The sequence below is a fragment of the Coregonus lavaretus genome (genome assembly GCF_964263955.1).
Source record: "Coregonus lavaretus genome assembly, chromosome: 32".
NCBI classification, from domain to species: Eukaryota; Metazoa; Chordata; class Actinopteri; order Salmoniformes; family Salmonidae; genus Coregonus; species Coregonus lavaretus.
Window position 1 is genome coordinate 13,282,405 of NC_140019.1, and position 55,482 is coordinate 13,337,886.

General features: G+C 44.4%; 3 protein-coding genes across 9 annotated transcripts; 1 reads left to right on the forward strand and 2 right to left on the reverse strand.

Moving 5' to 3' along the window:
• The first annotated feature begins 339 nt into the window (after positions 1-339).
• cd40lg (CD40 ligand) lies at positions 340-2,965 on the forward strand. Of its 2 annotated transcripts, XM_084150242.1 has the most exons (6): positions 340-368; positions 678-876; positions 1,633-1,767; positions 1,888-1,909; positions 2,051-2,134; positions 2,259-2,671. In XM_084150242.1, exons 2-6 carry the CDS (start codon positions 694-696, stop codon positions 2,624-2,626), a joined length of 792 nt encoding a protein of 263 aa, XP_084006368.1. In that variant the 5' UTR covers positions 340-368; positions 678-693; the 3' UTR covers positions 2,627-2,671. The 2 variants fall into 2 exon arrangements, with proteins under 2 accessions (XP_084006368.1, XP_084006367.1); XM_084150241.1 differs by lacking the exon at positions 340-368 and having other exon boundaries at positions 634-876; positions 2,259-2,965.
• An 18,835-nt stretch (positions 2,966-21,800) lies between these two features.
• Positions 21,801-46,081, reverse strand: LOC311107586 (rho guanine nucleotide exchange factor 6-like). 3 transcript variants are annotated; one of them, XM_084150091.1, is made up of 23 exons: positions 45,987-46,081; positions 44,959-45,849; positions 43,663-43,746; positions 40,235-40,319; positions 36,841-36,959; positions 36,470-36,674; positions 36,299-36,351; positions 36,058-36,152; positions 35,764-35,859; positions 35,326-35,448; positions 33,978-34,116; positions 33,053-33,112; positions 31,392-31,538; positions 28,318-28,404; positions 28,130-28,211; positions 26,979-27,094; positions 26,496-26,684; positions 25,789-25,809; positions 24,656-24,749; positions 23,693-23,779; positions 22,695-22,794; positions 22,222-22,276; positions 21,801-21,993 (listed from the first exon to the last, which is right to left on the reverse strand). In XM_084150091.1, the coding sequence occupies exons 2-23, from the start codon at positions 45,121-45,123 to the stop codon at positions 21,871-21,873; spliced, it is 2,325 nt and encodes a 774-aa protein (XP_084006217.1). In that variant the 5' UTR covers positions 45,124-45,849; positions 45,987-46,081; the 3' UTR covers positions 21,801-21,870. The 3 variants fall into 3 exon arrangements, with proteins under 3 accessions (XP_084006217.1, XP_084006218.1, XP_084006219.1); XM_084150092.1 differs by lacking the exon at positions 25,789-25,809; XM_084150093.1 differs by lacking the exons at positions 21,801-21,993; positions 22,222-22,276; positions 22,695-22,794; positions 23,693-23,779 and having other exon boundaries at positions 24,665-24,749; positions 25,576-25,809.
• A 1,007-nt stretch (positions 46,082-47,088) lies between these two features.
• On the reverse strand, positions 47,089-50,988 carry LOC311107588 (RNA-binding motif protein, X chromosome-like). Of its 4 annotated transcripts, none has more exons than XM_084150097.1 (9): positions 50,900-50,988; positions 50,118-50,243; positions 49,495-49,601; positions 49,238-49,397; positions 48,906-49,019; positions 48,696-48,810; positions 48,437-48,568; positions 48,266-48,351; positions 47,089-47,708 (listed from the first exon to the last, which is right to left on the reverse strand). In XM_084150097.1, the coding sequence occupies exons 2-9, from the start codon at positions 50,224-50,226 to the stop codon at positions 47,395-47,397; spliced, it is 1,137 nt and encodes a 378-aa protein (XP_084006223.1). In that variant the 5' UTR covers positions 50,227-50,243; positions 50,900-50,988; the 3' UTR covers positions 47,089-47,394. The 4 variants fall into 4 exon arrangements, with proteins under 4 accessions (XP_084006223.1, XP_084006221.1, XP_084006224.1 ...); XM_084150095.1 differs by having other exon boundaries at positions 48,906-49,046; XM_084150098.1 differs by lacking the exon at positions 50,900-50,988 and adding an exon at positions 50,360-50,453.
• Positions 50,989-55,482: the final 4,494 nt, after the last annotated feature.

A 55,482-nucleotide genomic window follows, 5' to 3' on the forward strand; every position in this document is an offset into this window, starting at 1 on the left:
TTTCAGCTTGTTATGTTGTCCACTGTAAATCATGATGATCTCTAAACAGAGAGGTTAGACACAGTGTTCACTTCCTTCACAGGGTGTGAGAAACAATTGCCTGGTGTGAGACACCTTTGACTCTCTTCAGTCTCTTCTCAGCATTGATTGATTGCGCAACATTCAAACAATTCTTTGTGTGATTTTCATGGGCATTTCTGATATGCTGTTATCATAGCACACACCAACCACTTCAAGAAGGGAACTGTTTGGAATCAATCCTTGGGGAAACCTGGACATGAGAAACCAACAGGTGAAAGGTCAAGGAATCAACACTAAATGTAAAACGGGGTTGTCTGGGGTTGTTGTCTTCTCTCTCTGCATTGTTGGTAAGTAAGCATTTCACTGTTAGTCTATCTGTTGTTTACGAAGCATGTGAAGAGTAAAATTAGAATTTTTGGAGGGGTTGATGCCTTCAAGCCATACACACTGTACATACACATAGACATGCATTCAGACACACACACACACACACACACACACACACACACACACACACACACACGCACACACATCTTAAAGTTGAGCGCTTCCAGGAAGTGGCCTCAGAAAAATACGGTAGCTAGTGACAGCCGACGGTAGCTGTTCAGATGTGTATGGTGTGTGAAGGCATTCAGATCTCTTCTCTCTGTATCTAGATCCCTCTGCAACACCATGATCAACACGTACCAGACCAGCATGCCTCCACCACCTATTCCCCCACGGCTAGGCTCTGTCATGTCGGCACCAGGACCAGGCCACAGCAAACCTCTCCTCAGGTTCCTCATTGGCATGATAGTGCTGCAAATGGTGCTGCTACTGGGGGGATTTGCCTACCTGTACCACACGGACAACGAGGTAAGGACTCACCTCTCTTTAAATATATAGATACGGTTATGTCTGAGGGTGGGTATAACTTTCAGGTTCATCGGTGTTGGGCAAAGTTTTTAGTGCCAAGTTCAGAACTATCATAGATCTTGGACACAATTCTATTTTTGTTATGCACCCTATTTGAGAATAACATGTTTCACGGTAGTTATTGAAAAAATAATACATTATAAAGACAGTAGGTCTATTTTCCTAAAAAGTTTCATTTTAAAATATTATCAAGAATATGTGTGTAAAGTCTTAAAGTGGGAATGATATAACTTTATTAATTTAGTTATATGTATAATACCTATGTTATAGCTGAAATCTATCCTGGGCTCTCCTACAGAGTGAGATATTGTTTACTTTGACACCCGTCAACTATACGTGAGAAAGACCTCATGGAGCAGCACTCTTCAAAGAGCGATGGGGTTTAATGAAGAGCATCTTTTCAACATAAAAAATATTTCAGTGACAACCTAGGCCTATTCTTCAAGCACAGGAAATACTGAACCTCAGTTATAAAACAATTGAAATGGGTCTATCAGGAAACTTTCCATGATCAGAATAAACCTTCAACAGATACATTTAGAAACAGCACATGCACAACAAATGCTTAGTCGTAACATGTTTCATAAGTTTGTCCTGATGTGAACTTGAAATAGGATCATCCTTAAGCAGTACCAATATTAAGATAAAGTTAGATAGCATAGAGTTAACGTTTATTTCTGTTTCGTTTGGACTCAGTATCACAAGGACCTTGAACGCAAGTACCTGGATGACATGATCGTCCTGAGAAGACTTGAAGAGTGTGAGAAAGACAGCCAGTCAGTGCTGGACTGCAAGAAGCTTGTGGAGAAATACAAAAACATCCTGGCAATGGTAGGCCGAGGTTCCTGAAACTCAAATTAATATATCTGAGAGGTTTCATGAGTAAATTTGTGGTAGAAAAAGCATGCAGTATTAACATATGATTAAGCAATGCTGTGCTCTCCTCTCAAGGTCTCACAAGAGGAAGGAAGAGGTATGTTCAAATATTTTATAGCATCTACGTATGTATACGTTTCTTTACTTTACTTGCTACTCTACCAAGCTCACCTTCTGTCAGCAGAGAACCTCCAATTCTGAGAGGTTGAAGACTGACTGTTTGTCTGTTCTGTTTCAGCTGCCAAACTCACTGGGGGTGTGCCCTCGTATGGAGCCATGGCACGCATGATAGTCAAGCAACCTGTTTCTAGTACGCCCCCAAGTAAGAGATGTTACTTATTACTATCATTCTTTTTTTTCATATAATTGTAGCCTCAATTCAAGATATAAGTTTCAGTATAAGGTTTTAAAATGCACTTAAAAATATACATTGTCTGCTTGAACAGCAAAGTACCTGGAGTGGAACATAGGCCACTCAGTGCGGAGGAACGTCCAGTACTACATGTCCAGCTGGCTGAAGGTGCTGCAGCCTGGAGACTACAACATCTACTCCCAGGTGGCCTTCTCCAAATGGCACCCCAAAACCCCTCTGGCCAGCCGAGTGAAGCTGAGGAAGGGGGAGACGGGAGAGGAGAAAGACCTGATGACAGCCTACTGCAGCCTGGGGGACCAGGATCATACAGACGTGTGTACGGCTTTCCAGGGAGGAGTGTTCAGTCTGGAGCCAGACGATCAGCTTAGTGTGTGGGTGACGGACCCCAGCCTAGTCAACTATGAGGAGGGGACTACCACCTTTGGATTGTACAAACTGTAGGCTGGTCATCAGAATGGACATTACATACAGTATGGATTATGACTGTATTTGGAGCGATTAATTAAATCAAGGCCATGCGTGTGGTTGGAGTGGGACAGGACTGAAATCAAATCTGCTAAATGGATCTACACATGGACTACACCAATTTGAAAATGTGAATCTTTTTACCAAGCCCACAGTGAAACCCATGAATCCCTGTAACTGTAACTTATTGCTGTTGATTGGATAGCCTACTATCCCAGCCCCTACAATGTTAGATATTAATTTCTAGGAATATGGCAATGACTGTGTATTTATTGTGACGTATGGTCGGTATAGTTAATAAATTATTTTTTATTGAAAACGTTCTTGATTATTTAACTAAATATAACCGTATATCTCTGTGCTAAGTTTCCACTTGGTTTACCGCATACAGTGTCGGCTCAGTGCTTGGTGGTCGGAACTGATGCAACCTGTGAAACCTTTAATCTCACAAGCCCCCCATCTACCTGCAGTTTTGTGGGTTGCTAAGTGTAATGATCAAACTAAAGGTTGGTTGTTTGGCTCTAGAACAACACCAAATAGGCTGATCAAGAGCATGAGTCATCACCACAGACGTTTCAAAGGTCATGCACTTCATAAGGAGGCATTACAGTGCCCCACAGAGCCACACATCTTATGAAACCAAGTTGCAGCCTTGCACTCAAATCTTCTGCAGCCCTGTTGCATCCCCTCACATCAAATGTAATACAGTGACCTTCCAGAACTATGCAACACAGCAAGATCTGTGCAGGAAAACCACAGACTGGAAATAGATCAGTGCATTTCATGTGTGGAAGAGGTTCTTCACCAGACCAGAACATGATGATGCTTTGACAGCAATATGAGATCTTAACATGACTGTAAGCTACTTTGTAAAGTAACATCTATTCTATTCAATGACTATCGTGTGTATAAAAAAAGGTAAGCGCAGTACGAAGGGTAATTTTCCAGGTATGGCAACTCAAACTCCACACAGCCCTGCCGTCATATATACCACTCCACTTCAGAGATCGAGTGAGTTGTTGAACAGCATGGAAAGTGTGAGTCTACAGCGCAGATGTGTAGTACACCCTGCCAGAGGTGTAGAGAGGAGAGGTGGCATTCACAGGATGTCATCTCTACTCACTCATTCCATCCTGTCATGGGTCTCTATTAATATACGCTAGTCACTGTAGCATATTCTATGTTACCTGTAGTGCAGGGGTCATCAACTAGATTCAGCGGAGAGCTGAATGTTTTCATAAGCAGATGTTCAGGTGTCTGGAACAGACTTATAAATCATTTGTACTCTGCAAATTGACGCAAGAAGCCCAAATACATATTTTATTTGACAAAAACATGATCATTTCAAATATTGATTACATTGGTACTCCCTATGAGTGGAAATGCTTGAATAGATTTATTAAATTAAAATAATTTTGAGGTGAATTGTCACGACTTCCTCCGAAGCTGCCTCCTCTCCTTGTTCGGGCAGTCTTCGGCGTTCGTCGTCACCGGACTTCTAGCCACTGCCGCTCCTCTTTTCATCATTCCATTTGTTATGTCTTGTTTTTTTACACACACCTGGTTCATATCCCCTCATCAGTCTTTGTGTGTGATTGTTTCCATGTGGAGGTGTCGATAGCTCGGTGGAGCATTACAGTGGCTTGCGAAAGTATTCACCCCTCTTGGCATTTTTCCTATTTTGTTGCCTTACAACCTGGAATTAAAACTGATTTTTTGGGGGGTTTGTATCATTTGATTTACACAACATGCCTACCACCTTGAAGATGCAAAATATTTTGTATTGTGAAACTAAGACCAAAAAAACAGAAAACTTGAGCATGCATAACTATTCACCCCCCCCCAAAAGTCAATACTTTGTAGAGCCACCTTTTGCAGCAATTACAGCTGCAAGTCTCTTGGGATATGTCTCTATAAGCTTGGCACATCTAGCCACTGGGATTTTTGCCCATTCTTCAAGGCAAAACTGCTCCAGCTCCTTCAAGTTGGATTGGTTCCACTGGTGTACAGCAATCTTTAAGTCATACCACATATTCTCAATTGGATTGAGGTCTGGGCTTTGACTAGGCCATTCCAATACATTTAAATGTTTCCCCTTAAACCACTAGTGTTGCTTTAGCAGTATGCTTAGGGTCATTGTCCTGCTGGAAGGTGAACCTCCGTCCCAGTCTCAAATCTTTGGAAGACTGAAACAGGTTTCCTCAATAATTTCCCTGTATTTAGCGCCATCCATCATTCCTTCAATTCTGACCAGTTACCCAGTCCCTGCTTATGAAAAACATCCCCACAGCATGATGCTGCCACCACCATGCTTCACTGTAGGGATGGTGTTCTCGGGGTGATGAGAGGTGTTGGGTTTGCGCCAGACATAGCGTTTTCCTTGATGGCCAAAAAGCCAAATTTTAGTCTCATCTGACCAGAGTACCTTCTTCCATATGTTTGGGGAGTCTCCCACATGCCTTTTGGCGAACACCAAACGTGTTTGCTAATTTTTTTCTTTAAGCAATTGCTTTATTTCTGGCCACTCTTCTGGCCAGCTCTGTGGAGTGTACGGCTTAAAGTGGTCCTATGGACAGATACTCCAATCTCCGCTGTGGAGCTTTGCAGCTCCTTCAGGGTTATCTTTGGTCTCTTTGTTGCCTCTCTGATTAATGCCCTCCTTGCCTGGTCCTTGAGTTTTGGTGGAAGACCGTCTCTTGGCAGGTTTGGTGTGGTGCCAATTTGTAAGTCGCTCTGGATAAGAGCATCTGCTAAATGACGTAAATGTAAATGTAATATTCTTTCCATTTTTTAATAATGGATTTAATGGTGCTCCGTGGGATGTTGAACGTTTCTGATATTTTTTTATAACCCAACCCTGATCTGGACTTCTCCACAACTTGGTGGTGCCCCTTGCTTAGTGGTGTTGCAGACTCTGGGGCCTTTCAGAACAGTGTATATGTACTGAGATCATGTGACAGATCATGTGACACTTAGATTGCACACAGGTAGACTTCATTTAACTAATTATGTGACTTCTGAAGGTAATTCGTTGCACCAGATCTTATTTAGGGGGATCATAGCAAAGAGGGTGAATACATATGCACGCACCACTTTTCTGTTATTTATTTTGTATAATTTTTAGAAACAAGTAATTTTTTTCATTTCACTTCACCAATTTTGACAATTTTGTGTATGTCCATTACATGAAATCCAAATAAAAATCAATTTAAATTACAGGTTGTAATGCAACAAAATAGGAAAAACGGCAAGTGGGATGAATACTTTTGCAAGCACTGTATGTACTTTATCGGCGGGATATTCACCCAGGTGTTTTGTTTTCCCCAGTGCGCCATTAAGTCGCACTGTAGTTGTTTTACGCATTGCTGCGATCCGCTGTATTGGCCGAATAAACCATTATTCTGTGATTTACACCTCCTGCGCCTGACTCCGTCCAAATCACCCGCTACAGAATCACACACCCAACAACATGGAGTCGTTGAGCGGGTCCCGCAGCATTCCAACATGTTAGCCAGCTTGGGCGAAGCGATGGATCGGGTTCTCCAGGCTGAGGACCCGACCAGGAGAGGACCCAACCCTGCGGAACCAGCTGAGCGACCGGATCCAGCCACCCACACCCCAGCACCCAGAGGTATTCACCTGTCTCGACCGAGGGAATACGACGGGACAGCGGCCTGTTGCCAGGGTTTCCTCCCGCAGCTGGACCTCTATTTCACCACCATCAGCCCTGCTCTATCGGATCGGGAGAAGGTGTCCGCCCTCATCTCCTGCCTCTTGGGGAAAGCCCTGGAGTGGGCCAACGTGGTCTGGAGTGAAGGAGGAGACGTGTTGGACAACTACGAAGAGTTTGCTCGCCTCTTCCGGTCAGTCTTCGATCATCCCCCCGAAGGAAGAGAGGCGGGCGAATGTCTGGTCCATCTGAGGCAGGGGACGAGGACCGCGAAAGACTTTGCCCTGGAGTTTAGAACTCTAGCGGCTGGGTCCGGGTGGAACGAACGGGCCATCATCGACCACTTCCGATGCAGCCTGCGTGAGGACATCCGAAGGGAGCTAGCCTGCCGGGATACCACGTTGACCTTCAACCAACTGGTGGACATGGCCGTCCGGTTGGACAACCTGCTGGCTTTGAGAGAACGTCCTGGAAGCGGCCTGCCCGTTTCACCCCCCTTCAACCCGTATCACGTTCCGATGGAGCTGGGTGGTGCAGCGTTCCGGGAGAACGGAGGACGACAGATCCAGTGTCACTCTTGTGGCAAGAGAGGACATTCTGCTGCATGATGTCGTCAGAGTTCTTCTGGTTCTGGAGGCGGTAGGCAGCCAGGGCACTCTCGAATTACCTCAGGTAGTGCAAACCCACACTCGTTCAGAGCCCTCTGCTGCGCATTTCACCATCCACATCAACTTCCCTGATTACACGGTAGTTCCCCAGTGTAAGGCACTGGTATATTCAGGCGCAGCTGGGAACTTTATGGTAAGGTCTTTAGCTCTTAGTCTACGTATTACATTGGTTCCCCTGTCCATTCCATTGCCCATCAAAGCACTTGACAGTCGACCATTAGAGTCAGGTTTTGTTAGGGAGGTTACAGCACCAGTCACTATGATTACGCAGGAGACCCATAGTGAGCAAATCACCTTTCATATTATTGAGTCCCCTGATTTCCCTGTTGTGTTGGGCCTTCCCTGGCTAGCACTACACAACCCCACCTTTTCATGGCCGCAGAGGGTTCTAACGGGGTGGTCGCGAGAGTGTCAGGGTAGGTGTCTAGCTGTTACCATTGGTGCGACGAGGGTGGAAAGAACAGACACTACCTCCAAGGTGTGCATTCCCCCCGAATACCTCGATTTGGCGCACGCTTTTTCCAAAACGCAGGCGACCAAATTACCACCACATCGGGCGGGGGATTGTGCAATAAACCTCCCAGGAGTCATGTACAGTGAGGGAGAAAAGTATTTGATCCACTGCTGATTTTGTACGTTTGCCCACTGACAAAGAAATGATCAGTCTATAATTTTAATGGTAGATGTCACGGATTCACAACATGGAGTCAGCAGGAGCGACGGCACCGACCGGATCACTCGAGGAGCACGTCCTACAACAGGCAGCGATGCTTCAAGATCTTGGTGCCGCCATGGAAAGGGTGATGAACACCTTGGGACGATGGGAGAGAGGAGGTTTGCCCACACCTCCTCCAACGATACCATCACCATCGGCCACTCCTATCGTCTCACATCAGGAGTCCAGTGGGATTTGGCTCTCGCTCCCGAGGGCTTATGATGGCACCACAGCCGGGTGTCAGGGTTTCCTGCTCCAGGTGGAACTTTACCTGGCAACCATTCACCCGGCACCCTTGGGATATGAGAGCGTGTCCGCCCTCAAATCCTGTCTGTCCGGCAAGGCACTGGAGTGGGCCAACGCAGAGTGGGGAGGAATAGACGCCGCTACTGTGAACTATGCAGAGTTCACCCGCCGCTTCAGGGCGGTGTTCGATCATCCCCCGGAGGGGAAGGCGACGGGTGAGTGTCTGTTCCACCTCAGACAGGGGAGGAGGAGCGCGCAGGAATTCGCACTGGACTTCCGGACTCTGGCTGCCAATTCGGGATGGAATGAGAGGGCCCTCATCGACCACTACAGGTGTAGCTTAAGAGAGGACGTTCGTCGAGAGTTGGCCTGCAGGGACACCAACCTAAGCTTCGATCAGCTGGTGGACATGTCGATTCGCCTGGATACCCTGTTGGCTACCCGCGGACGTCTGGAGCTGGGGCCATCCATTCCATCCCCCAGCACTTCCGAGCCGAGCCCTATGGAGCTCGGGGGTGCTGGTAGTAGGGAGGCCAGGAGAGAGGCTGTCCCCTGCACCAACTGTGGCCGCCGAGGACAAACGGCGGTTCGGTGCTGGGGAGGGTCTCCTCGGATTCGAGGCAGCAGGCAATGCACTGATGAGTCATTCCAGGTGAGTAAGGCCCCAACTCACCCAGAGCTCTCTGTTGTTCATATGTGTATTCAAGTTGTGTTTCCAGAGGTTTCTTCTTACTCCCAGCATAAGGAGCTAGTCGATTCAGGCGCAGCTGGGAATTTTATTGATCGCCATTTCTCATATAAGTTAGGAATCCCTTTATTACCAGTCGATGTGCCCTTCCCTATCCATGCCCTAGATAGTCGGCCTTTGGGGTCGGGATTGATTAGGGAGGTCACAGCGCCACTGAAGATGAAAACGCAGAAGGGTCACGAGGAGACTATACAGTTGTATTTAATTGACTCTCCTGCGTTTCCTGTGGTGTTGGGGCTTTCCTGGTTAACATCTCATGACCCCAGCATTTCATGGAAACAGAGGGCTCTCAAGGGATGTTCTGATCAGTGTGTGGGGCGGTGTGTAGGTGTTTCCGTAGGGGCAATGACGGTGGAAAGTCCGAACCAAATGCCCACAATGCACATTCCTCCTGAGTATGCCGATTTGGCACGCGCCTTCTGTAAGAAGAAGGCGACTCAATTACCACCTCATCGACAGGGGGATTGTGCGATAGACCTCCAGGTTGGCGCTGCGCTCCCTCGTAGCCATGTGTATCCTCTGTCTCAGGAGGAGACGGCTGCTATGGAGACATACGTCACCGAATCCTTGAGACAGGGATACATACGGCCGTCCACTTCCCCTGCGTCCTCGAGTTTCTTTTTTGTGAAGAAGAAGGAGGGGGGTTTACGCCCGTGTATTGATTACCGTGGTCTCAATCAGATCACTATTAAATGCAGCTATCCTCTCCCTCTGATTGCTAATATGACGGAGTCATTACACAGGGCGCGCTTCTTCACAAAATTGGATCTCAGGAGCGCTTACAACCTGGTGCGCATTCGGGAAGGAGATGAGTGAAAGACAGCATTCAGTACCACCTCGGGTCACTATGAGTACCTCATGCCATACGGTCTAATGAATGCTCCTTCAGTCTTCCAATCATTTGTGGACAAGATTTTCCGGGATTTGCATGGACAGGGGGTAGTGGTGTATATTGATGACATTCTGATATACTCCGCTACACGTACCGAGCATGTGTCCCTGGTACGTCGGATGCTGGGTAGACTGTTGGAGCATGATCTGTATGTGAAGGCAGAGAAATGTCTGTTTTTCCAGGAGTCCATCTCCTTCCTGGGACACCGGTTGTCTGCGTCAGGGGTGGAGATGGAGATTGACCGTGTTTCAGCCTTGCGTAATTGGCAGACTCCCACTACGGTAAAGGAGATGCAGCGTTTTTTGGGTTTTGCCAATTACTACCGGAGGTTTATCCGGGGTTTTGGACAGGTAGCAGCTCCCATTACCTCCCTGCTAAAGGGGGGCCCGGTGCGTTTGCAGTGGTCGGCTGAGGCGGACAGGGCGTTTAGTCATTTCAAGGACCTGTTCACCTCGGCTCCGGTGCTGGCACATCCGGATCCCTCTTTGGCGTTCCAAGTTGAGGTGGATGCGTCCGAGGCGGGGATCGGTGCTATACTGTCTCAGCGCTCGGGCACGCCTCCTAAACTCCGCCCCTGTGCTTTCTATTCCAAGAAGCTCAGTCCGATGGAACGCAATTATGTCGTGGGGGACAGGGAGCTGCTAGCGGTGGTCCACGCCCTGAAGGTGTGGAGACATTGGCTTGAGGGGGCTAACCACCCTTTTCTCATTCTGACTGACCATCGTAACCTGGAGTACATCCGGGCAGCGAAGAGACTGAACTCTCGTCAGGCTAGGTGGGCCATGTTTCTTGCCCGGTTTGTATTTAAGATCACTTATATCCCAGGGTCACAGAACGTTAAGGCAGACGCCCTGTCCCGACGATATGACACAGAGGAGAGGTCCATTGAGCCCACTCCCATACTACCGGAGTCTTGTCTAGTGGCACCGGTGGTGTGGGAGGTCGACACGGAAATCGAGCGGGCGTTACGTACCGACCCTACTCCCCCAGAGTGTCCAGAGGGACGGAGGTACGTGCCGCTCTAGGTCCGTGACCGACTGATTTATTGGCCTCACATGTCACCCTCCTCTGGTCATCCTGGTATTGGTCGGACGGTGCACTGTCTTAGCGGGAAGTACTGGTGGCCCACCTTAGCCAGGGACGTGAGGGTTTACGTTTCTTCCTGCTCGGTGTGCGCCCAGTGTAAGGTGCCTAGATACCTGCCCAGAGGGAAGTTACAACCTCTACCCGTTCCACAACGGCCGTGGTCTCACCTGTCGGTGGATTTTGTCACGGACCTTCCCCCCTCCCAGGAGAATACCACGATCTTGGCTGTTGTGGATCGGTTTTCTAAGGCCTGCCGTCTCATCCCTATGCCAGGTCTTCCTACAGCCCTACAAACGGCCGAAGCCCTGTTTACTCACGTTTTCCGGCACTACGGGTGCCTGAGGATATAGTGTCTGATCGGGGTCCCCAGATCACCTCTAGAGTGTGGAGGGCGTTTATGGAACGTTTGGGGGTCTCGATCAGCCTTACCTCGGGTTTTCACCCTGAGAGTAATGGGCAGGTGGAGAGAGTAAACCAAGATGTGGGTAGGTTTCTGAGGTCCTATTGCCAGGACCGGCAGGAGGAGTGGTCAGGGTATATTCCCTGGGCAGAGATAGCCCAAAACTCACTCCGCCACTCCTCCACTAATCTTACGCCTTTCCAGTGTGTGTTGGGTTATCAGCCGGTTCTGGCACCCTGGCATCAGAGCCAGATCGAGGCTCCTGCGGTGGATGAATGGTTCCGGCGCTCGGAGGAGACATGGAACGCTGCGCATGTCCATCTGCAGTGGGCCATCAGACGGCAAAAGGCGAGCGCCGATCGCCACCGCAGTGAGGGTCCGGTTTATGCACCTGGATATCGGGTCTGGCTCTCGACCAGAAACCTGCCCCTTCACCTGCCCTGCCGGAAGCTGGGTCGGCGGTTTGTGGGGCCATTTAAAGTCCTGAGGAGATTGAACGAGGTATGTTATAGGTTAAAACTGCCTATTAATTATCGCATTAACCCCTCGTTCCATGTGTCTCTCCTCAGGCCGTTGGTAGCTGGTCCACTCCAGGAGAATGAGGTACGAGAGGCCCCTCCGCCCCCACTAGACATCGAAGGGGCTCCGGCGTACTCAGTCCGTTCCATCTTGGATTCGAGGCGTCGGATGGGGGGTCTGCAGTATCTCGTGGAGTGGGAGGGGTACGGTCCGGAGGAACGGTGCTGGGTCCCTAGGAGGGACATCCTAGATCCCTCCCTGTTGTCAGAGTTCCACCGGAGTCATCCGACTCGCCCTGCTCCGCGTCCTCCTGACCGTCCCCGAGGTCGGGGTCGGCGCACGGTTGGAGCCGCGCATCAATGGGGGGGGGGCTATTGTCACGGATTCTGCCGAGGCTGCTCCTCCTCCTTGCTCGGGCAGGCTTCGGCGTTCGTCGTCCCCGGAGTACTAGCTGCTGCCGTTCGATGTTATCGGTGTCTGTCTAGTTTTGTCTGTATTGTTTACACCTGTTCCACATTATGTTTGATTGTTGCCCTATAATTACCCCTGTCTCTCATCGGGATCTTGTGTGTGATTGTTTCCCTTCACGTATGTCGTTTGTGAGCGGGTTATTTCCTCCCTGCATGGAGTTATTCTGTGTTCCTCCTTTCAGTATCGGATTAAAGTACGTTTCCGAGAGTTCCGTGTCCTGCGCCTGACTTCTTCAACCGCATCTCACTGACAGTCGTGACAGTAGGTTTATTTAAACAGTGAGAGACAGAATAACAACAACAAAAATTCAGAAAAACGCATGTCAAAAATGTTATAAATTGATTTGCATTTTAATGAGGGAAATAAGTATTTGACCCCTCTGCAAAACATGACTTAGTACTTATCTTCTCCAAGTCATTAAGGTTTCGAGGCTGACGTTTGGCAACTCTAACCTTCAGCTCCCTCCACAGATTTTCTATGGGATTAAGGTCTGGAGACTGGCTAGGCCAGTCCAGGGCATTAATGTGCTTCTTCTTGAGCCACTCCTTTGTTGCCTTGGCCGTGTGTTTTGGGTCATTGTCATGCTGGAATACCCATTCACGACCCATTTTCAATGCCCTGGCTGAGGGAAGGAGGTTCTCACCCAAGATTTGACGGTACATGGCCCCGTCCATCGTCCCTTTGATGCGGTGAAGTTGTCCTGTCCCCTTAGCAGAAAAACACCCCCAAAGCATAATGTTTCCACCTCCATGTTTGACGCTGGGGATGGTGTTCTTGGGGTCATAGGCAGCATTCCTCCTCCTCCAAACACGGCGAGTTGAGTTGATGCCAAAGAGCTCCATTTTGGTCTCATCTGACCACAACACTTTCACCCAGTTCTCCTCTGAATCATTCAGATGTTCCTTGGCAAACTTCAGACGGGCATGTATATGTGCTTTCTTGAGCAGGGGGACCTTGCGGGCGCTGCAGGATTTCAGTCCTTCACGGCGTAGTGTGTTACCAATTGTTTTCTTGTTGACTATGGTCCCAGCTGCCTTGAGATCATTGACAAGATCCTCCCGTGTAGTTCTGGGCTGATTCCTCACCGTTCTCATGATCATTGCAACTCCACGAGGTGAGATCTTGCATGGAGCCCCAGGCCGAGGGAGATTGACAGTTCTTTTGTGTTTCTTCCATTTGAGAATAATCGCACCAACTGTTGTCACCTTATCACCAAGCTGCTTGGCGATGGTCTTGTAGCCCATTCCAGCCTTGTGTAGGTCTACAATCTTGTCCCTGACATCCTTGGAGAGCTCTTTGGTCTTGGCCATGGTGGAGAGTTTGGAATCTGATTGATTGATTGCTTCTGTGGACAGGTGTCTTTTATACAGGTAACAAGATGAGATTAGGAGCACTCCCTTTAAGAGTGTGCTCCTAATCTCAGCTCGATACCTGTATAAAAGACACCTGGGAACCAGAAATCTTTCTTATTTCTCTCATTAAAATGTAAATCAATTTATAACATTTTTGACATGCGTTATTCTGGATTTTTTTGTTGTTATTCTGTCTCTCACTATTCAAATAAACCTACCATTAAAATTATAGTCTGATCATTTCTTTGTCAGTGGGCAAACGTACAAAATCAGCAGGGGATCAAATACTTTTTCCCTCATTGTATATCCCCTGTCGCAGGCTGAAACAGAGGCTATGGAGACATACGTCTCCGAGTCTCTGCATCAGTGGTTCATACGTCCCTCCACTTCACCCGCCTCCTCAAGTTTCTTTTTCGTGAAGAAGAAAGACGGGCGCTTCTTCAGGAAATTAGATCTCAGGAGTGCGTACAACCTGGTGCGTGTCCGGGAAGGGGACGAACGTTAGACAGCATTTAGCACAACCACGGGGCATTATGAATACCTGGTGATGCCGTACGGGTTGATGAATGCTCCATCAGTCTTCCCGTCCTTTGTGAACGAGGTGTTTTGGGACATGCTTGGTCGCGGTGTGGTGGTCTACATCGATGACATCCTGGTGTAATCCGCTACGCGCGCCGAGCATGTGTCCCTGGTTCGCAGAGTGCTTGGCTGACTGTTGGAGCATGACCTGTTCCTCCAACAATCCGTCTCCTTCATCGGATACCACATCACTACCTCAGGTGTGGAAATGGAGGGAGACCACATTTCAGCTGTGCGTAATTGGCCGACTCCAACCACGGTAAAGGAGGTGCAGCGCTTCATTGGCTTTGCCAATTACTATCGGAAGTTCATCCGGGGCTTTGACAAGGACGCAGCCCCCATCACCTCTCTGTTGAAGGGTGGGCCGTCCCGGCTCCGCTGGTCTGCTGAGGCTGATAGGGCTTTCAGTAACCTGAGGGCTCTGTTCACCTCAGCCCCGGTACTGGCCCATCCCGATCCATCATTACTGTTTGTAGTGGAGGTGGACGTGTCTGAGGTAGCGGTAGGCGCTGTCCTATCCCAACGCTCGGGACGCCACCCAAGCTCCGCCCCTGTGCCTTCTTCTCTAAGAAACTCAGCCCGGCGGAGCAGAACTATGACGTTGGGGATCAGGAGCAGTTGGCTGTTGTCAGAGCCCTGACAGCGTGGAGGCACTGGCTCGAGGAGCGAAACACCCTTTCCTCGTCTGGACTGACCACCGTAACCTGGAATACATCCAGGCAACGAGGAGGCTGAACCCTCGCCAGGCCAGGTGGGCCTTGTTGTTCACCCTGTTTGATTTCACGCTATCCTATATACCAGGCACGAAGAACGTGAAGGCAGACGCATTGTCATGGCTGTACGACACAGAGGAGAGGCCCATTGACAACACCCCCATACTCCCAGCCTCCTGCATTGTGGGGCCGGTGGTGTGGGCGGTGGACGCGGACATAGAGCGGGCGTTACGCACTGAGCCATCTCCACCTCAGTGTCCCGCTGGGCTTCGATACGTGCCGTCTAGTGTCCGTGATCGTCTTATCTATTGGGCACACACGTCCCCCTCCTCTGGTCACCCAGGCATCGGCCATACAGTGCGCTGCCTGACCGGGAAGTACTGGTGGCCTACCTTGGCTAAGGACGTGAGGGTGTATGTCTCCTCCTGCTCAGTGTGCGCCCAGAGTTAGGCACCTTCCAGCGGGTAAGTTACAACACTTACCAGTTCCACAACGGCCATGGTCCCACTTATCCATTGATTTCCTAACTGATCTTCCCCTCTCTCAGGGTAACACCACCATCCTGGTCATTGTGGACCGCTTCTCTAAAGCCTGCCGCCTCCTTCCTCTGCCTGTTCTCCCCACGGCCCTGCAAACTGCGGAAGCCCTGTTTACTCACGTCTTCCGGCACTACGGGGTGCCTGACCGGGGTCCCCAGTTTACGTCCAGGGTCTGGAAGGCATTCATGGAACGTCTGAGGGTCTCGGTCAGCCTGACCTCTGGGTTTCACCCCGAATCAAATGGGCAGGTGGAACGGGTGAATCAGGATGTGGGTAGGTTCCTGCGGTCCTACTACCAGGACCGGCCGGGGGAGTGGTCGGTGTTCTTGCCATGGGCTGAATATGCCCAGAACTCTCTCCGCCACTCCTCCACTAACCTGTCACCATTTCAATGTGTTTTAGAGTATCAGCCGGTCCAGGCAACGTGGCATCAGAGCCAGACCGAAGCTCCTGCGGTGGACGACTGGTTTCGGTGCGCGGAGGAGATGTGGAACGCTGCTCACGTCCACCTCCAGCGCGCTGTGCGTCACCAGAAAGCCAACGCTGACCACCGCAGTGAGGCCCTAGTCTTTGTACCGGGTGATCCGGTCTGGCTCTCAACCCGGAACCTGCCCCTCCGCCTACCCTGCAGGAAGCTGAGCCCGCGGTTTGTGGGGCCATTCAAAGTCCTGAGGAGAGTTAACGAGGTTACGTATAGGTTGCTGCTCCCTCCTGCTCCAGTAGTCTGAGGTGTGAGAGGTCCCTACCTGTTGCGGGATTTCCACCGTCGCCATCCGGATCGCCCTGCTCCTGCGTCCTCCTGGCCGTCCCCGAGGCCGGTGTCGGCGCGCTGCTAGCGCGTTGAGGGGGGGGGGGGTACTATCATGACTTCCTCCGAAGCTGCCTCCTCTCCTTGTTCGGGCAGGCTTCGGCGTTCGTCGTCACCAGCTTCTAGCCACTGCCCCCAATGTCTTTGTGTGTGATTGTTTCCATGTGGAGGTGTCGATAGCTCGGTGGAGCATTATGTACTTTATCGCCGGGATATTCACCTATGTGTTTTGTTTTCCCCAGTGCGCCGTTAAGTCACACTGTAGTTGTTTTACGCATTGCTGCGATCCGCTGTATTGGCCGAATAAACCATTATTCTGTGATTTACACCTCCTGCGCCTGACTCCGTCCAAATCACCCGCTACATTAATTCCTGTTGATTTTACATTATTTTATGTAAAAAAACACACAATAATGACAAAGTGAAAACAGGTTTTAATACATTTTTGCAAATGTATGGAAAATAGAAAACAGAAATACCTCATTTACATAAGTATTCAGACCCTTTGCTATGATACTCGAAATTGAGCTCAGGTGCATCCTGTTTCTATTGATCATCCTTGATGTTTCTACAAATTGATTGGAGTCCACCTGTGGTAAATTCAATTGATTTGACATGATTTGGAAAGGCACACACCTGTCTATATAAAAGGTCCCACAGTTGACAGTGCATGTCAGAGCAAAAACCAAGCCATGAGGTCGAAGGAATTGTCCGTAGAGCTCCGAGAGAGGATTGTGTCGAGGTACATATCTGGGGAAGGGTACCAAAAAATGTCTGCAGCATTGAATGTCCCCAAGAACACAGTGACCTCCATCATTCTTAAATGGAAGAGGTTTGGAACCACCAAGACTCTTCCTAGAGCTGGCCGCCGGCCAAACTGAGCAATCGGGGGAGAATGGCCTTGGTCAGGGAGGTGACCAAGATCCCGATGGTCACTCTGACAGAGCTCCAGAGTTCCTCTGTGGAGATGAGAGAACCTTCCAGAAGGACAACCATCTCTGCAGCACTCCACCAATCAGGCCTTTATGGTAGAGTGGCCAGACGGAAGCCACTCCTCAGTAAAAGGCACATGACAGCCCACTTGGAGTTTTCCAAAAGGCACCTAAAGGACTCTCAGACCAGGAGAAACAAGATTATCTGGTCTGATGAAACCAAGATTGAACTCTTTGGCCTGAACGCCAAACGTCACGTCTGGAGGAAACCAGCCACCACTCATCACCTGACCAATACCATCCCAAAAGTGACGCATGGTGGTGGCAGCATCATGCTGTGGGGATGTTTTTCAGCGGCAGGGACTGGGAGACTAGTCAGGATCGAGGGAAAGATGAATGGAGATTCTTAATGAAAACCTGCTCCAGAGTGCTCAGGACCTCAGACTGTGGCGAAGGTTCACCTTCCAACCGGACAACGACTCTAAGCACACAGCCAAGACAACGCAGGAGTGGCTTCGGAACAGGTCTCTGAATGTCCTTGAGTGGCCCAGCCAGAGCCTGGACTTTATCCAGAGATGTTCGATCAGGTTTTATGTGCAGCGACGCTCCCCTTCCAACCTAACAGCGCTTGAGAGGATCTACAGGGAATAATGGGGGAAACTCCCCAAATACAGGTGTGCCAAGCTTGTAGCGTCATACTCAAGGCTGTAATCACTGCCAAAGGTGCTTCAACAAAGTACTGAGTAAAGGGCCTGAATACTTATGTAAATGTGAGAGAATGCCAAGAGTGTGCATAACTGTCATCAAGGCAAAGGGTGGCTATTTGAAGAATCTCAAATCTAAAATATATTTTGATTTGTTTAACACTTTTTTGGTTACTACATGATTCCGTATGTGTTATTTCATAATTTTGATGTCTTCACTATTATTCTACAACGTAGAAAATAGTACAAATAAAGAAAAACCCTGGAATGAGTTGGTGTGTACAAACTTTTGACTGGTTCTGTATATATCTTTGTTTAGGTATAAGCAAACTTTAGGGGTTCAAATAAAATCAGCCACAGGCCGAATTTGTCCAGTGGGCCGCCAGTTGATGATCCCTGCTGTAGTGGAATAGGCAGGCTTAATACAAGGCTTACCAATGGACTTTCACAGCATGAATAAATACTGATGAATAAGTTAATGAATAAAACTACGGTTTGAGTTACATTTTTATTAAAAGAATGAGCATACTGAAAGCATAACATGAAAGTATGCAGCAGCTACAAAAAAAAGCCTTACAATACTTGCAACAGTTATAATTTTGCATAGAATAACATTTTTAAACAATACACGTGGAGCAGTCTGACAAGTCTTGATGAGCAGGATGGGATAGCCTATATCCATCCAAGTGCTCACTTAGGCTATCAGGCATTAAACACTAAGACACTGTATGAAAACGATTCAATAAAAATATTGATGTAATAATAATCATCATCATCATCTTAGCAATAAAACATGAACAAATGATACTGAAGGACATTTGTACAGGTGACAAAAGATGCAGAACTGAGCTGACATAGACAGTGGGACCTGAACACAACAGCGTGTTCCAAGCGTGTTCCAGTATGCTGCGATCCATCAGGACTGCTGAGACAGGCCCATTTTGGTTAAGGGGCGAAGGAGGAGTCATCACTCTTTATACATCCTGGGTCTACTTTGCCCAACTGACCGTCTCAGAGAGACACTGTAAAGCAGGGATCATCGACTAGATTCAGCCGCGGGCCAATTTTTTCTTGAGCGGCTGGTCGGGGGGCCTGAACTTATTTACAAATAATTTGTAGACTTCAAATTGACTGCAAACAGATATAATATCTGAAACATAATCATTTCAAACCTTGCTTACATTTGTATACGACCACAGGTCTCTATTATGCGTGGGAATACTTGGGAACAGATTTCTAAAATGTAAATCAATTGGATCTGATTTCCTGGTGTTTTTACAGTCTTATGTCCAACAATGAAAATTCTAATAAATAAAATAAAAAATATTATTTTTTTGCTCAGAAAACTTGGGGGGCCAAATAAAACCGGCAGTTGGGGAACCCTGCTGTAAAGTAAAACAGTCGAACTGAAGCAGTCACCTTATTGCATTTTCATCAAGTGTTTTACTATTACCATTGCTCTGCAGTGCAGTAGGAGGTTGGCATCAGGTTTTACAATGCATGCACTACATATCATCCTGGGATGAAGTGCTGTGATTGGGGGGACAGGACAGAGTTTGGGAAACCCTGACATAAGGCACCAAAGCCCGGTTCCACATTGAATTGTTATAATACCCTTACCTGTCCCCATGAACATCTAAGCAGTGCCAACAATCCCATTGAAAATGTAAAACATGACATAAAAACTAACCTGGGCAATTTGCTAGAAAACCCATTTAATCCCTGTCACTTCCTTTATACCTCATAATTTAATCCACTGGATCAGGAGGCACTTGATCACTTCCTCTACCACACCACACTACTCACACTGACTCACTCTATACAGTCTCCAGCAACACAATTAAAGTGGGGACATCTTTCCGTCTGCCTGGATTAACTCCAATATGGGAAGGAAGCATGAGAATGACTATGAGACCAGGGACAGTATTCACAAAGCGGCTGAGAATAGAAGTGCTGATCTAGAATCATTTTTTCCTTTTCGACCATAATTAAAGGGATCATATGGACAGGAGGGGCTTGATTATAGATCAGCACTCCTACTCTACGATGCTTTGTGAATACGGGCCCAGAACACTGATGTTAAATGTAATGAGACTTTCTTGGAATTTTTTACAAATTCACAATGTGGGACATAGCCTACTATATTCAAAAATGGGTTGTTCTGTCTTCCCCAATGGACAATGTCAAATAAACAAGATCACATAAAACCGTTTTTTTTCCTTAGCACCAGAACAAGGTTAACATTCCGTGGAGGTGGTCTGCAGTGCGGGTTGGATTGAATTCCAGCCCAGTTTAAAAAGACAGCCCCAAGTGGGTTCCCAGTACCATATACATACAATATACACTTTTCTACACAATTAAATGTTTTATTGGAAAATAAATAAGCAATATATATTATTTAACCCCCGAATAAAGCAAAGCTATGAATTATTAGTACATGTATTCAATTGTTATTTGTATATCGTTTCGGTAAGTATGTGTGTATGCTATACGCGATACACTTTCGTATGCCATATCTCTATGTGTTATATATTTACACTACCGGTCAAAAGTTTCAGAACACCTACTCATTCAAGGGTTTTTCTTTATTTTTTACTATTTTCTACATTGTAGAATAATAGTGAAGACATCAAAACTATGAAATAACACATTTGGAATCATGTAGTAACCCAAAAAAGTGTTAAACAAAAGAAAAACATATTTTTGATTCTTCAAATAGCCACCCTTTGCCTTGATGACAGCTTTGCACACTCTTGGCATTCTCTCAACCAGCTTCATGAGGTAGTCACCTGGAAAGCATTTGTAGCGTCATACCCAAGAAGACTCAAGGCTGTAATCGCTGCCAAAGGTGCTTCAACAAAGTACCGAGTAAAGGGCCTAAATACGAGAATGCCAAGATTGTGCAAAGCTGTCATCAAGGCAAAGGGTGGCTATTTGAAGAATCTCAAATATAAATTTTGATTTGTTTAATACTTTTTTGGTTACTACATGATTCCATATGTGTTATTTAATAGTTTTGATGTCTTCATTATTATTCTACAATGTAGAAAATAGTAAAAATAAAGAAAAACCCTTGAATGAGTAGGTGTTCGAAAACTTTTGACCGGTAGTGTATATCCCTGATAGCTTTTAACTATATATTGATTATCACATGTCTAATGCGTACTAATATCTTAGAAACACTGTACATCCATGCAGATTGTAAGGTACACAGTCAAGGACCTTATTCGATAATATTAATACCAGCTTAGAGCAGTTTTGAAATCCACTCACCATGAGCTAGAATACTGTTTTGATAGTCCATGGAAAGGTCTCACCTATCTGAAATGAAAAGCTAAAGCCTACAAAATATCTTGGAGACGCAGAGTCTCACGTCTAGAATGTGCAATCACAAAATGCCAATCGTGTTCACTAAAGCTCAATGCAAGCTTCGCTCTTTCCCGACAAGGCTGCTGGGGGCGTCCTCAACACCAAAATAAACAATAAAACGACAAACAATGCTGTAACAGACGTAGTGGGACAGATGCGCCCTAGTTATGGCGGAGGGAGTCGCTCTCCTGCTGAAACAAGTGCATGCAAGAGAACACCCATTGAACCTAAAGATGGCTTCTCGCTCCCATTAGATTTCCTGTTGAAATGTAGACACAGTAGTCCCGAGTGGCGATGCAGCTGGTGACACTGCAGTACTAGTTATTTCTCCTTTGTCCAAAATGGTTCCATCAGAGTTGACCAATCACAGTGCCAGTAGATTAGATGCAACCAATCAGAATTTTCGCTTCTGGTTTTTCCCCTCCTATTGGTCTCAGTTAGCTTTTCAGGGTGCTTGAGTAAGACCCATGGTTATGACTTTAAAATCCTCCAACAGGGTTGGATCAGGAAGACAGATAATGAAGAGTTCAGCATGTGAGGCCAAGCATCAGAACAGAGTTGTTCCAACCAGAGTCCAGATAAATGAATCCAACCCTTCTGTGTTGTAGAGATGGAAGCATGGACACATTGCACACCGTCACACACTGCTCACTTGCGCGCACACACACACACACACACACACACACACACACACACACACACACACACACACACACACACACACACACACACACACACACACACACACACACACACACACACACACACACACACGCAGGATAGGTAAATAGATAGGTGTGTGGGGTTGTTCAGTGGTCTCCATCCTCCCAGGCACAGTCGTTCTTCTGCTTGGCCAGTTTCCTGACCACTCTCTCCAGCTCTTTACGAGACTTCTGCTCGTCCTCCAGACACTGCTTGATCCACTTATTTTCCTGACGAGACACATACACAAAATGTCCATTGAAACTCAGCACAGACATGTGAGAACACACGCATTCTCACACACCTACAAGTAGGAACCCAGAATAACAAAACATGTACCTACAGATAGACAAGCAGGCACCCACATAAACCACAACACCAACATTACTGAACAAAACGGCTTGTCAGCCTTTAAATGTGTCAGAGTGAGCTTTAGATTAACAATTATTTTATTTTACCTTTTTTAATTCATGGACCTCATCCTTTAAAGCGTACACCGCATCAACCAGACTCCTGCAAGCCAAGAAACAAAGGTTATCAGAAAGTGGGCCAATAGCATATTATTTTCATGTTACAATATGATAAAGGCTTTGGAATGTGTGTGTTCGAGGTAGTCAAACATAACAATTTCAGAAATATTCAAAGAACCAATTTCATGCTTTTCAATGTTGACCACAATTTTTTGCTATTCAACGTTAATCACAATTTCTTGCTATCCAATGTTCAAGACAAAAGCACTGTTTTGCCAAAACCTCAAGGTGATCAATTTTAATTGGATAAATAAATACTAGTGTCCTACAGTAGCCTCGAAAAAGCGGATTAGATCTGTTGAAACGACCGGCTGAACAATAACTAACTGCAGATCCATGTGCATACACAGTGATGTAATGGCCTAATAAAAGTATATTCCACTGAGTGATGGCAGTCTTACTTTTCCTCTATGATTGTCTGACCGTTGTTCTTCATCTCCTCCACCATCATCTTCTCTTCCTCCAGCAGCAGGACCTGAGGGACAGACTCTTTCCTCACCGCTGCAGACACACACAATAACACACACACACACACACGAGTAAGCCTGAGTCATTGCCATGTCTATGGGCCATTGAAGGTGCGGTACACACACATCCTGGACGTGTTGAAGAAAACTATTTGTCTGTATTACACACACACACTAACTGTAAGTTAGGGGGGGGGGGGGGCAGTATGAAAATGTTTGCACTCACTAACTGTAAGTCGCTCTGGATAAGAGCATCTGCTAAATGACTAAAATGTAAAATGTAATGGATGGCAGGGGCCAAAGCTTCCTGCCATCCAGGACCTATATACTAGGCGGTGTCAGAGGAAGGCCCCAAAAAAAATTCAAAGACTCCAGTCACCCAAGTCATAGACTGTTCTCTCTGCTACCGCACGGCAAGCGGTACCGGAGCGCCAAGTCTAGGTCCAAAAGGCTGCTTAACAGCTTCTATCCCCAAGCCATAAGACTGCTGAACAATTAATCAAATGGCCACCCGGACTATTTACATTGACCCCTTTGTTTTTACACTGCTACTTGCTGTTTATTATCTATGCACAGTCACTTTACCCCTACCTACATGTACAAATTACCTCAACTAACCTGTACCCCCGCACATTGACTCGGTACATGTACCCCCTGTATATACCCTCGTTATTGTTACTTTTTATTTTTATTTTTTACTTGAGTTGATTTAGTAAATATTTTCTTAACTCTTTTTCCTGAACTGCATTGTTGGTTAAGGGCTTGTAAGTAAGCATTTCATGGTAAGGTCCACACCTGTTGTATTCGGCGCATGTGACAAATACAATTAGATTAGATTTGATTGACAGGTTGAAAAAAGACAATCACTCACACAGACACATACAAACGCGGTGGCGTGTGCTCGAACACACACAGAGTATCCTTCGTCTCACCTGTGTTGGTCTGATGAAGGCTGGCCCCTGTGCAGTAGGCCTCGATCACCTTCAGAATCTGGGCGTCCTCCTCCAGAGCAGCTGTACCTGTCAATCAAAGGCACGCAGGGGAAACCGGGGGTCATGTGCCTTCTGAACCACAACAACAGACTTTACATTCAAACCTTCAACATTCCACTGACATGTACACATACAGTCAGGTCCAACTGATTTAGCTGCTGCATCTCTATGGGTTTATGCTATGGACGGTCCATTTCCCTCTCATCGTTCCATGCAATTTAAAGTAACTGTCCAGTGTTTCCAGATGTCTATGAAATATGACCTATAATTCATTATAACATGAGTAAAACAGTTTTCCTTCCAATAAATGGCAATTAAGTATGTTAAAAAGCAGCTTTTCTGTGTTGGAACGGTGTGAGAATACCCCAACAACAGAAGGGTGTGGGCGTATGCTGGTCATTAAAATGATATTCAAGACAAAAAGTAAACAGCTGATTGGCCAGCTCAGCCAATGAACCAACGTGACATCACATTAAATGGGGACACACCAAGCATTTTTGAAACAGTCAGAAAAGTTTGAGGTGTTTTTTTCTCTCTCGAATTTACACTTCGGCCACAAATACGAGTATAGGACAAGTCAACAACATTATTTGGGTATGAGTTAACAGAATATGAGCTTTTAAAACTAACACTAACAAGAAGAAGCTGGATGTGTTTGATGAGTAACTAACTTTCACTCTCACCTTGAGAAGGCACTCCGACTTTAAGTTATCATAAACCACATGAGATACACGTTTGAGCTAATATGCAGAGAATTACATTGATTCACAGAGATAGAAATTGGCCATTGGTTAGGCGGCGTATGGAATTTGCCACACAGAGTGTGAATCTGTGCTTTCCTTGGTGGCAACCCATTTGGACACTAGGAAATTATACATAATAGAGTGTGATGATCAAACCTACTTTTCCGCAGGAGGAACTCATCGTCTGAAGGTTTTCGTTCTGTTTTGCGTTTCGGGAGGAACTTCTTAATGGGCCTCGGACTTTTACCGGAGTCCTGTAGGAGTCGCGGAGAAGAGTTAGGAGAGTAGAGTACACAGTGACAAATGTCGTCAAGCCAGGGGAAAAAGATCACGGTAACTGCAAGCCTACGGTAACAGACATTGCCACCATGGACAAAAACAAACAAGGCGACAAAGTCTTACATATTGCATAAGCATGGGATGGTAGTAACCAAAGAAACCTGGGTCATGTACAGTAGGGCACGCAACATGAAAATAAAATGTGTGTTTCTTATTGGACAAGTCTAAGTAGTCAGTCAGGTTTCATCCATTTGGTGGCTAATGAACATGACCCTGGAGTCATTTTAAACGGTTTACTTTTAGAAACAAAGTGAGTCCTCCGAGTCATTAATGAATGTGTGATTTTCAACACACACACACGTCACACACTTGAAGCAAATTGTTGTGGCCTATGATGTCATCACGTCAGCTAAAATGGATCACCTTTACCATTAACGAGCCAAAAGATGAAGATCCTAATTGAAACAATGATTAATTCAATGTAATCCTTTCCTTTGTATCCTATTTGTAAACACTTCTATTTTAAAACCTGGAAATTTGCTTTCTTGACATTATATTTAATTATAATGGCATTTATTAATGCTTATTTCATCACAACAGTAAATAGCATGTACAGCAAATCAGTTAATTTATGCATGTGTCCAGTTCAATACAGCCCCTAAAAGACTTTAAAAAACAGGACTATATTTTTCACATTTTCAAATGAAAGAATGACAAATTCACCATGATTATTTTTTTTAAGCTAAGGGAATGAGTGTTTCTGCATCAAATTCCACTTGTATAAGTACGGCTTTCTGTTACCTAGAAAACAGATAGAGATCTCAGGTAGACCGTCTGCCAGAGGTTCTGGGTGACTACGGGGGATAAAAGACAGACAAGGCAGCAGAGAACACAGGAAACCAACAGCTTACAGCAGAGGAAGAGGCAAACAGAGCAATGTGTTGCCACTTCAGCACAAGGGCGCATGCACACACACACATCCACACAGAAAGAGAGTGATAGATCTAGCCTTACCTTCAAGATATAAGAAATTCTCTACAGAAGCCAGTATGGAGAGAGAGAGAGATGCATGATTTTATTTTTTTAAATGTTATAGAAGAGCATGAACAGTGAACATTTCAGTACCCCCCCCCCCCCCCCCCATCCTGTAGTATGAAGAAAACAGAGTGATGATTCCACAGAGAAAGAATAAACAAAAAAACAGGGTAGAGGAGAGAGGTAAAGGGGGAGATGCATGCATTCTCCAAAAAGGTAGAGAAGGAGACCCCAGTTAATAGCTGCTTTAACCCTGGGGGCAGAGAGTATTGTGGGTAATGCTCAGTGATGAACTGTCGCTAACACTAATACACCCCCCCTTGCCTGTAAACTGTCATTCTATAGCTTCCGGGACCACCTTTTGCCTACTCATCTGCTAAGCGCTCCGCACACACAAACAGCTATATCCCAGAGGGTTTTTTCATGGTCCTATTAGAGTCAAGTTACTGTGAGACATAAAGCAGTGTTCTGTACCCCATTCCTGAATAAACTTAGTGTTTGCAGGCATTTGTCCTAGCCTAGCACAATATCCTGATTCAAGTAATCAACTATTCATCCAGACCTTGATAAGAAGAATCTGGAGGGTTAGTGCTGGGCTGGAACATAACCCTGCACACACTGCAGCTCTCCAGAATCAAGCGTGAAGAACCCAGAGATCGATGGATCATAAGTCTGGGTTGGCCTACCTCCTTGTAGCCCAGTGCAGCAGAGGGCTTGAGGGGTGGGGCGGGACGCAGGCAGCTCAGGGACCAGGGCTTGGTGGTCTTGGGGGGCTCCAGGGGACCCCGGTTGGCCTGGCTGGGGGTGCTGAAGCTGGGCAGGTGGGACTGGTGAGTGGGTGTACCCACCATACTGACCGGTTTCCCCCCGTCGTTCTACATAATTCATACACAGAGGTAAGATAGTTAGAAAGAGGGGATGTGTAAGTTTCAATGCAAATGCCAGCCATGTGTGAAGTGCAGTAGTAGTTCATAGTTCAGTGCAATGCGAGTTCTTGCTACGTGTGAAGTGGTGTGCATGTTTTCATACCACGGACCATGTCTAAAGGGAAACACACCATTTTGTTTAGTGCACATTCTCTACACACAACAGCAGTTCCTGTATCTTTGATACAAGAAATAATGCAGTGTGTGAATGTGTGTGCATGCTTGTGTGTGTCATGTCTTTACCTTGATTATGGTGCCCACGGGGCTTCCGCCTTTGGTGTAGGCACTGAGATGGTCCAGCCAGTCCTGCAGCTCCTGGGGGTTACTGCAGAACACTGTGACACGATCCATCATGCTCCCTGCAACACACACACACACACACACACACGAGACACACACACACACACACACACACACGAGACACACACACACACACACACACACACGAGACACACACTTCAGTGGGTTGCACTTTGCTGGGAAGTTCCAGGCCAAGCTACCTAAAGTTAGGTACGTGTAACACTTTGTTTGCGAGACGTTTCGTAAAGCCCACATGTAGACATCTAACATGAATCATAAACGCCCACCATGACAGCTGCGTCGTGACTGGATGACAAACCAGATGATAGTGTCAGGATTACAAAACAAGTAAGCTTTATAGGAACTCTTATAGAAATACAAGATCAAATCATGACGTCAGTGATCTTCAGGTCGGAAAGTCGGAGCTCTAGAAAGAGGCCCGGGTTCCAGAGTTGGAATTCCGAGTTGGATGACCGTTCAAATCGAAGTTTGGAAGTCGGAGATTTCCGAGTTCCCAGTCGTTTTCAATGCGGCATGTATCATAGCTTGTGTCATGTGGCAAGTAAATAACACAACTATGATGAAATGTTCTCCCAGCAGTCTTGTCATGTTAATGATATCATTACATAAACACTATGATGAATAGTTCACATAACTCAAATACTTAGTATCTTTCCTTTTCCCCCTCAGTGAATGTCATAAGTCTTCAATTGTTAAAACAGAGATTAATCAAGGTTTACACAGCTGGAGTTTGTGCTGAAGGGACTTGAATAAGAATGACTGACAGAGCAGCTTGCTACTATTTTTTCAAAGGGATGCTATATAAGAAATACTCCATTGGTTCGCTTAAAATGAGGCGCAAACTGCCATTAATAGCCTACAACCCACTGATGTAATAGGAATATGATAAATGGCCCAGTGACCTCCAATCTATTTAACAGGACCTGTGTGTTATGATACAGGCCTTTCAAAGGAAACCCAATAACTGGCACTGATTGCAATCACCATAATATTATAATCTGCATAATTGCGCCGCAGATTATAATAGAGTATTCCGGTCCTTCTCAATCTCCTCTGAGATTAACCTACTGTACCTGTGATCTCAAAGGCGTAGTGGCCGTTCTCTGTGTCCTCTGTCTGTCTGGAGACTGTGGAGCCCGTCAGTGGCAGCCTTCCCTGTGGGGAAAGAAAGAGGAGGGGGGCGGGGTGACACACTGCCACAGATACCTGGGAAACACCTGGGACATATTCAGATGGCACACATCTGGTCCTCGTATGTTACCTGGTATATGAAGCCACTCATCCGCGGACTAGCAGACAGCATGACCAGCACACTGGGAAACATCATGAGGTAGCGCTCCTCTTTCTCCTATGGAGAACACACATATTAACACAGATACAGCATGAAAGAACCAGACATGGCTATGTGTCAAATACACACATTGACACCCACAGACAAAGATGAGTGTCTGAGAACTGGCAATGGGACGTGAAAATCAGTCGCATCGATGATATTTGGGGAGAAATATCAGAGTTTATTAATCCCAAATCATAATATTTCAGCTAAGTTAAAAGATGCACTATGCAGAAATCGCTTCACCATTTCCTGGTTGCTAAAATTCTAATAATTAGCCTAATTTCAGTTAATGTGACAGAACAAGCAAATATAGTGTAGAGAATCATTGTACCATCCAAACCGCTGTGAAATACAATATTTTGGGTTAAACTGTATTTTCAGCTGTTTGAAGCTAGTGTGCAAAACCGAAAGTAAAAGACGCAAAAACTCAACTTAAAAACGGGAAGCATAGAAATAGTGCACATAGAACAGATCTACAGCTTCTTAGACTTGCTTTCAATGAGAATGACAGATACAGTTGAAGTCGGAAGTTTACATACACTTAGGTTGGAGTCATTAAAACTAGTTTTTCAACCAATCCACAAATGTCTTGTTAACAAAATATAGTTTTGGCAAGTCGGTTAGGACATCTACTTTGTGCATGACAAGTAATTTTTCCAACAATTGTTTACAAACAGATTATTTCACTTATAATTCACTGTATCACAATTCCAGTGGGTCAGAAGTTTACATATACTAAGTTGACTGTGCCTTTAAACAGCTTGGAAAATTCCAGAAAATGATGTCATGGCTTTAGAAGATTCTGATAGGCTAATTGACATCATTTGAGTCAATTGGAGGTGTACCTGTGGATGTATTTCAAGGCCTACCTTCAAACTCAGTGCCTCTTTGGTTGACATCATGGGAAAACTAAAAGAAAATCAGCCAAAATTTTGTAGACCTCCACAAGTCTGGTTCATCCTTGGGAGCAATTTCCAAACGCCTGAAGGTACCACGTTCATCTGTACAAACAATAGTATGCAAGTATAAACACCATGGGACCACGCAGCCGTCATACCGCTCAGGAAGGAGACGCGTTCTGTCTCATAGAGATGAACGTACTTTGGTGCGAAAAGTGCAAATCAATCCCAGAACAACAGCAAAGGACCTTGTGAAGATGCTGGAGGAAACAGGTACAAAATGATCTATATCCACAGTAAAACGAGTCCTATATCGACATAACCTGAAAGGCCGCTCAGCAAGGAAGAAGCCACTGCTCCAAAACCGCCATAAAAAAGCCAGACTACGGTTTGCAACTGCACATGGGGACAAAGATCGTACTTTTTGGAGAAGTTTCCTCTGGTCTGATGAAACAAAAATAGAACTGTTTGGCCATAATGACCATCGTTATGTTTGGAGGAAAAAGGGGTTAGCTTGCAAGCCGAAGAACACCATCCCAACCGTGAAGCACGTGGGTGGCAGCATCATGCAGTGGGGTGCTTTGCTGCAGGAGGGACTGGTGCACTTCACAAAATAGATGGCATCATGAGGAAGGAAAATTATGTGGATATATTGAAGCAACATCTTGGTCGCAAATGGGTCTTCCAAATGGACAATGACCCCAAGCATACTTCCAAAGTTGTGGCAAAATGGCTTAAGGACAACAAAGTCAAGGTATTGGAGTGGCCATCACAAAGCCCTGACCTCAATCCTACAGAAAATTGTGGGCAGAACTGAAAAAGCGTGTGCGAGCAAGGAGGTCTACAAACCTGACTCCGTTACACCAGCTCTGTCAGGAGGAATGGGCCAAAATTCACCCAACTTTTTGTGGGAAGCTTGTGGAAGGCTACTTGAAACATTTGACCCAAGTTAAAGAATTTAAAGGCAATGCTAACAAATACTAATTAAGTGTATGTAAACTTCTGTATATGTGTATGTTTAACCAAGAAAGGGATAGCCTGGAGGAGTAGAACGAAAATCCTCAGTATTCCTAATTATCCTGGCATCTGGGATACTAAGATGAGGTGGGGTTAATCCGGAAAAATTAACCTAAAGTGGCTTATGGTGCCCCCTATCTGCATGGAATGGGTGGAATCAGCCATGACTAAGCATTTTTAGGTCTCCTATATAAGATCTCTATTTTTTCATTATTAGTTAAGCTCTCGGCAACACACACTTCAGAGTGTGCGGTCGACCAGCTTCATTATTGCAATAATTAATCGATGTTAAATAAAGATTGATTGTTTGAAAGGTTGTCCAGGTCTCTCTCAGAACTGAAATGTCCACGACACAGGTCGCCCAAAAAGTTACATATTACAGCTTTAAAAAAGGTTAAGAAAACAGGGAATCAGTTTGAAAGACGTTACATAGACGTTGGTTGGAGCTTCAATAAGACCAAAACAAAGCCAGACATTTGTTCCTCTCAGCCCTCAGATCCTCATAATCGACCCCTACACAGAAACCACACTACAGGGGGGGATGACTTTCGACTCTAGTCTGTGGTTTCTGATTCATAATGAATTCAAATATTTGATGAACATAGGCCTAATGTAGGAGAGGGGGTGGCGATCAGAATATAGGACTCATCTCCAGAATGTGTTGGATGGAAACAATCATATCAGGTGCTGAAATATTACAATTCTGAAAGAGGAAGTCCTTGGATCGATTCTAAGCCTGTGAGTGAACAAACAAGCAACAATTTTATTTCCTGGTTGTCAAGCAGAGAAAGTAACTGGTCCACCTCACTTTTCCTGTTGTTTGCTTTGCCCAAGCACATGTTCATGCTGCTCAAAACATTAATAACCATTCAACCACATTGCTGTGAAAGGAGCCATTGGAGTCATTAATTTGAACTTCGACCTTCTCAGAGGTTGCCTGTAGCGCTCTCTCTGGATAGTTGCCGTTACACACAGATCTATGATCAGCTTACCGTCCCCAATCCTAACATTAACCATTAGGGGGGGGAATGCAAGACTGATCCTAGTTCAGCATATAGGGACACCTGTATCTGTTGCTCTCACCTCATTGGTCCCGTTCTGCATGTGCACTTGGGACATGTAGGCCACGTGACCCAGAGACTTCATCCCATCTCCCTCCCAGCCTCTCACTGGCTCTGACAGGATCTGTAGTTCCAGGTTCTTACGCTTCCACAGGTCCTGACACTGGGTCTGAAAGGACAGGGAGAGGTGCCAATTAATGTATAGTTCATATGAGACACTGTTAGTGTGTGGTGGAAACAGACAAACAATAAGATAATAGCCATTTTAAGCCTGGGTTAGTAAACATTTGCACTAGCGCAAAGCTAGTAACTCTGTAATATAAAATGTCCATGAAATGGCAATACTGCAACAGGTATAACATAACTGTGCCTCATGCAAAGGCGAGTTACAGAGAACAGTTTACCGGGACCAGAAGGGGTGTTCCCCCTCTCACAAAGACAAAATGACAAAGCAACATCAACCAAGTTCTGACTCAGACATGAAGGGCAGGAACGTATGCAAATAGGGCTGGCGGACCCAAAAGTTAACCTTTGGGAAGCTCAAACACACACCCCAGCACACGTCTCACACACAGACACCTCAAGAGACTACAGTGTAAGTGTGTGTGATTCAACCCTTCCCCTCCAATTCATAACTCTCAGCCACATTTTCGAAACAATTGCTCCAACAGATACCTGTATTGACTCTCATCTAATGCTTGTCTTCAAACTCTGTGCTGCTATTTCAGTCACAACCCACCTTAGGAAAAATATTTCCACTGAGGACATATTACACAGGAAGCAATATATTTTATTCTTCATTCAAACTACCGAGATGGGCGTATCATTGCCCTTTCACACTGCACACAGATTAATATAAGCACCCCCTATTTGACCTGTTTTATGCAAGGCTGTCTCGTGTGATGCTCCTTCTCCTCAGTTTGGAAACATAAGAACTAGATACAAAAAACATCGACCCATCTTCAGATAAGCCTTTATTAATTTCATGCACTGAAAATCGACGTGTGTGCTTTCATCAAGACACTGAGCGAGGAAACGCGCACACGATAATGTGATTCTGGATAGTAAGGTTAATATAATAGTTTGTTTAAAACGTTTATATGCTTTGCAAGAAGAACGATTTCCCTAATAATCCTGTTTACATGGAAACATCTGAAATCAGGCTATATGATGGGACTTTTGATAAATGCAGAAAATCGCCAACCAAAATAAATGTTCTACCACAGTGACCATGTTATTTTTAGTTTTCCGAACTCACTTCACTCACACATAAGAGGGGAGCTTGCGCTACCGTTGCTGGCACATGCACAGATCAAATACACTGCTGGAACGCTGATTAAGCTGTTTACATGTCCTAATAATTCGAAAGATTGCGCAGAACACCTGGGGTTTTAATCGGCATGTGCTTAGTTAGATTTTGACCTTACACCCTGCTTACATGACTATTGCATAATCTGCCTACTGCCATAATCAGTTTGATATCAAATTATTATTATTGTGCATGTAAATGTACTCACTGAGATAATTTTCAGTGACTTGTCTCTCTCTCTCGGTAGTGTGTTAGTAATATAGAATAGATGATGCTACTATAGACTAGTAAGATAATACAATGCGCATGGTTCATCTCTATGGGCCATGCCAACATTAACATTGCATGAGGAACCACAGGGGTTCTGTACCTACCACCAAGCTCTTAAAGGCCACTGTCGCCTTCAAGATGTCACTGTAGTCCGGGTGGGCCTCCTGCAAGATAGTCAACAACAACAAAAACGGTTAAATAACTTATATCTTATACACAATACCTTATAAAAGGCAGGGGTGAAAGTAAGCCGGTACGGAGTCCCTGCAAAGTAATAAGTGGGTTACATAGTGGTTCGATGAGAACACTTACATTTTGTCAAGGTGGAGATGAGTGGCCGAAACAGAGACGCGCGCAGACAGCAGTGGACGCATCCATTCAGGCTACAAGTGCAGGCCTAATGACCGTCGCAGAATGTAATTACAATACACGTTTAGGTGTTTTGTAACAGAAGTCCCTTTCCATTCATCAAATGGTGGGTGCACAGTGCACTGTTTGGATGCTGGAATTATTTTGTGAGTGAACGAACGTGCACGGGTAGCCTATAGGAGCACCTTTTTAAAGAGATTGTTCGACAATCATATGAAGACATCATGACTGGTTGTGTTTATGCCACATTAAATTGTAATACATTTGAAAAGTTATATGACAATTCATTACTAAGCCAACTAGGCCCACAGAGACCATATTAAATTAATAGGGATATGTAATTCTATGATTACACCTAGGCTATAAAAAACATGCACGCACACACACACGGGGAGTCCCGTACCAGTAAGAAATTAAATATACTTTCACCCCTGAATAAAGTTGGATGTAAAAATTTTAAAAAATGCAACAATCCAACTACATTAACACGTTTGGGAGGGATATCAAAACACTGTATATCAATAGTATTTCAGCATTGACGGGGAGTGCTATCTGGAACAGTGGAGGTGAGAAACCTCAGTTGCATATGATTCCATAGATGGGCCTATAGAGAGTTAAGCAACTGCCCTCCATGTTGGCTCTAGATGAGACCTACTGTACCTCCACGTGTCTCTCCAGCTCCTGCAGCAGGATGGGGTACTTGTCCAGCCTCATGAAGGGTTTACTCAGGCTGGTGGTCAGGGTCAGGATGCCCGGCGTACTGGCCCCCTGGCTCTCCATAAACGTACCCAGCTCCTCACTACAACACACACACAGTGTTATACTGCTGGGTTACGATGTAAAGAGATAGGGAAAAGATTCCGCCATAGAAAAAAGACACTGAGTTTGGAGTGAACAACCAATTAAGTCAATGTTGAATGTGTTTGGTAGTGAAAGGACACAACTTAAAAAGATCCCACAGTATGAAAGAAGCCAATTAGTTTAGTGTGAAATCGAAAGTGCCTCATCTGCCTCGAACAACAACCACAACTATAGATATCCTGTGTGCAGCTTCCTGTGTGTTCTCTTATCTCTGCAATGCATCTTTACACATTAACAATTGTGCAGCAAGAGACCAGGGAGGGAAATCAACAATAGTTGCAAAATAGCATACATGATTAATTTGCTAAACTGACATAATAATTACATAACCAGTTGATTCATGTCTTGGTTTTAATTACCACTACATTGTGTGTGATGGACAGCAGTGAGATGAACCATTAAGAGGTCCACAGAGGCTAAGGGGTGATTGTAGTGAATGACACAGTGAGGATATGATGAGGGTTGGCTACACACTGAAGGTTACTCACTCACTCATAATTTACAACTGATAAGTGAGACACCACTTTGTTGCGCCCAATGATGTATATAAACCCTGGATTGCTGACGATATGTATTGGCCATTGAGAGGCATTGAAGCCACTGGTCGGCTATATTGGCACTCCCAAGTAGGAGCAGTACTGCATAGGAATGATTGGAATTCTAGAGTAAAAAAATGTGTGCGTGCTAACATTAGCACTCACAAAAAAAAGATATACTTTAAGGAAGATTATTATATATTTTTTGTTTTTATGTTTAGCTCAGATAATATAATTTAAAAGTATGCATTTAGGAGTCTGTAATATAATAAACATGTCAAAAATGCATGTAGATATTAATAAATGCATTTCTATAGCTTCCAACATCCTTTTTTTTTTTTTTTTTTTATGCAGGAGGAGTACCAAGATGGCTGAGCAGTGGCTTCAACACAAGCCCCGTCAGTCATCCACATCGTTGGTTGCGCCTCTACATTTACAGAGAGAAAGTATGACACCTAGTGGGTCAAAGAGAAACTCCAACTAATCCCAAAGCTATCCACAAAGACATGCCATTTTACTTATGCATTATTATACGGACTGTTAAATGCAGTGAAATGCGAATCAAATTTAGATGAATGTCATGCAGAACTGAGATGCCCATAAGGACTGACCTGTGGTCAGTGAGTACGCAGACAGCAGAGGGGTGACTGGAGCAGTAGGACAGGTACAGCATCCTGATCTGACCAATCAGGTTGAGGTAGCAGGCAGCCACTCGCTGCTGGCTCTCTGGAACCCTGCAACACACACAGAGAGAAGTGGTGTGTTAGTTACTACGACAACAGTTGGGTTGTTCCTGTATCTTTGGTTTCAGATTCTATTCTAGATATCGGTCACTAGAGGGTGCATGGTCGTCTGAGGCCATCCCATCTAGATCTACATCGCAACAAAACTATTTCTCTCCAGAATATCTGATAGAAACAGTCCGGCATGTAAAAAGTCTAGTGGCAGATTTGACATGGGGTTAGGGTAATGTGATTTGATTCAGTTGACTAAAATGTGCAGTGCCTCCACCCCAGACCTGTGCCATTAACACTCTCACACACACTTACTTGGTGCACTCCTCCAGAGCCAAAACCAGGCCCTGCTGGAAGGTGAGGATCTCCTCCAGGTTAGCACCCAGAATGCCACTGTCTGTACTGCTCAGCCTGGACACCACACAACAGAGAACATAGAATTACAATGAGTAGAACATATATACCCATTTAAAAACAACAACATGGTGCATGGGTCATTCTAAGAGAGATTCACAATGACACAAAGTTCTTTAGTAATTGGTATTTTAAGATTAATTAAAACATCTGAATGAATCCCCCATGTCCCCCATCCTTGTTCTTTGAGCTTACTTGTCGCTGGCCAGTAGGGGTCGTAGGTAACAGCTCAACACTGTCTGCAGCTCCTTGACAAACTCCCTCTCATGCTCCTGGATGTCTTGAACCACCTGAGAAAGATCATTGAAATGAGGCACATCCTATTAGAAACAGGCATGGTGTTACCGCCTATACAGTTCCCCTAAGCAAAGCTGTAGTGGCCCAGTACATATGGAGCTGTAGAAAAGTGAGATCCAATGTGAGAGGGCCCACTCACCACACTGTAGTAGTTCTTGGTAAGTTGAGTTGCTTTAGGAGACACAGGCTTATCTGCAGGACATAAATAAATAAGAACCTGAGTTATGGAGCAGCAATAACTAGTGTCTAGTCTAAATCGAGTTTTTGTACATTCCAGGTACTACATCAAATCTTCCCCAACCCTACCCACCGCAGGGCTTGACCTCACGGACATAGTTGCTGGGGAACCACCCCGTCTTGCCGTTGAGCGAGCCCTCCCACCAACCGCCCTCCTCCTGGCGCGACACACTGATCAGGTCTCCCTTGTTGAAGGACAGCTCATCCTCGTTGTTCTGCTTGAATTGGAAGCGTGCCTTCACCAGCAGCAGCCCGCCCCCGCCGTTCTCCGACATCTCCTGATTAGGTAGAATGGTTGTCAGTTACTGACTGGTAAACAACCACATCAGTTAGGACCAGCGTTGGGGTCCATTCCATTTCAATGCAGTCAATTCAGGACATAAACAGACATTCTTGAGATGGAATTGACCTCAACTCTGTGTGCGTGTGTTTGTGTGACCCTACCACTGGTTTAGATTGTCTGCGCAGGGACTTGGACCTGGATGACGATAGTGTGTTGGAGGAGGTGGACTGACTAGGAGCGGCTGTGCCGGACTGGGGACATGACCTCTCAGTGCCACAGTCTGTGGAGGAAAACACAGAGACTTTTGAATATTTCATTATGATCCACAAAGACACATTGTGAGTGCAAGGACTCAAATAACTTAGAAGGTTATATAGATGTTTGTCAGTCAGTCATGAACACAACAACTTACATAATTCTTATAATCAAGTATAAAATCAATGTCTCATTTATACAATTACACAGTACTCATAACAGTTGAGATGACATCTCTCTCTCATACACGTCAGTGTTGCGTCAGTGGTTAGGTTAAACAGCATTGGGCTGTGCACTGTTAACAGCTTGTTGATGAGAAGGGGTTTCAGTGCAGACTGTTGGCTCTGCAGTGCCTGACAGAATCACCCCAACTCTGCTAGCTAGCATCTAACACAGACAAGACAAGAGACCTTGTTTTACTTGATCAATTACCAACATCAAAGAGGGCAAAGACCGAATGATTCATACCTCTAATGTGCTTACACTCATATTTATTTCAACAGTGAAGCTAAAACATTTAATTTGGCTCTATAATCCAGCATTTTGGATTAGAGATAAAATGTTTTATTTGAGGCGACAGTACAGAATGTCACATTTTATTTGAGGGGTTTTTCATACATATCTGTTTTACTGTTTAGAAATGAAAGCACTTTATGTATCTAGTCCCCACATTTGAAGGAATCATAATTATTTGAACATATTCACTTATTGTGTATTAAAGTAGTCAAAAGTTTAGTATTTGGTCCCATATTCCTAGCACACAATAAATACATCAAGCTTGTGACTCTACAAACTTGTTGGATGCATTTGTAGTTTGTTTTGGTTGTGTTTCAGATTTTGTTGTGCCCAATAGAAATGAATGGGAAATAATGTATTGTAGGTTGAGTCGGACAATAACAAAATCGTCTTCAAAGAGCTGACTAATAAACTCTCCTTAGCATTCTCAGACAGGAGGAAAGCCATGTGGGACTACCAGACTAATACTGGAAAACACCTGGCAGCCGTCATGTGAGAGGATTCCCTTTGCAGGCGCAGTAATGCATCAGCCTTCCAGCCACAGCAGTACCAACAGACCTGGGCATGTCTCTGCCACAGCCACACCCTTTCCCAATGCCAGCTGCTAAACCTAAGCCAAATGTCGACCCATAGACATCCTTCACAACTGAGCCAACACAGTATTAGATCAATACTTGTATCGGTGTCGGGAAGTGACAGCGAATCCTCTTTTAATGAGCTAACACATTACTTTACATGATACATGTGCATCCTTGTTGGCTGGTACTGAGTCTAAATCCACTTTCCAAGGAGGGAAAGTGTCCGGGAGTAACACCTTTGTCTAATCTCCTTTCATTAAAGGAGCGGATCATCGCCAAGCTATTTATACATGTTTTGATAGAGAGCCAACCATCTGGAAGGCAGGATTAGCTAGATACCCTATTAGTTATACAGACCGAGACCATTGTAATGAGGATTGATAAAGAGAGATTGGCAGAGGCGGTATTGCTGACACTGATCAGTGAGTCATGTTATTTACCATATTGCTACAGTCTGGAAATGACTCTGGAGGAAAAACACCAGGATCATGTTTTTATTCAACCTTTTAGACCTGAGAAAAACAAATCCATGGGAGACCTGGCCATGTATGCTACAAGAAAGACACATCCAGATATCAAATTACAAGGGTGTCTCCGGGGTTATGAGTTCCCCTTTAACAATTGAGGGCACTCCCATCAGCATTAGGCCTACATACTGTATATCCAAGAGTCAAAGCCAATCTTGACATCACCCCAATTCCCCATCACTTTGCAACTGCAGATGGGCCAAAAGAGCAATAGCGACAGGCCAGTATAGTAGAAGTGGTTGTGTTTCTCTTAGGGCTGTGAGGGGGTTATCGCATGGATTCCATATGCCTCTGCACATGCAGTGAGACGCCCAGACAAGCCCTGGAGTCAGTAGCTCCCTCCTTGTGGCCTGGCCACCACTGCTTCTTACAGCTGCACTGTCAGATCGTGCACACAAGCACACACAGAGAGACAGAGACCCAGACAGACAGAGACACACACAGACAGACAGAGACACACACAGACCAGACCGAGAGAGAGAGAGAGAGAACACTGTGCTGAGGCCTGCCAGAAAATCACAAGCAGCAGAAACAGAGAGATGCCTCTTCTTGATCACATTAAAGCGCGTGTGACTAATTCAGCCAAAATCAACAGCACTAGATGTTTTGAAGATTGGCAAATGGCTTCTGGCCCTCTCAGACTCTATTTGATGATTTGCATATCAAGCTGATCACATCACTAAGAGGAGAGAGGAGAGAGCGAGAGCTTTTGGTCCAGTTTTCATGCTGTGGCCTGTACTACCCATGCTCTCTAATAAGGACTGGCGCTAAGACAACTTCAAACTGATAACGAGACTAACGGATACAGTCAACTGATGGCTTTGAAGACAAGCACTGTTTCGATTGGAGTGACTATCAGGTTGCCATTTAGCACGTGCATGTCTTAGAACCTAGCTGCACCATTGCTTTGACATAAAATACAATTTCCTCATTTTGACAATGAGATACTGTTTTTGCCAAGTAAATTCCACTCATACCACTAAACTTGCTACAATGAATAAAGCCTTTTTCAAGCTCAGCCAGGTGTCATCTAATGCAATGTTACAGAAAAGAGCCAGGCAAGTTCAGTTCATGAGAGCCAAAGCCACAGCAGTCATCATAGTAAATATGGTACTCCACAGGAGGCCCATAGAAACAGAGAGACACAGCCATGCCAGCTGCCTGTGAACAGGACACATTTTATGATTCACGAGGCCTCCTGGGACCAATCCAGCTAAAAATGACACACAAGCATATTCACACCCTCGCACACACAGACTTGGCAGAGTGCATTATAAACGATGCTACATGTGATCAGTAGAAGTCTCAGCACTGCACAATGCACACACTAACAAGTAGCTGTAAAATGATTCACTCCACTTGGCTCCTCTTTTAGAGAGGACAGGTTAGTCATGTAGCATAAATTAGTATTATCATTAGTAGCATACACATCAATGATGACAATATTACAATGCATGATAATGAAGGTGAGTAAATATTATTTCGGCCTAAACCTTAAAACCCATTGTGGTCTTATTCAGTAAGGTGCAACGTTTACAACCTTGAAGATAGAAATATAGGCTAATGTATAGAGTAAGAATCATGTGTGTTTTACACAGTGCATTTCTATCTGAACGTTTTGTGGCTCTGCATCCTCCTGAATAAGACCCAGAGCAGATAAATCCAGTCATCAGACTGACCTTGGGTGGCAAAGTTGACTCCCAGCAGAGTGGTCAGCACTTTGTTAAAGTTCTCCCCAGTGTACAGGCCCTCTGGTTCAAATCCCTGGCAGGAGAGGAGACAGACACAAAGAAGAAACGTTCAATTCAAAAGCAAATTGCCTGGCTGCTCATATGACTGACTAAAAACAGCAGAGGAAGAGAAGTAGGTCAGAAATCATTAGCAGCAGAGAGGCTTTTCACTGAAAACAAAGCCTTGCTGACTATCACACAGAGAGAAGCCTGACTGCAGCCCAGCAACAACACACAATGGGATATGACTTGCACACAAGACAGAGACATGTTGAATGTGAACCACATTTTTCGTGGCCTAGCGGTTTTGGTAACGAAACAGACGGTTCTCTCCTCATTTGCCATTCGATGCACACTGAGCACTCGCTCGCTCTCTGTCTCCCGGCCTCACAGACAGCCAGCTATCCACTTTCCTCCAGCAGCTACAGTGCCTTGCAAAAGTATTCATCCCCTTTGGCGTTTTTCCTATTTTGTTGCATTACAACCTGTAATTTAAATGGATTTTTATTTGGATTTCATGTAATGGACATACACAAAATAGTCCAAATTGGTGAAGTGAAATTTAAAAAATAACTTGTTTCAAAAAATTCTAAAAAATAAATAACGGAAAAGTGGTGCGTGCATATGTATTCACCCCCTTTGCTATGAAGCCCCTAAATAAGATCTGGTGCAACCAATTACCTTCAGAAGTCACATAATTAGTTAAATAAAGTCCACCTGTGTGCAATCCAAGTGTCACATGATCTCAATATATATATACATACACCTGTTCTGAAAGGCCCCAGAGTCTGCAACACCACTAAGCAAGGGGCACTACCAAGCAAGCGGCACCATGAAGACCAAGGAGCTCTCCAAACAGGTCAGGGACAAGGTTGTGTAGAAGTACAGATCAGGGTTGGTTAATAAAAAAATATCCAAACCTTTAAACATCCCATGGAGCACCATTAAATCCATTATTTAAAAAATGGAAAGAATATGGCACCACAACAAACCTGCCAAGAGAGGGCCGCCCACCAAAACTCACAGACCAGGCAAGGAGGGCATGAATCAGAGGCAACAAAGAGATCAAAGATAACCCTGAAGGATCTGCAAAGCTCCACCGCGGAGATTGGACTGTCTTTAAGACTGTCTTTAAGCCGTACACTCCACAGAGCTGGGCTTTACGGAAAAGTGGGCAGAAAAAAGCCATTGCTTAAAGAAAAAAAATAAGCAAACACGTTTGGTGTTCGCCAAAGGGCATGTGGGAGACTCCCCAAACATATGGAAGAATGTACTCTGGTCAGATGAGACTAGAATTGAGCTTTTTGGTCATCAGGGAAAACGCTATGTCTGGTGCAAACCCAACACCTCTCATCACCCCGAGAACACCATCCCCAATAGAATAGTTATGCACGCTCAAGTTCTTGGTTGTTTCACAATAAAACATATTTTGCATCTTCAAAGTGGTAGGCATGTTGTGTAAATGATACAACCCCCCCAAAAAATCTATTTAAATTCCAGGTTCTTTCGCAAGCCACTGTAAGGTTTCACATTTTAAATAAAACATCTTAAATATAGAATTTGGGTAGCAGGGCATGAGGCATCTGTTCACTATCTAGCCCTTCAGAGCCAGAGCTACTGTGTCTCGGGGGTAGTGCATGGTCTTACCAATGATGAAGCGTGGCCTATCACAACACATTTAGCTCTCTGTTAACCATGTCAAGATGAAAGACTACTGGGGCAGCTTGTAATATTGACGTGTTAATCTGTTGCTTGTTAATTTTAGAGAACTGAAGCATGGATAAAAACATTAAAACAGTTACATAAAAGCTAAACAATCTGACATCTGAGGCTAAGATATGACATATGAAACTCACTTGTCTGTCTCTGTCAAAGAGCCTTGAGCAGGGCCTTGGTAGTATGTAACTCACATATGTTATAACTGTATATTACTGTAGATGTCTATAAAAAAATACGGCAGACTCAGGCTCTATAAATTAAACTATACTGTAGTCGACTAGAACTGGTCAAGTTAGCCCTCAATCTGTTGCTGCTACTTCCCTTTTCTGCATCTCGGTGCAGAAGGAAAAGTTGTGAGAGTGACTGCTCTCTTTCTCCAGTCACATGACAGCCCCATGTGCCTATTTTGGCTGTGGTTAAGAAGAAAACAAGAGAGAGAGAGAGGGTTTCAGCATCACATCACTGACCAGAGCATGGGAAGGGCCGAACTGCAATGGTCCGGAAAAAGTCAAGATTACATTTTACAGGGGCTCTCCAAATCCTTACGGTCGTGAGCTACTGCACTGCCGCAAAGGCTCTAATTATGGAGGAGAAGTGGGATCGCTGCATGAAAGCAGAAGGGACCTCCCAAAACAAAAAACAGGCCAGCCAGCATTTCTCCTCCTAAACCACTTGACTTGCAGCAGCGAGCCTGGCTGATTCAATTACTATTTTTTAACAAACCAACTTATGTGATTCGAGACCAGAAAGGACTATTTATAAAGGTTGGGGAGGGAGAGGCATGAGTGTCCAACACAGCAGTCACTATACTGCATAGGGAAGGAAAGGACTTCCATCACCCTCTTATTATTTGCATCATCACTCATTGTGCTGGAAATATGTTAGGCCTGACGGAGAGACTAGTTTAGTGTGGATTCTGCTGAATATGCTATATGCAGACATAAATATCAATGTAACTTCTTAATGTGGCTGAAGGGGGGATCATTTTTGCTTGAAAAGGTAGAGAGTACAGCTAAATTTCCCATTACTGTTTAATTAACCAAGCAGTGTGATGCATACTGCTCAATGCACACTGCTAAAACAGTAGACAGTGGAGCCTTATTCAAGACAGAAGCAGTCTCAGTTGAGAACCATCAACAAGCCTCTTGTCTGTGTGTTCAGTGGGAGTGATTGACAGCATGCCTACTTAAGAGGGTAGCCCATTCCACAAGGCAATCAAGAGACATGTGACAAAAACATACTACCTGCAGAAGAAAACAATCTGTGCTGAAATAACAGCAAACCAGTTCTAGAAAAGTTAAGATTTTATTGACTAACCTGTGTTGACTATATTGCCACAATCATGCAGTATTATTTTCTAACCATGGCTTCACATTTCTCAGCTATGCCACCAGTCCTCAAATAAGTTTGTAGGAAACAGTTTACTAGAGTCTAGAAACAAGAATTCAGCAACCAATTCAAGTCAAAATGTCCAATAGCAACAAACACATGATCATATAGGAGAATGTGTTACAAAAGCATTTCGCTACACCCGCAATAATATCTGCTAAATATCTGCACGCGACCATTAAAATGTGATTTGATATAAGAAAGCAAAACATTTCAACATAAAATAGATTAAACAACCACCACCAACCAACCTCTTTGAAATGACTTACCTCTACTTTTAAGGATGTACATCCTCTCAAAAACTCCTTGATATTGGCGATGCAGTCGGCTTCGTTTCTCGGATCCTGACAGTACTAAAAACAGACATAAAACAAATATATAAAAACATAGCATACCTTGGAGATAAAGATAACGGGTTAATTTAATTTAATTATAGGCGTTGACACAAATTACAACTCAAGATGGGAAAATAAACAAAGTAACAATCCACTGTTTCCTTCCCGAATGTTGGTATATCTTAAAGTTTAGAAAGTAACTGTGGATTCTTCTCCTTCATGTATACATAAACCCACCAGGTCATAAACCCACCACTCGCTCAAGGGGGCAGTCACATCAGGAAACAAGCCTTTGAGGAGGAAGTGACGTGCCGATGACCTCTTGCTTCCCCGTTGCGTTGCATCTTATTTGTCTAGTCAGTGACAGTCATTAGTTTTAAATGTGATCAAATTAATTTAGAAGAGTGCCTACAACCGATGTATGCTAAATTAATAATGTATGTGTTCCTTTGTTTTACGGCCTGCATTCAGTTGGCCTGTACAAAATGCATTACAGTGAATGTCTGGTGCCCCAAATAAATCAACCTGCTAACAGTGAAATGCTGCATATAGATATGCGTGCATGTTGATTGATGGTTATTCTGTACCGGAGCCTACATGTTGTATCACAAAATGCACGTGGAACTTCTATATATATTATTAAGACCACAATTATGAAAAGTTTAACTTGTAGCCATCATATCGTTCTAAAATTGTACCCTAGCTCTTCTCCATGTGATGTGACTTCACCAACATAAACAATAGATGTAAATGCATCTAGCACAGGGGAGAAAACGCATTGGATAGCAGAATGTGCATCAGTCTGAATATATATAAGGATCTTTGGCTATATCATGTGTTTTGGAACATTAGTTACTTTTAAGACTAAACCACCGAGTCGTTTAGTCAACTTCAGAATGCGGAACACTTTTTTCACTTCACAGGAAGTCAGCCTCTTATCCTATACGAACTCAACAATCTTTTACATGATTGATAAATGGCTCATCGTAAAGTTGCATGTGGCCCATTAATTTATTCCATTTTTTTTTTTTTACTTAGACATGTTAAATTACATTTCTCGAATGGAGATGGGCAATTTCATCAAACTACCCCTCCCTTCCTCTCCAGAGGCGCTGCCAGTATTTTATTTTCTTACGGTTGAAAAGCGTTATGACTTTGTAAATAATACTTTTTTCCGTTTTCACTGTTATGTTGCACTGATAAACAGTGCAGTTACAATGTTGCGCTTACCTTTGGAACTGAGCCGGGCACGAGCCGCTCGATAAGTTTGCACAAGACGACCCCATCTTTCAGAGATGTTTTCAGAAATTCCTCTGGGTCAGCGATGTTCTTCTTGGGTGAATTAAGCACCCCTAATGATATCAGCCACGTAACCGTCTGCTCCTCTGGGTTCATAGCTCCAATTAACCCTCCTTGGTATGCATCCCCGACGAAAGCATAAAGTTACAGAACTCCGTATCAAAATGTTGTTACCCACATCCGTATCACACTTCTGCTTGTATAAACGCCGTTGGCACTAGTATGGGGTACCCCTACTGGTTAATAACAAGCACTGTACCAAGACCTATAGTCATTGATGGGCCTTTCCATCCTTTGCAATAATTGTTCACCTGTACACACCTGGGAGGCACGGGAGGAGAATTGGGAGCTCTGGCTGTGTGCTTCCAATTCCACTACAATAACATCGGGAAACAGACAATAATTTTTTCTGATGGGCTTCACCATATTTAGCAAGGTAACATTCTATAAATTAGATTTATGTAGGAGATGCCTGTCACAAATGTGGCTCAGCAAACCGAACAGAATCTGCATTCCAATTCTAGTCTAACATCGTAATCAAGTTGCTTAACTCCAGCAATTAATGGTTATTGTGCTTTTGGGAAGGGTATAATTCCTAACCACTCATTGGCTAACTGTCACTGGTCAGGACAGTGTGCAAATGACACCAACCATTCCAAATGTGTTTATTTTAATTGGTGAAACCAGGCATTAGAATGAACTTTCATTTGGGTCTAATTTCTCTGACTGGGTTGTGTCCAATGATGTTGGTTGTTTCCATGCAGGCGCCTGCCACTCTTGGTTCTACTTGGAGCGGTGCCAACACATGCTCAGCACAGGTACCTGGAACAGTGAAGCAAAGCCACTTAAGAGTATATCAAATAAAGTTAACAGCATGTAGCTGTCCACAAGTGTTCTTCAAATGTGTTTAAGAATAATTAAACTCTTCTTTTGAATCAGCGAATTGGTGCTGGACATACCTGTTTAGTTCTCTGTGCGATGGTCCAACAACATGGTCCAACAGGAAGGCTTGAATCACCAATAGTTCCAGAAGATTTCTCCAATAGATCTCATCCTGAAACAAGAAAATAAAAAATTAATGTGCTGCCATTTCTTTGATTTTGTATTACATAAAATTGATAACACAACCCGCCAGCTTCCCTTGTAAATAAGTAAATGGTCCGATTTGATTTTCTCGCTCCCATTCACTTTCCAGTTTGGTTGTTAGGACGTGGCTGGTCTTCCAAGTTGTCTCCATTTGTGAGAATCGGCATGCTTGTGACAAGATGAGCTTTGACTATGCCACTTACTAAAAATTGAAAATTAAATCCATGGTACACAAAAACATCTTAAGATTTCTTATGAACATTGCCCCTTAGTAAAATAAAAATAAACTAATTTGTTGGAGAAAAAAAAAAATTGTCTCCGGCAAAGGTGATCTCCTTTTGTGATTCTGCACATTGTTGACAAGTTAGCCATTGACCTTTAACCTAGGTTTAGTGGCAAAGTCATCATTTATCAATCGAAATGTAATTCCTTAAGTTGCTGCAATCAATTTGGTTGACGAGATAAGACTACATAAACAAATTCAATTAACGGCATCGTTTCATTTCATTCCCTGGGGCACTCAGTCGCTCGCACACCACCATTTGAGGAGAGACTAATTTACGGTCATTAAATTAATTTCACAGACGAGAAACAAAAAGGTTTGCTTTGCTTACCAGCTGTTGACACTATCAGTCGTGTTGAAAAGACTCTTGCGTTTGGTTGTTGGGGTCTTTCTTTGGTTAGGTCGTTGCAAGCCAGCATTGTTCGGCTTTATGGTGATGGAGCCATATCCACTGAGAGAAAACTACACTGATAAAGAGTTTGGAAAGTGACATTTGCTTTGTCCTCAGACAACCGGTTGGACAACTGAAAGTACAGGACTGTTAAGTGTTATCTACAAGCTTCACAGTTGTCTGCATATCAATTGAGCTCTATAGTGGACAGAACTTGTAGTTGTGCGATGGGCAATGGGTGTACATTCATGTCAGTTTCTGGTCTCTTTCTGAAAATCCATTAGCGTTGCGAAAGGTCTTTGGTTAAAAACTTTATTAGTGTACGAAAGCCATATCCAAGGGTATAGCAGGACATAACAGCACTAAATGTACAAAAACTAAACACTCATCACTTGGCAACGGTACCATCACATGGGCCGGGGAAATATAAAACAAGTAATTTTAACACTTAAAACAAAAATAAATTGACAGGCTGAAGTTAAACAGCTCAAAACCTAAGCTTGTCCATGGAATTTGACATCCCTAGTATTTTTTTCGTCTCACTATACAAGTAGTGAATGAGCAGGCATTGTGTAACGATAGCTCTGATGTCATATCCAAGTCCATCTCAGTATCTGCTGCGGGCAATTCCTCTATCGACTCTGCTGCCACCGCGGCCGCCACGGGGCGCCCCGCGACTTGAGCCACTGTACGCTTCACGAGGGTAGCCTCTCTCGATTGGGGGTGCTGGCCCCCGCTCCTGCCTGCCCATTCGCTCACCACGGCTAGGAGGGTATGGTTCACTCCGACTGCTGGGGTAACTTTCACGACTGCCATAGCCATCCCGGGAACTGCTGCCATAGTCGTCATAGCGACTGCTTCCGCCACTGCCATTGTAGGATGGTTGTGGGCCCCTTGAGGGTGGGGCGCTGCGTGAGTTACCTGCAGGGTCAATGGGTCAGGTAATTGGCAAGTTTCACTTCACACACTTTGCTGAATTGTTATGAGCCAATCTTTTCCGTGAGTATTTCTTAATGACTATCAATTGTAACTATAGGTTTAAATCTCCAATATGCTAGGGATCTGAACAAAACTTTACACTGAACATTTAGGTGCTTTGGCCGATTATTTATCCAAGCTTAGGGGAACATAAAATACGCAATGAAACCCCTTTCAGCATGCCATGTTTTGTTGAGTAGCTGCCTTTTCCTTTTAGAATTCCAGTTGTTCGAGTCGCACATTGGTCACGCGGTTTTTCAGTGAGGTCTTGATGGTTTTGTGAGGGTCGTTTCACCCCCAAAAAACAGACTTATGTGCATGATTCCTTGAGGGATTACTCTGTGACACTGTCGAACGAACAATGACTGGTCAAGAAGCTTTGTTGGACGTTTCCATCGACTCTTGTGATGCATATACGGTCACCAGCTCCCAGGGCCACATTGAGCAGGTTGTGAGACTAGAGCAACTTTTCTCCATTACATTTAAGTGGTCAATCTTACCGTAACCATCGTAGGGCTCTCGATAAGAGGCTGCACTAGGGCGCTCCATATAGCTTTTGGGTTCCCGGCCTCCCCCATAACCATCACTGGTGAAAGGAATGGTGTAACGTTACTTCACATTCATGCCAACGTAAACCTAAGCCAATCTTTAGAGTCACAAGTCAAACATACCTGTAGCCCCTTGACATTGACCCATATTCATCGCGGGAACTGGATTGGGGATAATCCCTTGGCGGATAGTCCCTTGGTGTTGGTGCGTAGTCCCTTGTATCCCTGGAACTCACATATTCCCGGCTAGAATAGCTGTCAAATGGGAAAACATGGTACTTGTGTAAACAAGCAATGTGACAGATTTTCTAAGAACTTACATTCAGAATGTGTAACCAACCACAAACTGGTAGTGAGATATTTGTTGAACGGGCACACCCACCTGTCCTTTGTGCTGTAATATTCATCCCTTGGTGATGGGTAATCATCCCTTCTGGACATAGACTCTCTGCGGGGAGGGGGTGGGCCGTAGGGGTCCCTGTCCCTTGACATGGGAGCTAAAGAAAACAAGATCCCATGTAATCATAAGTCTGTGGCACTACATGCTTAGTCAGTCCTCATAGCAATATGTTCAAGAGGTCCTCACACTTACGTCTGCCCATCGGAGAAGAAGCATGTCTCTTCGGTGGGGGGCCTCCATTACGAATCGGAGGTCCCCTCTTCAGTGGTGGGGGGCCTCTGGAGGAAATCCCTTTGAAAAAGGGTTCTACAATCCCTACGTTATCATAGTAGTCTTTTGGCAGACAAGAAATGCAAATATTAATGGCAAGCTCAGAACTTGAAACAATTTGAAAAGTCAATTCAAAAGACATCAATGCCACAGTTTCATAGCCTATGTACTTATTCCAATTTAGGTGGTTTTACAATAAGACTTTGCATAAATGCCCAATATAACAACCCCTGTGAGTACTTTTGTAAAGGTACCTCTGGATGGTGGACCCCTCATTCCACTTGGTGCTCCTCTAGATCCTCGAGGGCCTCTAGGGGGACCACGGCCGCGCATGGGGAGTGGGCCACGTCTGCCTGCTGACTCAAACTGAGGCTTTGTAGCTTGTTCAACCTTAATTGGCTTACCATCAAGCGACTGAGAAGTAAATAGATTACATTTTTCATTAGAAACGTATACAATCTACAGAAGTTAGGGTCATTTAAGTTAATAAAAACAATACACAACGGTTTACCTTCCCATTCATTTCACGCGCAGCATCCTTTGCATCTGCTGGACTCTCAAAGGTCACAAAAGCAAACCCTCTTGATTTGTTCGTTTCACGGTCTTTCATCAACAGAACTGGAAAGAAAGAAATGTCTACTTAAGTAGTACTCACACAGGAAGTGTCCTAAGTTACAAAATATAAATCTGAACTGATACTCTTTACTTCTTACATTTTAGTCATTTAGCAGACGCTCTTATCCAGAGCGACTTACAGGAGCAATTAGGGTTAAATGCACAGACAGTTTTTTCACCTAGTCGGCTCGGGGATTAGAACCAGCGACCTTTCGGTTACTGGCACAACTCCCTTAACCACTAAGCTACCTGCCACTCCAGGTACTGGTGTGTTTTACCAGCCCATTGCTGATCAAAACCATTTGGTTATTAACGGAATTGCTCACACTTGACTTAATCATAACAGTTTATCCACTAAAGGAATCGAGACATTGCAGCTTGGTAAAATGTACTCTTGAATCTGCCCTCATACAATAGCAAGGGACATAACTATTACCATGCAATGGCAATCCATTTAGTTGGACTCTTGAGTTAGCAAACATCTTTTTAAGTATTGATTGTTAACCAACATTTTTTTACCTTCTACTATTCTGCCATATTTGCTGAAATACTTCTCAAGGGCCTTCTCGTTAGTTTCAGTGTCCAGGCCACCAATGAAGAGCTTCCCTGGTCGATCAGCCTCTGCCATATTTGACTCGGTTTAAGCTATTAAGAGAAAAGAGTACTGTTAGTTTTGACATGAAGGTCCACCAGATCGACGCTGTTTGTGAAACAAATGTGCATGCTTGGACTAGGGCATATTTGTGAAAACTTGTCCTGACCTCGTTTTCGAAAAATGCAGTTAGCCATCTTGGTTAGATTAATATTTAATTCAGATCTACGTGGTGACTTGCTGTTCAAGTACGACACATTTACCTACAATGACATTGTACATTAGAACGTTACGTTTTAACAGCACAAAATGGCGTCGAAAGTGGAATGAATGACAAGCTAACTAGCATTTCCAAACATCTCTGGCTATTCCTTCCAGCCAGGATATCAGTTATGTTAACTACCTAACAAATAAGCCACGTTACAAACTGGCAAGTTAACAATAAAATAACCAAGTGGGGAAATTGTCAGTTCAAGTGCATTTAGTAAATTAACAAGAAAAAAAAAACGAAACTGTGGATTCATTCAACAAAGCTCAAAATGGCGACTGGTTGGCTAGCCGTTGTGTTGGTACATGAAACATATCTGCGTGCATAAATGTATCGTTAAGCGGGTTTTTATAAAACATTAAAGTGTGTTGGCTGTTTAATATCTGCAAAACAGACGCGCCATTGTGCACTCAATACATTTGAAAAGTGTCTAACACCTACCTTTTAATAATTGCACGACGCGCTCGAGCCTCCTCCAGGAAAATGCGAAACGACGAATGAAACGTACACTGATCACGTGGTATCACGCGTCATAAAACTTGTTCTAACGACGAACAACTAGAAAAAACGTGAATAAAAATTAAACAAATAAACAAAACAAAGACAACGTTTTCTAATCAGGGATCAGTGTGCAAAAGTTATTATAAAGACATACGGCTTGTTTAGAATTAACTAATTTCAAAGATTGCTTGTACAATGTAATCTCATTCAAAAAGACTACAGAGGGGTAGTTTAAAAAACAACAACATTTCAAATAAAATAAAATAAAATTGTATTGGCCACACGCGCCGAATACAACAGGTACAGACATTACAGTGAAATGCTTACTTACAGCCCTTAACCAACAGTGCATTTATTTTTAATAAAAAAGTAAAATAAAACAACAACAAACAAAAAATGTTGAGAAAAAAATAGCAGAAGTAAAATAAAATAACAGTAGGGGGGCTATATATACATTTACATTTTAGTCATTTAGCAGACGCTCTTATCCAGAGCGACTTACAGTTAGTGAATACATATTTTTTTATACTGGCCCCCCGTGGGAATCGAACCCACAACCCTGGCGTTGCAAACGCCATGCTCTATCAACTGAGCTACATCCCTGCCAGCCATTCCCTCCCCTACCCTGGGCCAATTGTGCGCCGCCCATGGATTCGAACCAGGATCTCTAGTGGCACAGTTAGCACTGCGATGCAGTGCCTTAGACCACTGCGCCACACAGGAGTACATATACAGGGGGGTACCGGTGCAGAGTCAATGTGCAGGGGCACCAGCTAGTTGAGGTAGTTGAAGTAATATGTACATGTGGGTAGAGTTAAAGTGACTATGCATAAATAATTAACAGAGTTGCAGCAGCGTAAAAAGATGGGGTGGGGGTGGGGGGGCAGTGCAAATAGTCTGGGTAGCCATGATTAGCTGTTCAGGAGACTTATGGCTTGGGGGTAGAAGCTGTTGAGAAGTCTTTTGGACCTAGACTTGGCACTCCGGTACCGCTTGCCGTGCGGTAGCAGAGAGAACAGTCTATGACTAGGTTGGCTGGAGTCTTTGACAATTTTGGCTGGAGTTTTTTGACACCGCCTGGTATAGAGGTCCTGGATGGCAGGAAGCTTGGCCCCAGTGATGTACTGGGCCGTATGGTTGTGTATGAAATATGTTTCCATAATAATCAAATTATTGTACAAAAATGCAACATTTCTATACTACATTAGGAAACCAAATCTGACATTATAAATTAAAGTAGGTATAATAACATCATTACATATCACAGTATTGAAACGCATCCCAACAGGTTTTAGTGAGTTGAGGTCAAGAGAAGTAGTTGTGTGCCTCAGTTGGTAGTGCATGTCACATGTCATTTGCAACGTAAGGGTTGTGGGTTCGATTCCCACGGGGGTCCAGTACGGGAAAACAGTATGAAATGTATGCACTCACAACTGTAAGTAGCTCTGGATAAGAGTGTCTGCTAAATTACAAAAATCTATAACATCAGAGTTACAAAAAACTCAATGGTCAAAATTAAATATCTGTCTTAAGAAATTATTACATGGGTAAATGTCATTCATTGTTTTGAGATGAACAGAACTTCTTTAGCAATATATATATATGTATATTTTGTACTTTTAGCCCCCAATTGGTAGTCCCATCGCTGCAACTCCCCTACCGACTCGGGAGAGGCGAAGGTCGAGACGACGCTGGGCCAATTATACGCTACCTCATGGGTCTCCCGGTCACGGCCAGCTGTGACACAGCCTGGGATCGAACCCGGGTCTGTAGTGACGCCGCTGCGCCACTAGGGAGCCCCTATAGAAATCTTAGTAAAATCTTGTAACATATATTTCCTTTTCAAAGGTGAAGGGAAACACTCAGAAGTAAAAATAGTTCTTTGTTATTGCATTTTTTATCTAAGAATTAACATCCATCTATAACTAATGAAAACATCTGTGGTACTGCAGTAAAATAAGTCAACAATCCTTTGATTAAAAAGGCATTGCTTGTAGAATTGCCTTAACTTCACGCCAGTTCGATACAGCTACAACTGGAAGTGATTTTCGTAGCAGGCTAGGAGAGCATTTTCCTAATATTAATACAATTATTGTAACCTGCTACGTTAATTCTCCCAACCTGCTGTGTAAGGTCTCCTAACCTACTATGAAAAAGTCACTTCCGGTCGTAGCTGTATCGAAGTGGCGTGAAAAGAGTGTTTCTCTTTTCCATGGTGGTGTGAAAAATCAGCACAGATAGTGCTATCTTGGATCCTTGGGGCTGTCCTTCCCTAAACCCTACCCTTATCCTAATCTTAACCCTTAACTGTCTTGTTTTGTACGCTTTGTACAAAATTATAAAATGCAGGACGACAGGATATTTATAAACGTAGCTCTTTATTAACTAGCTATAACTTGCATGTCCATGTGTCTCTGGCCATGATCATCTTAGAATGACCTCACCACCTGGGTGGTCTTAACCAATCATTGCACAGTATGATGCATCCAATTACAATTCAGTATGGTGACACATATGAATATTACATCCCCCTTCTTTTAAAAAAAAGAAAAAATATGTGGAACAATAAAGCGTTTCTTTTGAATATATGCTCTGTAGTTTGAACTCGAGGTAAGTAACCATTTAAACTGCACCAACTGCATCAACATAACAGACAAACAATGATTCAGCATATTGTTATTTTTAGAACAAATATTTCTCAGCAACTCAGCTTTTCACTGTAGCAATGACATCTCAACATATCAAACAAATACAATACCAAAGCATTTCAAGTTAACTTTCAATAACAAGTTTACAGTCTGGAAACTCTTTTAGGGCAGCGATCCGCCTACACCCTTTGACATTTCACAGGTCTAGGACAGCTCTAGGCTTGACCTCTCTTCCTGACCTTGTGTGATATGAAGCTGAGCATGCTTCTGTGTCAGTCAACAGTTCTTGTGGTGTTGCAGGTAAGTATGGTGTATGTTGTGTTGTGTCTGTGTTTAGTCCATCCCGTTCTCTTTCAGGGGAACAGTTCATCTCGTCAGTGTGTTGTTCTTTTGTGTTCAGTAGGTGACGACGATTGCGGCGGTACACCGCTCCTTCTGCGGTGCGAACGTGATATGAACGTTCAGTGTCAGCTGGTTGGATGACGACTGCTGGCTTCCAGTAGCCATGCTCCTGGATTCTAACTGACTCTCCGTCGTTCAGTGGTGGCAGTGGTCTGGCTGACCTGTCGTAGTATCGCTTTTGCTGTTGCTGTCTCTGTGCACGTTTTGCATGCACTTCCTTGTAGCTGACGACCTCAGGTTGCAGCTGCTGGTTGGTGCTGGGGAGGATTGAGCGAAGTCTGCGGCTCATCAACAGCTGGGCTGGTGATTTGAAGTTGTCAACTGGAGTGTTGCGGTATTCAAGGAGACTGAGGTAGGGGTCTCTCTTGTCTGCTTTTGCTTTGTCCATGAGTGATTTAGCGATCTGCACAGATTTTTCAGCAAGGCCATTACTTTGAGGGTAATGTGGGCTTGTGGTGACGTGTGTGAACTCCCATGCTTTTGTGAAGGATTCAAACTCATTTGATTTGTAACAGGGCCCATTGTCAGATATTAAAGTCTCTACAATGCCATGCCTGGCAAAGGCTGCTTTCAGCTTGTGTATCACAGCTGCAGATGTGGTGCTGTGAAGCTTGTCGAGTTCGAAGTATCTGCTGTAGTAGTCCACTGTTATAATGTAGTCCTCGTTGTTCCACGTGAACAGATCGGTTGCCACGACCTGCCAGGGTCGGTCTGGGATACGGTGAGGTAACATTGGCTCTTTGGTGTTCGAGGGGCGTCGTTCAAGACAGGTGGGGCATTTACCAACCATGTCCTCTATTTGTTTGCACATTCCGGGCCAAAACAAAATGTCCCGTGCTCTCTGTTTGCACTTTTCCATGCCCATGTGTCCAGCATGGATCTTTGTCAAAATCTCTTCTCTGAGACTGGTAGGAATGATGATTTTCTCTCCTTTGAAAATGATTCCGTTGATCTGTGATAGTTCGTCACGATGGTTCCAGAACTCTGAGACGCTCTGAGGGCATTTTCTCCTCTCCTCAGGCCATCCTGACTGTATGACTTTCCTCAGCTGTGTGAGTTGTGTGTCTTTTTCTGTTTCTGCTCGGATCTCCTTCAGTTTTGTGTCACTAACTGGTAAGTTGCTGTACACAGTGTGCACCTGCATGTCCATGCCTTCACTGAGGCTGCTGTCCTTGTAGGTAAGAAACTTCCTGGAGAGTGTGTCTGCGACAGGGATGTCTTTGCCTGGACGGTGAGTGATTGTGAAGTCGTATTTTTGTAGTTGAAGGATCATTCTCTGTAGCCTTGGCGGGGCTGCGGCTAATGGTTTCCTCATGATTGACTCGAGGGGCTTGTGGTCTGATTCCACAATGACTTGTCGTCCATAGACATACTGATGGAAACGCTTACATCCGAACAGAATGGCGTACAGCTCCTTTTCGATTTGAGCGTAGTTGATTTCACAGTCTGTGAGAGATTTGGAAGCGTAGCCGA

Bases quoted from the DNA above. Each gene is read 5' to 3' on its own strand.
- LOC311107586 (XM_084150091.1), bottom strand. From the start codon at position 45,123: ATGAACCCAGAGGAGCAGACGGTTACGTGGCTGATATCATTAGGGGTG. The intron at 36,352-36,469 runs GTGGGTAGGGTT...TATGTCCTGCAG, and splicing joins CCGTGAGGTCAAGCCCTGCG to ATAAGCCTGTGTCTCCTAAA. The intron at 34,117-35,325 runs GTCAGTCCTTAT...TGTGTGTTGTAG, and splicing joins TGCGTACTCACTGACCACAG to TGAGGAGCTGGGTACGTTTA.
- LOC311107588 (XM_084150095.1), bottom strand. From the start codon at position 50,226: ATGGCAGAGGCTGATCGACCAGGGAAGCTCTTCATTGGTGGCCTGGAC. The intron at 49,047-49,237 runs GTACCTTTACAA...GTCTGCCAAAAG, and splicing joins GAGGGGTCCACCATCCAGAG to ACTACTATGATAACGTAGGG. The intron at 48,811-48,905 runs GTAAGTGTGAGG...TGTTTTCTTTAG, and splicing joins TTCTTCTCCGATGGGCAGAC to CTCCCATGTCAAGGGACAGG.
- cd40lg (XM_084150242.1), top strand. From the start codon at position 694: ATGATCAACACGTACCAGACCAGCATGCCTCCACCACCTATTCCCCCA. The intron at 877-1,632 runs GTAAGGACTCAC...GTTTGGACTCAG, and splicing joins TGTACCACACGGACAACGAG to TATCACAAGGACCTTGAACG. The intron at 2,135-2,258 runs GTAAGAGATGTT...CTGCTTGAACAG, and splicing joins TGTTTCTAGTACGCCCCCAA to CAAAGTACCTGGAGTGGAAC.